The 59727-nt window shown below is 37.1% G+C and overlaps 5 protein-coding genes, 1 long non-coding RNA gene and 1 pseudogene across 16 annotated transcripts; 3 read left to right on the forward strand and 4 right to left on the reverse strand.

Annotated features, from left to right (window-relative positions):
- The first annotated feature begins 3717 nt into the window (after positions 1-3717).
- Positions 3718-4358, forward strand: LOC122077304. Its single transcript, XR_006139756.1, has 2 exons — positions 3718-3961; positions 4044-4358. It is a non-coding gene; the product is annotated as an uncharacterized LOC122077304 (long non-coding RNA).
- A 2818-nt stretch (positions 4359-7176) lies between these two features.
- On the forward strand, positions 7177-12942 carry LOC122074655 (putative leucine-rich repeat receptor-like serine/threonine-protein kinase At2g14440). Of its 2 annotated transcripts, XM_042639578.1 has the most exons (10): positions 7180-7517; positions 7610-8156; positions 8673-9130; positions 9537-9672; positions 9755-9826; positions 9917-9985; positions 10300-10371; positions 12360-12431; positions 12518-12584; positions 12667-12942. In XM_042639578.1, the coding sequence occupies exons 1-9, from the start codon at positions 7445-7447 to the stop codon at positions 12567-12569; spliced, it is 1551 nt and encodes a 516-aa protein (XP_042495512.1). In that variant the 5' UTR covers positions 7180-7444; the 3' UTR covers positions 12570-12584; positions 12667-12942. The 2 variants fall into 2 exon arrangements, with proteins under 2 accessions (XP_042495520.1, XP_042495512.1); XM_042639586.1 differs by lacking the exons at positions 12518-12584; positions 12667-12942 and having other exon boundaries at positions 7177-7517; positions 12360-12435.
- A 2361-nt stretch (positions 12943-15303) lies between these two features.
- On the reverse strand, positions 15304-16296 carry LOC122074243. The gene has a single exon (XM_042639091.1). It carries the CDS (start codon positions 16253-16255, stop codon positions 15509-15511), a length of 747 nt encoding a protein of 248 aa, XP_042495025.1. The 5' UTR covers positions 16256-16296; the 3' UTR covers positions 15304-15508.
- A 4338-nt stretch (positions 16297-20634) lies between these two features.
- LOC122076599 (pentatricopeptide repeat-containing protein At3g05340-like) lies at positions 20635-22882 on the reverse strand. Its single transcript, XM_042641996.1, has one exon. The coding sequence runs from the start codon at positions 22737-22739 to the stop codon at positions 20760-20762; it is 1980 nt and encodes a 659-aa protein (XP_042497930.1). The 5' UTR covers positions 22740-22882; the 3' UTR covers positions 20635-20759.
- A 1038-nt stretch (positions 22883-23920) lies between these two features.
- On the reverse strand, positions 23921-26310 carry LOC122072117 (annotated as a pseudogene).
- A 7323-nt stretch (positions 26311-33633) lies between these two features.
- Positions 33634-34956, reverse strand: LOC122081988 (probable membrane-associated kinase regulator 1). Its single transcript, XM_042649454.1, has one exon. It carries the CDS (start codon positions 34818-34820, stop codon positions 33843-33845), a length of 978 nt encoding a protein of 325 aa, XP_042505388.1. The 5' UTR covers positions 34821-34956; the 3' UTR covers positions 33634-33842.
- An 8713-nt stretch (positions 34957-43669) lies between these two features.
- On the forward strand, positions 43670-58049 carry LOC122081936 (cyclin-T1-4-like). Of its 10 annotated transcripts, none has more exons than XM_042649409.1 (9): positions 43670-43827; positions 44340-44839; positions 45096-45177; positions 46949-47083; positions 48685-48860; positions 54615-54659; positions 54929-55074; positions 57053-57120; positions 57796-58049. In XM_042649409.1, exons 2-8 carry the CDS (start codon positions 44364-44366, stop codon positions 57082-57084), a joined length of 1092 nt encoding a protein of 363 aa, XP_042505343.1. In that variant the 5' UTR covers positions 43670-43827; positions 44340-44363; the 3' UTR covers positions 57085-57120; positions 57796-58049. The 10 variants fall into 10 exon arrangements, with proteins under 10 accessions (XP_042505343.1, XP_042505318.1, XP_042505351.1 ...); XM_042649384.1 differs by lacking the exon at positions 57796-58049 and adding an exon at positions 57274-57403; XM_042649417.1 differs by lacking the exon at positions 57796-58049 and adding an exon at positions 57360-57396.
- The last annotated feature ends 1678 nt before the right edge of the window (positions 58050-59727 follow it).

A 59727-nucleotide genomic window follows, 5' to 3' on the forward strand; every position in this document is an offset into this window, starting at 1 on the left:
ATGATGAACACCAGAAATATTCCCGTGTGCAGGTTTCAAAGATCGCATTTTGGTATCACAATCATAGTCATACTATGGCTTCCGATCAAATCACTGTAAGCCGCCCGTACCCTATCTCTCCCTTTATTCCTTATACACCATCGTTTTGTAGACCTGAAGGTGGGTTTTCTGTGTTACTCTGTTTGAGCAGAAAGGTTGGTCTTGCCTCTTTCTCTCTCTCTCTCTCTCTCTCTCTCTCTCTCTCTCTTTCATTTTCTGCTAATCTAGCTATACTTAGTTTACTCTTCTTCTTAGGCTCTTGGAAAATTGGTAACTTTAGATTACATTCCATAGAAGGGCTAAGAAATTTATTTGGAATGGAAGTCATTGGATTAGCCCCCAGACCAACTTCCCAAGCTTTGCCAAGGCTCCTACATATCTACACTTGCAGAATTTTGGCAATCGTGTTGTTCTGCAAGAACAAAGAATGATATCATTACTGGTTTCATTACTCATCCCCTGGGAAGTGCCTATCCAAGCATTCAAGTATCTTCCTCGGTGGGACTTACTGGATAATCAATCATTCCTATGTTTTGGCGCCTTGAGTATATGATCAATTTCTTCAAAGTGATTTGAGAATTCTTGATATGACATGAAGACAGATCATGCTTGATATGGATTCAAAAAGAAAGTGGTGCAAGCAAGGTTTTTTTTTTTATTTTTTTTTAATTTTTTTTGTAATATGTAGATATATTGATTTAGGATCACTTGGGCTAGTTTTGATATTCCAGTTTAGGGGAGGCTGCTATGCTGCAATATTACAGCATTCTCTCTCTGAAAATATTTGAAATTTAAACGTTCTGGCACTCTTAGAGTTCTTGGATATTCATTAATGTTTATGTTAGTAATAGTTCCCTTGCCAAAACAAGAAACTGTTAATTGTAAGTCTTGTGTAGAATTAATAACTATTGCATATGGGTTTCTATTCAGTCTTTCAACCTCTGCCAGTGGTCTTTCCACAGGTATGGGTATTTCAATCAATAGCTCATGAACATGAGTACCCTTATTAACTATCTTGTATCTAGAAATCATACTTGCAGACCACCTTATCTCAAGAGGGTATGTTTGATTAGTAGGTGCTAAATGTGTCTCTGCACAAGCTGGTCATGTGGTTGATTACCTTCTCTTAGTTCTGTATCTAAGGTGCAGAAATGTTTTTTCTTTTATTTATTTAGGATTCTTTCCTAGTGTTCCAGGGCCTTTTAATTGGAAACCTAGCAGATTTTTGAAGACAAGTTCAGCAACCCTTGAAATGGTGGTGGAATAGACGATCTTCACTTTCTTATTTTTATTTTTTAATCTCATTCTACTGTTAAAGAGGTTAGATATGCTGGTTTTGTGTTTGATGTGAACTCAATTGTACTGGGTTTTTCTACCATAGTTGTTGATATTCTGAGAATCATTCTTGTAATTGCATTTTCTAATAAAATCTTAGGATGTGTTTGGTTTGCGTTCTTGGAATGCTTTATATGCTTAGAATGCATTCTAAGGTGTTAAGAATAGTGTTTGGTATCTGTTCTCGTTCTTGAGCATGGGAATGCGGTATAGAACGCAGCCCATTCTAGAACGGGCAAAATGACCCATTCCACGTTATGAGAAAAAGGGGGGAAAACACGTTCTCAATGACCCTTACAAACCCGACATCGTCCTTGACCTCTTTTCCTTAAAAATCTGGAAGCCTCAAGAGAGCTTGGGTGAGAAGAGACACTGCGCTTCAGCAAAGAATTGTGACATGAGGTACCTTCGTTCCTCAAAAGGCTTCTACTAAGCTTTGATCCTATATTCACTTTGACCCTCTCTGGTTCAAGGTCAGATTTATGCTCTCTCTCTCTCTCTCTCTCGCTCTCTCTTGCTCTCTATTAATTGTTATGTTGTACGAATCAACCACTCTATTTGCTTGCTAGTATTGGAAGATGGGGATAACTTGGATTTAGTTGGATCCATATTGATTTCCGTCTGATTGTTTTAGGGTTTTGTTGTTCATTGTTTTAAATTGTTGTTGGAGCCTGTGAGGGAAGAACCGTGATTCCTTCAAAGAGCTTCACTTGATGTCTGTCTCAAGGTAAGATTCTTCTCTCTTCCTCTGATGCCTTCCTATCTCTTCTGTAACGAACCCTCCTCAGGTGTGACCCATCAAAGCTCCCACGCAGCCAAACAACTTACAACCAAACACGCTTACCCACGAACCTCCATCTTTCTCTTCCATTCGTAGTAGAGTCACTGTTGTGGCTTTGAGCCTCGCTTTCTAGTCTTTTGCTTTCCTGTTCCTGATCAGAAAAAAAAAAAAAAAAAAAAAGGATAGAAGAACTGAAGAAGAGAAGCTTCAATTCGATATTGTCTTCTAATTTTATTTTCATGTGTAGCTTTGCTTTATGTTTTGGGCATTTTTGATATTTGAGTTGAGTAATTTATTGTTTTTTTTTTTATCATGTTACTGCTTCTGTATCTTCATTGATTTGTTATTGGATTTCTGATGAGCTTAGTTGAATTCCAAAGATGGGTCTTCTGAAATTAAGTTTAGTTCTTCTTTTACTTGAATTTTAGAAATGGGTCTTCTGAAATTAAGCTTTGTTCATCTTTTACTTGAATTCCAAAGATTGGGTTTTCTGAAATGAAGCTTGAGTTCATCTTTTTCTTGAATTTCAGAGTTTGGGTCTTTTGAAATTACGCTTACACCTTCATTTGTATTAAGGCCACTCCTGCATTGGTGCTCATAGGAAAGGGACTCTTGTTATATTGATCACCCAACCATCAATTGATTCAATTATGCAAGTCTTTTTCTATTCAATTTTTTTCTTCTAATTTTGAAGCACATTATAGTTTCTCAAGTTTTCATTGGCTCCCATTTCTTTGCTTGAAGATATTTTGATAAACTTCTGAGAATGCCAATTTTTTATGTTAAGTGTATGGTTTGTCTTAGAATAGAGCAAGAGTATTTGGAAGGTGAGTCTCCAAGTGTGGCAAAACTTTTTTCTTAGGCTCCATATATTGAATTGAATATTGTAGAATTAATTTGAATGTAGCCAACTATTGGTCAAGAGACTAGGCCTTTGCTTTGTGCATTCAAGAGACTAGGCATTTGCTTTGTGCATTCAAGAGACTAGGCATTTGCTTTGTGCATTCTTCCTACCTTATGTATCAACTTCTATCGTGTTCTTCTTTACTGATATGAGAGAGAGAGATCCCAAGAAACTTCCTGAAAGCATGGAGGCTAGAACAATGAGTTAATTCTTAAACTAATCTATTATGTTTCCCAAAATTAACACCACCCTTTGGATATGATGATCATAACCAGTTGTGACTATATTGAAATTTGTTTGTGCTCTGTTGGTCGATTCCCATTTGCTGCTTTAAGCTTTCGTTAATCATTTCAAGCAACTTAATCCATAGCAACTTGTCTGTTTGTGTTCTAAGATCTGGCAATGCATGACAGGTTAAGCATATTCCCCTGCAACACCAATGACTTTCTTATGTATCCATGTGCTTTTGCTTGAGCTTGTTTGTTCTTTTATTTCTTCTTATTTATTGTATGATTCTGTGATGATCTTAACTTTAGCCTCTTAGCTAGTTGCACTTTGTTTATTAATGTGTTATGTTTTTTAATTATTATATCTAGATGTTTGAATTAATTAGTCACAATCATCAAGGTTGGACATCCTTATGGTTATTTCCCGGTTGAAGTGACTACAAGTAAGATAAGAATGACGGATACACAAGAGAAGTCATCCAATCTGCCAAAGGGGAAAGAAATTGCTTGTTTGACAAGTATGATTGTGAAGACTTAAGTATCATTGATAATAATCATAACAACGAGGAAAATACAGAGGGTTCCGGCTTTCCGTCCTTAGTTACTATGCGGCAACAACGTGCATGGGGACAAGTTAGACAAAATTTTGCTGATATGATGGAAAAGATGCAGCAGGTTGATGGAGACTCGTGTATTTATGACTTTTTATTTTTTGTACTTTTATGAATTTAGACATAATTTGTCGGATTTGTTGCAGACATGGCGATTAGGAGACAAAGGTGTCGTCTTCTAGACTAACTATGCGGAGGTGGTGAATTTGTTTAAGGAGAATCAAAGTACTTGGCCATGAGAGATTTTTTTTTTTTTTTTTTTTTTCGGATTTGAAATATTTTAGTAGATGTTTTGTAATTTTTAATCTGGTGAAACAATGTCGTGATCAAGTCGTAGGGGGCATCAGTTAGCTACTAAATGAATGGATCTGTAATCAACTTCTAACTTCCCGACCCTCCTCCTCGTAGTTTTCCAATGAATTTTCTTTCCTATGTTAAAAAAAAAATTATAGCTTTGTTGAGATGGAGACCCATTTAACCATTGACATTATAATATGGTTTTAAATTCAAATGTGTTTTCCTACGTGATAAAATATAAAGCTCTTGAAAATTGTTGTCTATTGCTAAATCATAAGAATCAAATTTCAATTTTACATAGGGTATTGAGTTGGGTTTAACAATTAAAGAGTAGAGAAGAAGTGGCAAGTAAAAAGGAATTTAAAAAAAATAATGGATTAAGAATTTTAAAATAATAGTAATAATAATAGGCAGGCGAAGAATGGATTTTTAAGAATGAGAATATAAATATTATACCAAACATAATTCTCATTCTAAAATTAAGAATGCATTTTAACTTAAAGGTGTTTCAAACGACGTTCTCATTCTAAGTAGAGAATGCATTCTCCATTTTGGGAATGCATTCCAAGAATGCGAACCAAACACATCCTTAGTGAAAAGTAGAGAGCAGGTTCTCACACTAATCCTACTGGATTATTTTGTCAACAAAATGGTATCTTATTGGTGGTCTATATTGTGAAAATCTCGAGTTTCCACCTTCCTGTAATGTACATACTTGTATCTTTGGATTGATTAAAGAAAAAAGACATAACTGAACATATTTTCCTCATCTTTTTTGCTGAAATTGTGTAAAGTACAGATCTAGATGTTGCTGAGTAACAAACTGGATGTTGTGATCATTAAGCAAAGTTCATTTATGATTTCTGCTTTATTGTATTTGTATTTGCATGTGTATGGCCCGAACCAGACATTAATTCGTTCTCCATTTCTTGGTTAGATTGGAATGGAATGATGAATCTATTACTTCGCCTCTTTTGCCAATAAATCAGAATTTGAAGGATAAATTGTCCTTGTTAATATACCATTATGGCGAGTATAACGATTGCCAAGTATGTCACTGTTTTTAACATTTCTTCCCTCTCTTCCGCCGGCTCACTGCTTTGGAGTATTAAGCCCCTGAGGACAAAGAATCACCAAGAATTGTGAGAAAAGTTACTGTCGCACCTCTTGCTATATGCATGTTTTATTTTGTGAATGTACAAATGGTTTCAGATTCTATATTAAGAACCGAGTTTCAAATTCTGAAGCTCAAATCAATGGTTTTCCCTCAGGGAGTGGGGGTTCTGTAGGGGAGAGTTTTGTTGCCCTAATCAGCACACTCCTCCATCAGAATCAGGTTGTGCAAAAGCCTGTTGCTACCCCACTCTCTACCCTCCCTGAAAGTTAAATCCTTCTCTAGCATTGATTCAGGTACTGTTTTCATCTTTAGATTAAGCTAGTTTAAGTGTTTAACTAACATCATTTTGAGTACTATGGTGGGTTGATATCAAAACTAATAATTATTGGATGGGAATTACATATAACATGGATTACTTATGTTTGAAATTAAGAATGTAATCTCATATGATCCACTATGAAGCTTTATGTTTCCATGGGTGAGAAAATATGACTAGACTGAAAGTCTGAAACTTACCGCATAAAGGGATAGTGACTGAATGGGAATCCACAGTGGGGGATCAGGGATGCGGGAGCTGGATCGAGAAGGGGCGGGGTGGTTAGGGGGTTTTTGGACCCTTGGATTACGCGGCGAACCTCACCACACAGTCAATGGAAATTTTTGCAATATTATGAGGTGTCTCATGTTTTATTATGTTTGAGGTGCCTTTTAGTTTTTTTTACCCCTTCATATTTTCAAACTTGGTCATAAATGTTAGGTTTGGCCAGAGAGGGTAGACCTTGGTACAAGAGTAGTAAGGTTGTCCCATTGTGATTAAGTGGTCATGGGTTCGATTCAAGAACCACCTCTATGTAAAGCGGAGGTAAAGCTATGTGCATTATGACTTATGCCCAGATATAGATAAGGGTGTTAAATCGATTTGATTCCGATGTAGGTGGTTCGATTTGGTTTGGTGTTAGATTTTTTAGGTAAAGCCAAAATCGAATCATTTAATAAATGGTTTCATATATTAAAACTCAAACCATTTATAAATGATTTTATTATGTTTTCTCTATCCAAACAATTTCTTTACCTTTAAAATTCTTAGTGAAATGGATGTAAATTGTAACATTTAATTGAATTGTTTATTGTTATATATTTTTTTAATAGTTGTTTAATGTAAATTTAAACTTATATATATATATATATATTGATTGGTAGAAACTTTTATATTAAAACATATGTAAATTTAACATTGAAAGGCTTAAACTTACTACGTATGTGCTAATCGGTTTAACAATTTATTTAAACAGTTTATCAATGGTGTAAACTTTAAAACCAAAATCAAATCACGCTTTCGATTTAAAAATCAAAATCGGGCCATTTAATAAAAACTTTTACGGCTTTGATGTAAATAGTTCGGTTTGATTTTGATAGACGATTTTAATTTCAAATTCACATCCTTATATATAGGGGTGACAAAAAGACCACCTTACCCTTTGATTAGAAGCCTATGTGCTTCCCCTAGTTGGTTCCCACATTAGTGCAGTGGTCACATGACTAGGTTGTGAAATTACCACCGAGTTTTAAAACTTTGCCACCGCTGCACCAGACGGTGGAGAGTGGAGTTGGTGGCGGTCGGCTGGCGCTAAAGCTTCCCACCCACCCACTCTCTTCCACTTAACACGTCTCCAATGATTCCTTTTCTTACCATCTCTCCACTTACTCTCTCCAACTCCAACAAGTCGAACACCGCTTTTAATTTATTAAAAATTTTAAAATAATTCCTCTCCTCTTAGGTGTTTGGAAAACCTTAAAATTATTATTATTATTATTTTTTTTGTTTTGGTATGCGACCGATCCGATACCAAAGTCCATTTGGGCCGGGGGAGCCGTAATATTTGGTAAAGACTAACTGACTGTAACCGTTCCAGTTTCCCGCGATCCGTCTAGCCTGAAAATTCCTTTTCCCACAACCAAACTTCCTCTCTCTCTCTCTCTCTCTCTCTTCGATTCTTTTCTTCCCAACTCACCAAGGACTCCTTCGAAGCTTTAGTCCAAAACTTGACATGCTCTCCACTTCTCTCTCTATGCGTCTCTATCCAAATCAAAATTTCGTTTCTTGTATCAAGTACTACTCTTACGCCCTCAACTATGGCATTTCTCTCTCTACTGATCGTTCTCTCCCTCTTCGCCGCCGTCCATTGCCAGCCGTCACCTCCTAAAGGTACTCTTTCAGCTCTCACATCTACTTCTTCTTCAACTTCAATCTCAATTTCCGTTTCTCATCAATCCATTTCGTCTCGTTTTAATTTTCAGGGTTTCTAATCGATTGTGGCGCCACCGTTCCATCAGTAATCGACAACCGGCAATGGTTGCCCGACGGCAATTACGTTTCTGTTGGGGTGCCCAAAACAGTATCCATTCCAGGGCTTCTTCCGACTCTCTCAACTCTCCGCTCTTTCCCTCTTCTTGCCAATGCTCACCGGAAATTCTGCTACGTTGTTCCGGCGTACCGAGGTGCAAAGTATCTTGTTCGGACCACCTACTTTTATGGGGGAGTTAACGGTGTAGATTCGCCGCCGGTGTTTGATCAGATTGTGGATGGGACGGTCTGGAGTGTTGTGAACACTACCGATGATTATGCAAACGGGATGTCGTCATATTACGAAGGGGTGTTTGTTGCTAAGACGAAGACCATGAGCGTCTGTGTTGCTCAGAACACCTATACCAAATCTGACCCCTTTATATCTGCATTGGAGCTTCTGATTTTGGGAGATTCAGTCTACAATTCCACGGATTTCGTGAATTACGGTCTCAGCTTGGTTGCCAGGCACACTTTTGGATATGGAGGACCAATCATCAAGTAAGTTGAGCTAATTCTTTCTTTAAATGATTAAATTTTTTGTTTGATTCAGTTTGGTTATTTTCTCCTGCTGTGTCATTGAAGAATTCGAGAAGCAATGATAAATAAATTATGGTAATATTTAAGAATCTAGAATGAGAACCTTATCAAGTAATCTTGGTCTGGAAACGGGATGTAATGTGGTTTTGTTGGTTTTATTGAACCTTGATACTGAATTCTTTTTTCTTCTTTCCAATCTTGAAAAATAAAAGATTTATTGAAGGATATAAGAAAGAAATGCATAGATAAAACTGAGCTTACAACAAACCAAAAGGAAAACATACAAACCCAGGAAAAACAGAACTAACCTACAGGACTATCGAAATAAAGAATAGATAGATCCTGAAATAGACAATGTTTATAGGCGCCATTTCTGTTGTTTCTTCTTAAAACTGGATTTTTTTCCTTTCTCTTTTGGAGTAAAATATGAAAGGGTAGCAATCTAATTATTGTTTGCTTGAAATCATAAATAATCAGATTCCCTGATGACCAATTTGATCGATATTGGGAGCCATTTGGAGACAGTAATCCTACAATACAAAGCATCAGAAATGTCTCTGCTTCTGGTTTCTGGAACCTTCCACCTGAGAAGATTTTTGACACAGCGCTCATGTCTAAACAGACCATGGAGTTGCAGTGGCCTCCAGGACCTCTTCTAAATGATACCTACTACATTGCACTATATTTCGCAGATAATGGTAACGCCTCGCAAGGGAGCTCCAGGGTATTGAACATCACAGTAAATGGAATTGAATATTACCGCAACCTGAAGGTGACTCCATTTGGCGCAGTTGTCTTTGCCACTAAATGGCCCCTTTCAGGACAAACAAAGATAATTCTGACTCCTGCTGCTGGATCAGATGTTGGTCCCTTGATCAATGCTGGGGAGATTTTTGGTTTGTTGAGCCTTGGAGGAAGAACAATCACACGAGATGGTTTGGCTACTAACGTTCTTTCTTGTTGAGTAAACCTGGCATGTTTTCTTGGAAGTACTCTAAACCTTCTTCCAGGATCCACAGGCTGTTTTGTCTTGGCCCAGATTTGATGGGACATAACTCAAGATAGCACCAATTTGACATAGCCATATAATCAAGCACTGACCTACAACCAAAAATGTATGTGTGAAAACAGTGAAAATGATTGTGAATGAAGTCTGCCCACTGTGATGCAATCTAACATCTTGGGCACTCTGTAAGAAATTTGTTCTAGCAAAAGGGCAATCCCCTGAGATAGGTGGGGGCATCTCCAAGAGAATGTGCCAGGTTTCTTCTTTGCTCTGAGTTAATTGTTCTCTTATTTTTTGTATCATTTTCTGACATGGCATTTCCATTCCTGTTGCAGTAATTGCTTTGGAGAGAGTGAGGAATAATCTGCAAAATACCCCACTTGATTGGAGTGGTGATCCTTGTTTCCCTCGTGAATACTCGTGGACTGGAGTTTCATGCTCTGATGCCCCTCAGATCCGTATTGTGGCTTTGTGAGTTGGCACCTAGCTTGTAGTCTATTGTTGTTCATTTTAATTCTTTTGACATTGTTTGTTCTTTTGGGTGTTTTACCAGGAACCTTTCGAGCATGGGTCTTTCAGGATCTCTCTCACCAAGTATTGCCAAATTGACTGCTTTGACTGATATGTAGGTCTTCAAAATCAATGGATCTTGGGTAAGCCGAACGTTCAGTGACAAGGATTTTTCTGATTTAGAATTTCATCTTGTGAATGACAGCTGGTTTGGGAACAACAATTTGTCTGGCCCAATTCCTGATCTCAGCCCATTAAGGATACTTCAGACTCTGTAAGTTTATAAGTTATATATTCCCTCCTTGCTTTAATTTTCAGCTTTGGATTAACAAGGATGAATATGGGGTTCATGAGCCATCATGATAAATGGCTCCACAGTCTCTACCATCTAACACTGGAAAACTTAATCCAATGGTGTTTGAATTTTGACAAGATAATACGTTCTTTAGCCTCCTGTATTAACTTATGATTGAGTGGTAAATATTTATTCTTATTGTCGGAAATAATATCCTGTTGGATCACCCTTATAAAATGAATTTGTGATATTTGGTGTTCCCTTGTCTAATTCATTGCTACCATTTTTCAAAGGCATTTGGAGGTCAATCAGTTTAGCGGAGAGGTTCCTCCATCGCTTGGGAACATCACAGGATTGCGTGAACTGTAAGTTTTTACTTTCTTATGATAATATGCAAGCATTTATGTCTCTTCACATCTTTAAATTTGAGCAGCTGTATATGTGTATTGCCCCCCCCCCCCCACAACAAATAAAATATGAACGATAATCTTAAGAGCCTGATTCAGTGATGCTATGATAGTCAAGCAGCTCCATCTTAGTCATCTGCTCCATGCTATGATTATTGATGTTACTGACATATACAGCTGGTTACTTTTGGACAATCCAAAGCTTTGAAATTCAAGTCCTTTAAAAGGGCTAGATGGCTAACTATGAAAGTGCAATTTTTTTCATAATGATGTATTCCTTTTGGGTCATCTATCTTGGAGTAGATCTGTTCACTTTGCAAGGGGACTTAGAACTGTGAGTTTAAAAGACATGAAGCTAATAAGTTGATTCTTTGAATTTTAAACTTTATTTTGTTGGGTTAGATTTTAAAAAAATTATCCCTGGTTCTGTTAGAAGTTATCCCCAAGTTAGAGAGATATGAAATGGATTCTTTTTCATCCCTTTTCTGTATAACCAACCACACTTACTCTGGTACTGAAGCATACCATTCCAAAGATTTAGCCTGTGGTTTACTATTAGACCATTCAGTTTCGGTTACTCTAAAAAGCAAAATAGGTGAGTGCAGTACATTAGATCTCATTTTATGTTTTTATTATAAAATATTTAATCTCAAGTGCCCAGGATATTCTACCAGGATCCATGTAGAAAAGGAATGCCCTACTAGTTCACCCAAAAGTAGGGGGAAATGTTTTGACAATGGCCAAAAGCAAACTAAGTAAACTCAGGAGTAAGATTTGGAACCAAGGGAGCTCTACTATTTCAGCTTAATATTCTGGAATAGCTGCATATCTAGATTTTTCTGCTGTGGAGAAACAGATTATTCTTAATATCCCTCGTATAGATAAGCTACTATATTATATCTAGAAGTTTTGGTCCATACATTAGTTATTGCAATTGTTTGATTAGACCTTTTTTTTTTTTTAGTTGGACAATGTTTGATTAGATTAACTCACTAGTTAAAAAAAGTTATTATATCTTTATCAGTTCTATGATTTTTTTGCTTGAACTATAAATGATTGAAGTTAGAATCAATGGAAGAAACCTAATGGATTTATACACTTGCTGATGATTTTATCCCATATCTGATGCCCCAGCCCCAACCTGGGACTTTTGCTGTTTCTCATGCTTCTTCATAAGTATTTGTATACACACTGTAATACCTATTTATAACAGATGAACTGGTCATTGTCAAGTTCCTGTTGGATTTCAAAACTGGTCTATATTTTCCTCCATTTAGTAGCATATTGTAGTGTCAACCTTTATCCTTTGTTTACTGGTATATTGCATTGTCAACTTTGATGCGCTACCGCTGTCTGTGTACTACTATATGATCAAATTTTATATCTTATAATTTAGGGTGCTTCTTTTTGTCATCAAGGTTTCGAACTTAGAAGTTGTAACCTTCTTTTGATTACCCTTTTCTTATTCCCAAAAGTTCTTTAAGTCGAGGGCAAAAAGGATTTCTTTTTTCTAGTGTGTCACTAACAAGAGCTGCCATTGTCTTGCATGCTTTTCGTATTGACATGTGAAATGACAGGACTTTACACGCATTGTATAATACTAGAAGTGCAAAAAAATAAGGTTAGAACTTCTTTTTTACCAAGTTTGGTTACAACAAGATTTTCCCCATAACTTCAGTTGAATGTATTGCATGTTAGCCATATATAATGGTGGAGGTATATTTTACCCTGAATCTTTGTTCAAACATTGAAGTGAAGAATAGATACTTTTGTAGGTATTTGTCTTTTTCTTCCTGCATTGACAATGTCCACAACCCACCCTGTCCCCAACTTCTCTTCTTGGGGGGGTGGGGAGAGGATAATTACTATATGTTTCTTTATGATTGAAAGTGGCAACTTGTTTTGATACTTGCCATAACATAGTTTTATTTGCTTGGGTTTTTCAGTTTCATAGAAAATAACAACCTGACTGGACAAATTCCAGACAGTCTTAAAACAAAACCTGGATTGAACCTCAAGTGAGTGTGAACCACCTCAGTTCTTGGCTATGCATCTTACCCTAAATTTCTTATCAAATAATTAATTGATTTTATTTGTTTCTTAGGACCTCTCCTGGAAATAACTTTTTATTGCCATCACCTCCTCCTGCAGCATAGTCTGTGTACCTGAAGGTAAAGTACATCTCTTTCAATTGACAAAATCTTGCTCTGGTTAACAAACTCTATTCATTTCTTTTGTTGTCATGTATTTCAGAACCATCTGTATGACATTCTCATGAGGCTCAGGGATGCAAATACATGAAAGCTGGAATCAAAAGTTTTCCAGCCCAAGCACACTGTAAATGACCAAATAAGGTCTTCTCACTACAATTTGCAGTACAAATCTGTGTGCTTGTGATGGTTGTGTGCATATAGGCAAACTTATTCATTTTGAATACACAGATTCTCCAACCTCCTTTGGAAAAGATTGTAGTTTTTTGTGGAAAGAAAGAAATAAAATGATGAATGTGATCCAATTTGTTTGTGTAAATATTGATTCGTTCCTCTGTATGTGTACCATAATTTGTATAGAGCCCAAATGTATTTGAAGTTGGAGTATCATATGGTTGAAACTATAGATACATCTGGCTTGCTTGCGCTTTATGCAGATATTTAGTTTTTGTTATAGAGAACATATGGAATCGGCCTCAGGTAGTTGGGATAAGGCTTAGCTGAGTTCAGTGCATAGAAACATATGATAACTTAGCATTCTTGGCTAAAATGCATGGTTTCTAATAGGGCAATGCTCTCCATTGTCATGGATGTTCTAATAAGTAATTGCCCTTTGTTTGCAAAATACAACAACTCTGCCTTATCCAAACTAAATGGGATCGGCTGCATGGATCCTTACCCTCCAATCAGCTCTATTCGAGGTCATACTTGATACAAGGCTTAAGCTATGTATTTATTTCCTCATTGCTTCTCCCAAAATCATTTTAGGTCTGCCCATGGATCTTTTGGTTCCTCCGATTTGAATCAAATCACTCCTCTTTACTGGAGCATCCAAAGGCTTCCATTGGAAATGGCCACACCACCTCGAACAATTTTCTCGTAGCTTGTCATTGTATTAGAGTTACTCCCAAATCAGCTCTAATTTGATCATTCTTTACTTCATCCTTCCTACTTTTGCCACGTATCTCTCAACTACACTCAGTTTATCCATATGATACTTCTTAACTACACAAAATTATGCACCATACATCATTTTTGGTCATATGATTTTCATATAAATTTTTCCTTAAGTTTTAAAGAAACATGTTGATCACACAGCAATCCGGACGCACCTCTTCATTTCATCCATCCTATTTTAATTCCCTGTGAAACATCATCCTCTATATCACCTTCTTTATTTATGATTGAGCCCATATACCTAAAATAATCACTTTGTGGAATCCCCCTCTTATCATTTTTCACCACCTCAAGATCCGACCTAGTGTATCTAAAGTTACACACTTTATACTCCGTTTTCATTCTACATATCTTATAACATTTTGATTCCAAAGTTGATCTCCATGACTCCAACTTGGCATTAATCCCTACTTTTGTTTCATCTATTAAAAAAATATCATCAGCAAAAAGAATACACCAAGGAACCCGATCTTGAATGCTTCTGGATAAATCATCGATGATAAGCACAAAAAAAAAGTGCTTCAAGCAGATCCTTAATGTAATCCAATTGAGATTGAAAATTCACCATCTTGACCCCTCACAAATTCTTATTGTAGTCATCAAACCATTATACACCATATCTTTAACTATGTCCACTTGCCAAATTAACTCTATATGGGGATGCTGCATAAGTTTTTTCTATGTCAACAAAGATTATATGGAGATCCTTACACCATCATGCATTTTTCTTTAGTATTGTGGGCACTTTGTTTGCAAAATAATTGTTGAAATTTTTTGGGGGAGGGGGGTTGGTGGTTTTCCTTATCTCTTGTAAGTGCTAAGTTGTATGATCTACTTCCAAGTTGCGATGTTCATGGAGGAATAAGAAAAGCATATTAAAATCACTAATGTTTCATATTCTTGCCTTTTTATTCTTTATATCCTTGTTCCATGTTTCAAACACAATTGTTCACCCGCTTGGTAGTCTCCAGTTAGATCATGATATTGTTTATTGCTTCTATTCTATACACCTCGGCACTGCTGTAGCATGTGGTTGGCGGTTCAAGCCTTCCTTTAGCATCCTGGGCTCCTTCTATATATTTAATGTTAATTAGATGTCAGGAACATGAAAAACTTCAGAAATACAGAACTAATCCTTAGATTAACCCCAATCAACATCATCTCTGACATTCATTTACTTGGAAATTGTAAACTCCTTCTCTCTGTCCATATTCCAGTATAGCCAAATAGAATAATAGATAAGTTAGCTAAAGAATATGAACACTGAAACACCCTTGTTCCTCTAAAAATTCACAGTATTTGTGGCCTAGATTTGGGTTGAATTGGAAATGACACTGTCCTTGTGTTAATGTGGAGGATCTCTATCAGATGGAAGGTCTATTTTCACTGTTTCAGCATGTTGGAGGAAACACCATCAATAAACTTGAACCAGATTGTGAGGGATGTATTTTCCCAAACACCCAGTGACACCAATTTACCTCATGTGATTTACTCATGGGGCCTCTCTCTCTCTCACTCTCTACCATGCCGAGAGCCCAATCATCCATATAAAAATCTAGGACTTCTGCTAATAGATTTTTCTCAGCTTATCACATGTAATTGAACAACAAATATGGTTTTGTAATCATCTTCTCGAGTTGATCGATTATCAACTCAAAACATACATTGGTTCGATAAGTCACCATCAAATTAGCAGTCCTAAATGCCTGTATCTGCGCATTCTTTCCTTGCTGAATTCTAACATTAGATCTACCCATAGTTGAGAAAAAGATAAGATACAAAATGTTAATGTCATCCAAAAAAGAAAAAAAGAGGCACACTTACATCAAGATCTACAATTCAACATAAGTCATCTAAATATGAAAAAAAAAAATGATAAACATTTTGGACAATCCCACAAAAGAAGTTGACTGCAATCCTACACTCTTTTACCTCACAACCCTTCCTTTCTTAAGAGTAAACAAGGGTGGGAATGCAGTAGTCTTTGCTTGAGTGCAGGGGGGCACATGGACAATTGGCCTTATTCTTACACTAGCTGATCTTGTCCTCTCCACTTCTTTCTTTATCCTCTTCACATGCTTCTCTCTGTTTAATGACTTTTCTTTGCCTTCCTTCCCATCATTTATAGAACACATATCAGCAATTGAACCCGAAGAATATGAAGAAGAAGATGATGAAGTAGATAAAGATGGTGACAATGAAGATCCCCTCTGTTTCCTCAGTCCTAGTAGTTCCTTCCATAGGACAGTACACTTAGGGGGCCGAGGAGATGGGTCATCATCCATGAACCAGCTGATTCTACTATCCTCCTTGTTCTCCTCCCCCTCCTTCTTCTTCTTATCCTCCTCATTTTCCATCTCTAACTCCTTTGGCTTTAGTGAGATCTTGTTGAGTTTCTCAGCATGATGAATTGACCAGAAGGGAAGCAGCTTACCTTCAAAGAATAGCTCATCTGCTGTTAACAGGGAATCACTAGGAGCATTGCTGGAGAAGAACTCAAAGTCTACATTACGTAATTTCTCTTGTTCTGTATCATGGTTTCTTCTGATCTCAGCTTTTGGGGTTATGGAGATGAAATTGATGTCATCAAGGAAGTCGGAAGAGAAAGAGATTCGAGGGCTTGATATGGGTTCTGTGGATATAGAGGTTGAATGATCACTTTCTAGGGAGACCATGGTGGTAGTGTCTGTGTTTTGGAGAGGAGGGTGTTGAGAACTGAAGAGAGTTGGTTGTGTTTTTAAGAGGTGCATGGGGGTGTTATCTGTGTTCTATAATGTTAAGTTGGTGCTTTCCTTTTCTTCTATTTTTAATTTTCTCTTTGGCTGGTACATGCTGGGAGGGTGAGATTATAAAAACCAAATTGTCTGGTGAAGCTGAAACAGTTGAGTTAGGCTTTGTTTAGAATATGGGAACAGCACATGGACCTCAGTGGAAGTAAAAGACGAGTTTTTCAAGTTCTAACAATTAACATTTCTAATTTTGCATGGAATTGTTTTGCAAATGCCTATATGTTGCAGAACTATTCCTGATATCCACATGTAATCTTTATTGGCAAATTTGGCTTAAATGAATAACCAACAATTAGTGAAAGTTGATCTTTACATGCTTGGTCCAACGGTAAGGTATGAATATTGCGACCTGATGATCAAACATCAAAATAGTCTTTCGACAATTTCAGGGTAAGGTTGCGTGGTTCCTAACCCCCTCCCCAACCTCGCACATCTAGGAGTCTTATGCACCGGATACACCCTTTTTTTATGGTTCCCCTCCCCACCCACTCCCCCAAAAAAAAAAAAAAAAAATAATCTATGGGAGTCTATCATCTATTCATAGAAGAACATGGTAACCATGAAAACCCTTAATTCACTTTGTTTTAATAATTGATTTAAAAAAAAAAAAAAAGAGAAGAAAAGAAAAAATGAAAAGGGATCTGTTTTCCTTTCCCCTTTAACCAGTAATTGTTTTTCAGTCTCTTAGGTTTAAGAGTTCCTTTAAAAAAGAACTGAAAGATGGGGAAGTGGACTTGTGGTATTCTAGTACTTTCATTAAGCTAGGGTCATTTATTAGTTATATTAGTGGCCATAAAATTAATTAAATATGGATTAGTCAAAGAGATAAGGCTGATGAGCTTTAGAAGCTTTGACTCACTTGATTACAAGATTCTAACATGGGCTAATCCCAAGCATGTGGACACATTATGGAGATATCTTACCATGTGCCGGCCCACCCACCAACTAGATTTAAAAAGAATATTATTTTAAATGACAGAAACGCCCTTTTAAAATTTTGTCAGTGATGCTGTTTCCCTTAAAAATCTTATCAAAGAGGATGAGGGTATTTTGGTCATTTGAATAGGTCTACAAGTAGTAGGCATCACGTTCATCTACTTAGGAGTTGATTTTGGCAGTCCAATGGTATCTCTTGGATGGCTAAATTAAACTTTATGGTTTATCAAGACACGTGGTGTTCATGCAATGCATCAATATCCTACATTCGAGGAAGATTGTCCCAGGCATATGACAGATCTGATGGCTACAAATGTCCAAGTGGATATAATTTTGACCTTGGATGTCTTTTTGGTAAATGAAAGTTGGAGGGAAGTGTTTCTTATAAAACAGCGTGGTCCCTACAGCGCCGAAGCATTAGGCAAAAGATCATTATGACATCTTATGGATAGGTCAGTCATTTTGTCCCTATACATCTAGGCGTAGTTTCCACACTCGCGTAAAACTATTTCCCAAACCATTTTCCCTTAAAAGTTGTTCATCAATTATAAATCCTAATAATATTTATATTATCCAACTTCTTCGTACTTTATTATTTTACATTTTGTAGGTTTTAGACCATAATTATGAAGTATGGGACATAAAGATAAAGACACACTAAAGTGGAGGGAGTACAAAAGAAATAAAGGGGTCGAGTTTTCCTTCATCCATGTTGAAATATGAATCTCTTCACCGATGATCATAATTGGTTATGAAAGGTATCAATATGTGGGTTCAGTCTAATTTCGATTCAAAACTGGGGCAATCCGTTAAGCTGAAGTTCGTTGATTGATCTTGATTTTGACCAATTAATTTGTTTGGTCGGTTTTATATGGATACATAAGGAAATTAACGAGAACATCCAATTTTCAGTTTATTGGTCCAATTTGATTTCAATTTCCATCAATTGTGTCCATCATCCTTCACTTAATACTAATTCTGTCAGGTTGTGTAGTGTACGCTATTGTCTCCATACATCTATCTTTCTACTTCCTCCTCTAATGAAATGACATATATATGCTTAATTGTGGGAGGAGAGGGAACTCAATCCTTACAATATATTATCTAAGAGGGAAAGAATGCTTCCTTGTCAGATGATCCCTACGCCAATGTGGGCCCAAATGAGGGGGTGCACATGGGCATCAACAGGGAGATTTTGTTTTTAGATTTCACAGTGGTGGGGCATCAGTTACGTCTATCAATAAGGGCCATATGACCAGGGAACGTTATTTTCCCTATTATAAAAATTGTCGACTACCTAAAGATAAACTTGCAAAACCAGCAGTGATCGTAGAAACACAGGATGAAGAAAGAAGCAAGGATGTAGTTCATATTGGGCCATATCAGTCCGATACAGGATCAAAATACCATTTCAAAAAAGAAAAAGAAAAAAAAGAAAAAAAAAGAAAAAGGCATATCCATATTTTATTAGTCACAGTCGATGCCAATAACAATTCAACACTATAATTAAAAAAATTGCCATTCTTCTTTGCACAGATGAGGAGAGACAGTAATGGTATTACAGATTATAATTAAAATTTTCTTTTTCGATCAATACATTATATATAATTCCTTTGCTTATTTGGACCATGTCAGATTGTGAGAGACATAAAGAGGTGGTTACATTCTCTCTCTGTAACCATGTCTGATTACATAGAGAATAGATAAGCATCTTTTATAATTGGAAAAAAAATCTGGAAGAAAGGGAGACAAGAGTGTGAATTCTTAAGGGCTCCCATTGTGTGGGCTCAATTTAATCAACCAATGGTGGATCTGGAACACAGCTTAGTCTCTCTCTTGAAACAGAGAATCTGGAACCCCCCCCCCCCCCCCCAAAAAAAAAGAAAGAGTCCTGGGACCAGTTGCCATTGACCCGGAAAAAACTCCAATGCCATACCCAAGAGTGCAGACATCAGGAGAAGACCACAATTCCTGCATTTGGAATTAGTTAGAGGAGGTATAGAGCAGTTAGTATGAAACTTTCATCTTAAATGTTTATTTCTTATCTATGATTTGCTGTAATTGCTAATTAGATGGAGAAGCAATGGAGGTTGAAATTAAAATACCAGTGAATAATAGAAGTTGGAAACAAAAACTTGCTAGAAAAAGGGTCACTGTTTGCTGCTCCATGAGACTCATCTTGATTTACATTGTAGGCCAGATATCTGCATCAAGAACATGTCATTCAATATGCTGTTCACTAAGTATCAGATAATTCATCTTATTTCTACTAAAATTTAAGCTACCCATAATCCTTCTGAACTGTGCAATCAAGATGGATAGAGGAAACACAAATGTTTCCAAGCATCCAAACTTGTTGATGTCATTGAGCAGCGAAAACCAAAGAATCCTCTGTTCTCATTGAAGAATGATAGTAAGGACATCTAAACAAAATAATGGGGGCTTTTATGTTATAGGAACTTACTACAAAAAATTTCAAGGGGATATTACTAGTCAAGAAATCATCAAAGTTTGAGTATGATTAACATACTTGATTCAACCAATCTACAAGACCCAAAAAAAAAAAAAAAAAAACTATTATACAAAAGGTATCTAAATAGGAAGAATTATGGGGGAAATAGCAAGAAATTAATTTATTTTGTCAGTCTAGGTCAGTGATATTTTTGGAAGGATATGCATTCAATGAGGCTCACATGATGCTGGATGTAATACATTGAATAGAAATCTAAGAATTAGTATCCAAAAGGATTGAAAAAATCATAAATCTTCCTGCAAATGCAGGAAAATTTCAATCAGAAAATTGAATGAAGTTGTAGTCTTTTGGTCCTCCAAATAGTTTATTAATGGGCTGCAAAGTACAAGCACCCTCTTGAATGTGAAGTTTCAGTTGACCAAAACAGCAACACAACTAATGGTTTCATAAATAAATGATAACATACAGCAACACAACCAATGGTTTCATAAATAAAAAACAACATTCTCATGTCCAGTAGTGTCATCAGGATACCAAACAACTATATTTTGGCAGAATATTAAAAATTTCAAACAATAAACCACAGAGAAACCTCAATTTTGTGGTGCAAATTGTGCCATTTCCGGCAACTTCGAACCAAAATGAGGCAGGCCAAACCAGGGGCCAGGCTCAGTCTCGGGCTTAATGTGGTTCAAAATTTATCAACTCTCCAACCCTGGCCGGCCGACTTGCACCCATACACTCATTTTTCTGAAACTAAATTTGCAAGAAGAGGCTATTAGTCTATGAAACATGAAACTTCAGGATTTTTTTATTTTTGGGTGAATAAATAATTCATGATCAAAGAAGAAGAAAATTTTGTACTGCAAACCTTTAATTTTCTTATTCGTTTCCCCTTATGAAATTTCCATTTCTAATGAAATACAAAAATACTTTTTCGGTTTCCAACATTAGTTTCCAAACCATGTTTCCTGTTTGGCTTCAACAAATCTCCTTGCAATCTTGATCCAAATCATAATGCAAAAACCTCTCATCAGGCACATATCCTTCATCGCTCATGAGCGCAATCAACTCTCCCAAAACATGATAGATAGTCTCACTTTGTGGATGAATCCTATCCCCTACAACAAAGCTATGGACCTTCTTTTCAAGCTCGATCCAACTCATCCCTGTCTCTTTCTTTACCTTCATCTTCTTCATTTTCTTGATAATTTTAGCTCTCTCTTCCCATCTCCCTTCAGATGAGTATATGTTTGCCATCAAAACATACGGCGCAGGGCTCTCAGGTGCAGCCAAAAGCAAGTGGTCAGCTGCATATCTGCCAATAATTGAATCCCCATGAATGCTACAGGCACCTAATAATGCTTGCCAGACTAGCACACCAGGATCCACATGCAGCCCTTCAATGAATCTCTTGGCTTCATTCAAACATCCTGCCCGGCCCAACAAGTCAACTACACAAGCATAATGCTCCACCCTTGGAGTAATTCCATGGACGTTAGTCATTGAATACAAGAACTCCATACCCTTTTCAACTGATCCAATATGACTACAGGCATGAAGTAATGATAGAAATGTAACATCAGTTGGCTCTACACCTTCAAGTTGCATCTTTTCATACAATTTAAGTGCTTCAAAGCCATGACCATGACGTGCAAGGGCTACAATCATGGAATTCCATGAGACTGAATTCCTGTGCACCATCTGATGAAAAACTTTCACAGACTCCTCCAAATTTCCACACTTGGAGTACATGTTGATGAGCCCATTGCTTACAAATGCATTAACTTCAAAGTTCTTCTTTATTACTAAGGAGTGGATTTGTTGGCCTAGAGCCAAAGATGTTTCTATGCCAAACACCCCGAGAATGGCAGAAACCATGTTTGGGTCAATCTCAATGCTCTTCACCATCTTTACAAAAAGCTGGACAGCTTCTTCTTCAAATCCATTTTGGGCAAGACCCACAAGAATCACAGTCATGGAAACCTCATCCAACACTTCAGCAGCCTCAAAAATCCGGCATGCATCTTCCATGCTATTACACTTGGAATAAATATCCATTAGTGCACTTTCAATGCATAAATCTGACTGAAATCCTGATTTCAGGACTAGTCCATGTACCTGACGCCCTTCTTTCAGAGCTCGTAAACCAGAACATGCCAAAAGCAAGCTTGAGTACGTCAAAGAATTAGGCTCCACTGATCCAGAACGCATCTTCAAAAAAATATTGAAACTCTCCTCATAAAATTGTCTTTGCGCAAGGCCTGAGATCACAGCCGTCCATGTGATGACATTGCTCTGAGACACCTCATCAAACACCCTCCTCCCTGAGATGTGGCATCCACATTTGAAATAGGAAGTTATCAAAGAATTTGCCACCGGAATTTCCCGTTCATACCCATTTAACAATACCAAACAATGTATCAACTTAATCACAGAAAGAAGATCCGCTTTATCACATGCTGATAAAATGGCAGTCAGAGTTGCAGGGTCAAATCTAAAATTACCCGAACTATGCATTTTTTTAAAGAACCCAAATCCCATTTCGAATTCTTCAACCTTTAAATAACCTGATATCATTGAATTCCATGAAATGGCGTCTTTAATCGGCATTTCATCGAACACCTTGACTGCGTAGGACAATTCCCCACAATTTGAGTACATAAAGATGAGGGAATTCCAAACAACAAGAACATTCCGGATATTAATCTGATTACTAAGATTGAAATGTTCAGAATGCTTAATGATGCATGCATGGAGAGAAGACCCAACACCCAGATGTCCTCCTCTTCCACAGAGGGAAAGAAGGCGGCTTGTCTCCACATAATTGACGGCAATGCCAACATTTCTCGTATACACAGAAAGATTTCGCAAACTCTGGCATCTGTTTCTCACGAAAGAGGATTGCAGAAAGGAGGAAAAGTGATAGTTGAAAGTGCTCAATACCCATCTCGCTTTCATCCATGAAACACAGCCTCGCTGTTTGTAAAGAAGCTGTAACGGTCTTTAAAGCAACTGAAGCAAAGCTGCACTGATCTCTTCGAACTTCAAAGCAAGGGGCCAAAATTAAAGGGGCAAGTCTGTTTGGTTGCAAGGTAAATGGGAAAAGGGAAGTGAAGGAATGGGAATATTTGCATTTTACCCCTTTCAAAGAAATATTTGTATTTGTATTTTCTTGCAACCAAACACACACACACACAAAAAAAGAAAAGAGTAAAATATTGACTTTTCAAAAAATAGTTGCATTTTTCTGCAATCGAAGTACTAAGTTTTTGCCTCTTCCTTTTGAATGAAGTGATCATTGCACCCCCCAAAAAATAAAAGTATTAAGTTTTTATGGTGGAAAATTTCCACTTCTGATGTGTGAAATTTTATTATTTTGAGTGAAAATGTAATATTAAAATTTTGATGTTATATGGGTTTGGATTGAGATCCTCTGTAGTGCGTATCGGCGTGTAGTGCATTATTCAACTACTAAGAATATTCATGCACGCAGCCCAAGATACCAAAGCACAGCCTTAGGTGTTCTTGGTCGTTGGATCTACGTTGCAAAGGATCTCAATACTATTATATTTGAATTTTTCCTTTGCGAGATTGGGAATGAATTCCAATTTTCATTTTAGTGATAATCACTCTAGGGTGAAGGCCAGATTCCACCACAGGAAAGGACTTTTGGAAGTAGACTTGGGTCATCGTATGTTGAAAAACCAAGTTTATAAATTAAAGGACGTGATTTCCTAAGTGGCCATTAGGGAAATAACCTCTTTAAAAGGTTCCTAGATTTGCCAATGTTATATAGCTGGTTGAAGAGGATTTAGCTCGTCATCAATTCTTCATCTATAAATTCGTCATCAGAAATTGACATTTGTCCATCTCATACCCAACGGTTGAGAAAAACCTTGCTTTTTGATGACCTTATTTCCCCTCTTCTCCTGGATCTCCCATCAACCCATTTCTTCTCAACTTCTTTCTTCATCTTTCTTATCTTCTTCCTCCCCACATTCTCTTACTCACCTTCATCTTCCTAGCTCACATGCAAATCTTTGAGCTCATCTTGTCCAAACTCATCCACAACCAAGAAGCCTTAGACTTCACTTGTTCAAATATGCCTACCTACCAGTGCCTTAGCGATCAAATCTCATCAGAATGGGTTGCTTTCTGGCATTCAAGGCGGCTTATCTCGCTGTCCTTCTCATAAAGCATCGATAAGTCACTCTGGGCAGATCATCTTGAGGTTTATGTCAGTGAGTATGTTCCTCTCAAAAGAAAAGGAAGAAGGTTGTTGTCGCTGGAAGATGGCATGATGGAAGTGACTACCATCAATGTGCTCCAATTCTATAAAAGTCTTCATCTCTTTCCCCTTCCCCCACAAGGCCACATACAACCCCATCACTGTCAATGTTGCCCCTACCAAGCTGTATGAGTTTTGATTTCAATTTCAAAATTGAATAGTTCCTCAACGTTTCAGAATTTCCATTCTATTTGGTTTCTTTTTCATTGAAAAAAGGTATAAAATCAAATTAAACAATTTCTGAAATAGAAATCATACCATTAAATTGAAACAGAAATCATACCAAATCAGGCTTTAAGAGTCACAATCACCATAGTTAACCCTTGTGAATTACTAATTTTATTATTCTAAGTCTCCAGATTAGAAATTGCAAGAATATTTTTCGAATACAAAAGAAAATTTTATTTACCTTCCAACATGTAGCTTCTCATCAAGGAATAAGGTTCCCATAATTGCCACAGCCACCAACTCTAAAGGGTCGAAAATTGCTACAACTAGTGCAACCTTTTTCCTTCTCCCCCACGCTATCATCGTAAAAAGCAACCGATGCAATATTCCCTACACCCCAAAAATCACGACACCCCATTCATCAAATTTAAGTTTCAAATCTTCAATCACTAAGATATGAAACAAACAAACTCTTTTTTTTGGGTAATCAGACAAACAATTTAGTCTATCAAAAATCCTACATATACCCCATAAGCCACGGTCCAAAGCCTAATGTTCCATCCAAGCTTCCACTACTCCAATTTTCTCTCCTCGCATAGAACGTATATGATGCTCTGTATCGAACCCATCAGACACATTAGAACCGTGCTTGACAAATCTCATGAATACCTCTTGCTCATATTAGCCTGAAAGGCAAAACCAACCCCAAAGTGGGGAAATTCGAAGGTTAATAGAAGATAATTTGGATGATCCTCTTAGAATCATGGTGTAGGGAATCAGATTGGATCGACCTGAATGAGTCAGATCGATATATTGATCGATGATCAAAATCAATTTCGATATCTTAAACCATGCTTAAAATGTCATTACAAAAGCATACCTGAATAATTAGCCAGAGTACATAAGATAAACAAACAACCAAGGGTCAGTATCGAGCTCAACATGTGATCATGTGAAGCTGATTTAGAGGCAAGGTTCCTAACACCATGAGTAGGTCAACCTTGGTTGACCACATGTTGAGCTCTGGTCCTCTATATAATGTCAGCACCATCGCCCCGCCTATTCCCATTGTAGTCCCCACCACCTTTGCTTTTCCTGTTAGAGTAGTTTGAATCCCCAACCTCTCTTGCCTTTGATTTATCAACCCATCAATATGGTAATGATTGACTTGTCACTATTTTATAGTAATAAACAAACTCATGAGGGTTCTGTATTGATAGATTAAAGTAGATAATATAAAGCACAAAACCTTCCACAAAATCAACGCGATGATGTAGGTTGTGGCTGGAACAAGGTTTGTCGTGGCTATGACAAATGTTGCTGATGTTAACGTTAAGCTTGATACATAAGATTTTGAGTCAATGTTTCGCTGGTGGAGAAAGAGAAATTATTTTTGCACAAACGTTGTACAACTTCTTTTTAAGTTATCCTTAAAAAGGGTAACTTAGAAAGATCAATATTGATATCTAAAAACCATGCTTAAAATATACCTTAATAATTAGCCAACGTGCATAAGATAAACAACAACCAAAGGCCACTACTGAGCCCAACATGTGATTGTGTGAAGTTGATGTAAAGGCATGGTTCCTAACACCATGAGTAAGGTCAACCTTGGTTTACCACATGTTGGGCTCCGGTCCTCTATATTGTCACACCATGTTTCATACATAATCGAATCGGTGATCGAGTTAATACCTGTTAACTTCAAAACCTGTCAGGATCATTTGATACAGTAACCACAACATAGCATACACACACTCTAAGCCAAGAAAATTCTGTATATTAGTGGAAGTCTTACATGTATTTACCTGTAAATACCCCAATACTTTTGATATCCAAATTGTATTACATAATATCTTTACATGTGAGCCCGTAGGCGCGATATTTACACAATAAATATAATTTAAACATCTAGAGTGCAAAAGGGATAGCATTTCAAAATAATAAAAAAGAATCTGGTATTGGAATTAGTGTTGCTGTCCCGCAACACAACACTCGCACGGGTACTCGGCCCCGTGCCCAAGATCTTTAGGGACTCACCAGTTCTCGACTAAAAACTCCACGATAGGTCATGGCTCTAGCTCTTTGGCCGGATAACCTTCAAGATCAACTAAAAATGGTGTGCACGTGGGATAAACTCATTAGCCCAGTAAGTGAAAAGAAATACCACACAAGTATGCGTAATACAAATAAACCTATATGCGTGGAGTTCATTTTATTACCTTAGTCCACCTACAACAATTCTAAATCATAGGTCATGTGCTACTCGTAATCACAGTGCACGTATGCTCTGGGTACGAGCCGAGAACCCTATCTCGCGATACGCCCATAGGGTTGTTGGAGAAGGCCAGCCGTGGGTACCAAAAAAGTAAATTACTGTTCCTCAGCGACATTAAAGTAAATTGTTGTTTCTCAGTGACACTAAAGTATAATACTGTTTCTCAGTGATATTAAAGTAAAATGGGTATTGCCTTGCATTAACTTAAATGCAGTACGATTGACCCTCTCGTTATATCACCAAAGTTACCGATAGTCCTAATGATCAGTCGGGTGTACTTCTAACCGTCACCGTTGGTACACAACCTTAGGCTTCCCCTCAGTGATATACCTAACACCTAAACATCTGTTAGGAAGGGTTGTAGCACAGAAATATGTCATTCCTAACCACATGCTCGTATGTGAGATAGTACGACTGCATAGTACCATCGCGTCCCATATCACGGGCCACTTATGCATTCTTGTCCAAGCCGATTACGACACCTAGTCTAGCAAGGCATCATATTTAATAATTTACAGTCATCCATCTCATATTGCAAGCAATGTTTGACATTTAACAATAAAGACATCAGCATGTCAAATAATAAATGAATTTATAATGCACACGTCAATGCATGCAATGGCACTCGTGGATGACTAATCTACACAATAATAATATGATGACATGGCTTGTCTATAACCAAAATGATATGATGCAATGTCCTCTTCCCACTAACCTAATCGTGTACAAAGATCACCCTTAGTATGAGAAAGATCCAGCATGCAATGACACAAGTTCCTAGAACAACCTATCATAAAAGAGTTGAGTTTAATATGTTTCACATTAGGGTCATAACCAATGAGGTATGATGATCCTAACATGTTAAAAATCACTAGAGAATGTTGCTCAATAAATTTGGGCCCAATTGAAACTGAGAAGTCAGATTGGTGGGTCGACCGACGAGCAAGGCACCCACCAATCCTTGCTTGTCTGTCGATCCAAGGACATTGCCTGGACCAGCGGCCCAAGACCAACAGGCCAAGACCTGCGGGCAAGGCACCCACCAGTCCTTGCCAGCCTGTTTGGCCAGAAGCCTAACTAGGATAGGTGGGTTCCGAATTGGTGGGTCTAATCGTTCCCAGGCACCCACCAGTCAAAATCGAGATTTTTTATGTTCTCTTCCATTCTTCATCCCACCTTGGAAATACCACCATGGGTAGATTTTTCACAAATCTAAGGCTCCAAATCATGATTCCAACCTATATATAAGGTCGATCTAAAATCTTAAGCATGGATCTTACCTCTTTGCTCAATAATCATCTCAAAACCTCAAATCTTCTCTTTAGCTCAAGAGATCAACAAATGCTTTACAAATCGTGCAAGTCTTCCTCTAAATCTTTCATAAACAATATATAGAACCTTTATTAAATCTTAGATTCACATTCTCAAAAGATCATAACAAGATCCAAAGGATTGCTACCCAAATCGAAGAGTTTCACTTAGGGTTTAATGAGAATTTAACGAATATGGACTTTACTCACCTCAAATCGTAGATCTCGAGATGAGGATCTTTAATCCAGTGTCGGATTCAAAAGGTCTGACCCCAGTGACGCACGACGATCATCTCCCTTCCCATTTCCTTCTTTCTTCCTCTCTCCTCTTTCTTCTTTTTCTCTCTCTACTTTACTTTTCTCACCCACCGTGTAAAACACTAAATGAGGTGAAAGAAAGGTAATAAATGTTATTTATAGTGGGGTCAAAATATCTAATGACCAGAGTGGTAGGTCACACTGGTTGGTTCGACCCACCTATGACCACCCACCAGTCGGCCAAAACTTAGCTAAAAGGCTAAAACATTGGAACTTTTAATGGGACTTGGACCTGACAAATATTTTACTCTCGGTAATTGATCAACAAACATATTTGGTATAAAATATGGTTACGTACCTTTATTATGCGTACATGGCCTCGTGATACATACAAGTGCACGGCTTGGGTACGCAGACTTCACTAGGCACTGATTCCAACTCATTTAACCAACTCGAGTGCAGAGTCACTCTTGCCATCAGGTTCCATAAGGTATTCGAATCGGCTCACTTAGGTTCAGGTCCTACCAGGCCAAACCGAACCAACAAAAAAATTAGACCGGGTTTAGAAAGTAAAGTATCACATATATAATGTCAGCACCATCGCCCTGCCTATTCCCATCGCAATCCCCACCAACTTTGCTTTCCCTACTAGAGTTTGAATCCCCAACCTCTTTTGCCTTTGATTTATCAACCCATCAATATGGTAATGATCGATTTGTCACTAATTTATTAGTATCAAACAAAGTCCCGAGGGTTCTGTTTGAATAGATTGATATAGATAATATAAAACACATAACCTACTGCAAAATCAACGTGATGATGTAGGTTGTGGCTGGAACAAGGTTTGTCATGGCTGCAACAAATGTTGTTGATGTTAACGTTAAGCTTGATAACACATGGATTTTGAGTCATTGTTCCGATGGTGGAGAAAGAAAAAATTATTTTTACACAAATGTAGCACAACTTTCTTCATTCTAAAAAAGGGTAACTTAGAAAGATCAATTCTGATATCTTAAACCATGCTTTAAATGCCGTTACAAAAGCATAACCGAATAATTAGCTAGAGTGCATAAGATAAACAACAACCAAGGGCCAATACCGAGCCCAACATGTGATCATATGAAGCTGAAGTAGAGGCATGGTTCTAAACGACATGACTAAGGTACCTTGGTTGACCACATGTTGAGCTCCGGTCCTCTATATAATGTCAGCACCATCGCCCCTCCTATACCCATTGTAGTCCCCACCAGCTTTGCTTACAAACTCATGAGGGTTGTGTTTGGTTAGATTGAAGTAGATTATATAAAGAACAAAACCTACCGCAAAATCAACTCGATGATATAGGTTGTGACTAGAACAAGGTTTGTCATGGCTGTGGCAAATGTTGCTGATACTAACGTTAAGCTTGATTGTATAGATATTGAGTCATTGTTCCACTGGTGGAGAAAGAGAAAATTATATTTACACAAACGTAGCAACTTCTTTCTAAGTTATCATAAACTAGGGAATAATAAACTGAGAGTGTCATTTATTTAGAAAACTAAGGGTGTAAAAAACAAATCGAGTCGTACCATTTATACCAAAACTGTAAAACCATTTACGATAAGGGTATACAAGAGTTTTCAAAAATAATTTAAAAGTAAAACCATTTACACCGAAAATGTGAAACCCTAATGGTTCGGTCTAATAAAAAAAATGTGTCAATGTATATATTATTTTGTCATTATCAAAAGATGTCATTGTCATGGTTTAAAATATTGTAATAGACTTTAGCATTAAACATGACCAATATGTTTTCTATAGGGAAGTGTGGCCTTCACATAGATGCACAAATGGGGAATCGAACCTAAGACCGTGCATCTATCTACACAATTTCCAATTCGCCCTAGCCTTTTGAGCAACCCTTTTGATAGTGTCTTTATCAAAATTTATGGCAAAGTAGAAGAGGGTGGGCCAAAGGAGAAGAAAGAAAGAAATGGTTCTCCTACAGTGGATGAGAGAACCCATAAAAAATCCACGCATGGAATTAACCCCTTTCAGTCCGCTCTTCTCCTTTATTTGAATTCTTAGAGAGTGAGAGTGATTTTATTTCCACTCCGTTTGATTGCAATGAATATGGGAAATGGAAAATGAAGGAAAGTGAATGTCTGCATTTTTTTTTTAAACATTATTTCATTTTTCAAGGAAATACTTATATTTTCTTTTGCAATCAAACGTTAAAAAAAAAAAAATTTAAAGAAATATTTATATTTAACTTCCTTGTAATAAAAAAGAATCCTAGTTTTATGGAGAAGAATCAGGAGATATTCCCATTGTGATGTGAAATTTTTATTTGAAATGAAAAAAAAAAAAATTTAAAATTTAAAATTTTGGGCATTGTATGAACAGAGCCCTATTATACTTAATCTTAAATTTCGCTTGTAGGATAGGGCATAAACTTTAGAATTCTTTCCTCATATTGGCGATATTCACTTCTGGGTGGATGAAGGACACATTCCACCTCAAATAAAGAACTTTTGAAAGCATGACTTGAGAAATCGGATTGGATTCATCAATATGTATTGATCCAGATTAGTATTGGCTCTTTTCGATCCTAAGATCAATTCCAATATCTTAAACCATGTTTGGAAGGAGCCTCACATATTTTGACACCAACTTTATAAATTTAAGAATTTTGATTTTCTTAAGTGGTCATTAAAGAAATAATGATCACTTTAATAGGTACCTAGATTTGGTAATGCTACATAGCTAGTCAGATGAAACTGAAATTTTATAGACAAATAAATATCAAATTCCCTTCTTATGTGTCAAATTCGATGAGCCAATTTTGAGTTTGCCTAGTGGCAACAAGGGAATTAAAAATTTCTTACATGTCAGATCACCAGGGGAAGTTGTGCTAACACCATCTCTCTTTCTCTCTGCTCCTTACATGAAATGACCTAGTTGCTCTTATCAACTGAGTTGATCCACTAAAACACATCTTTCTTCCTGATGATTTCGATTACCCGCTTATGTGATTAGCCTAGGTAGTCATTAAGCATCTTATGAACATTATGATTTTTTGTTTATTTATTTTTCGATGAATAAAAATAATTATATTCAAGAAGCTCAAATTAAGAAAAATAATTTCTAAATAAACTTGGCTTCCTTACCAAACTAAGTCTAGCCGGTAAGAAGCACTCACCTTTTAAAAAAAAAAAAAAACAGATCTTTGTGACAATAATAATAACAGGTTGATCAGGTCATCCTCTTGCTCTGAATGGTGGTGGCATGCGTTTTCTCATGTGAGTTCATCAAAAGAATATGGGTTGTTGGACATTTGGAATCATGAACTGACTGAATTTTGGTCGGATCCAAATTTTCCCTCCCTAATCTTGCATTTGTTTAATTCCCAAATGTTATCAAATTTTGTTAGTATTTTGGCCAAGAAATTGGCGTGCTTAACTTTGTACAGAATGGTCAAGATGGAGCTTTCTGGGCACAATATTGATGTAAATTCTTTCTTTCTTTAATATTAGATGTCTTTATTTTTCATATAAAAAAAAAATCATCTTTTACTAACTAAAAAGAAAAACGATTATAGAAAGGTAACGGATTAACTAGCAAGTGGTATATAGTAATGCACCAATGAGAAGTTGTGGAATAATTTTTTCATACATGAGAAGACAACAAAGTCGTTTCATATGAGAAAAAAAGATAGAGCATACCCTCCCTCTCAACTCAAAAACACATACTCAGAAAAAAAATAAGGATCTAAATACATATAGGGATTGATTTCCCAGCTGCGTAATGTATGTTAGCAAGTGTCTATCTCTCCTCCCATTATAGGATAAAGGAGAGAGAGAGAGAGAAAGAGAGAGAGAGAGACAAATGGAGGTGCTAGCGTACACCCTGACATCATTTCTTCTCCCATACTTTCATGATGGATTGGACACTTTTTTTTTTTTTTTTAAAGTCTATTTATACATGCATGACCAACACAAGGACTCCAATTTACATAAATCATAAATCTAAGAAGTGGAAGAGGGACGATCCATGCTGCATGCTAAGGGTAGGGCTTTCCGACTAGGGAATCACTCATGTTATCAATCTCCCTAGTGACATACTTGAAGAATAAGCCAAATTTACAAATTCCTATTCAACCTTTCAAGGCATTACCCAACCATACCCCAAAAAAAAAAAAAAAATTACACATTTCAAGGGTATGTGTTTTTCATCCGCGAAAGGTTCTTGTGTCCTCATACAAGAGGACCCAACCTCTGGCAAAGACATAATGATCATTGCACAATCCTAATGAGGCACAAAGGCTTGGAAAATAATCCTCTGTTTTTCTCATATCTGTTCTTCCTTGTTTTGCTATCTGTAGAACACGATACGTGGACAATTTTAAGACCAACGCACCGGATGTAATAATCCTCACCTAACCTTGACCGTTGGATCCTCTGTTGTCCACGTGTCGTGTTCTACAGATAGTAAAATAAGGAAAAATAAGGATAAAAAAAAAACAGAAGATTTTGATCCCAAAGGCTTCTCACAATGAGAAAATTTTATCTCACCTTACAATTTATTGAAAAAGATCGCTGCTGGATCCATCACCTCACCCCGGAAAAAAATCGTCTGCAATTCCGATCTCGTACAATTCCGTGAAATACCACCTTCAGGGGGTGACACGTGTATTGATACCAATGCAATGGTCCAAATCTTATTTAAATGCCTCTTCACTGATTTAATGTTTTATTAGTTATATCAGATCTGGACCATTGTATTGGTATCAATACACGTATCACCCCCTGAAGGTGATATTGCAAGGAATTGTACGAGATCGGAATTACAGACGACTTCAACCCCCTCACCCCTAATGAAATCAAGGATACATTGATACGCCAGCACTGACTCTCATGTCCTCTTCAATCACTTCACATCTTAACACCATCCGCCCGTCGATTCAGAATATTCTTAACTCAGTCAACTTCTTTGTCCACGCCTCTACGGAACCGTCATCCATCCGTCTCGAAGGTTACAAAAGTCAAAATTCAACGAACCCCCAAAGAGATTCCCGGCATGTCTTGGTTCTTACGCTAACCATATCAGGAAGTTCTTCACCAATCAACATTTAACACGTAAAACGTCGGTGTTGCTTCGTTATAAACAGCTGGATATTCTACTCTATTTACCAAAATACACTTTTCCAATCAACAGTCTAGTCTCTAGTATTGTCGTTGTCCCTCCCGTCCGATTGCAGATGACAGGATCCGGACGTACGGTGTATATGGCTATGGCACACTATAGGACATATTGTGAAATATCTCCCAAAATTAAATTTAAAAAGAAAAGATTCAAATTCTTATTATTTGATTGGTGAGTATATCAAGAGAACCCAAGATCCTAAAGCTCCTACACTCGCACATGGATGATTTCCCGCTGACCCGGAATTGCAATTAAAAATCATAAAAGGACGCAGAGATAGAAGCGACAATTCAAATTGATAGGGCGAAGGGACGAAGAACAGGGGATCTGATAATTGATAAATGATACTCCGATAATGTCGTGTAGCGAAAAAAATAATACTCCATTAATTAACTTCGCAGCAAACCCAAAACTCAATAAACCCAGAAAGCTCAGACTTCGACATCATATAATTGAATTGCCAAAGCCAAAGTTAGTGAAAATCGAGATGGGTTTTTCATAATTATAATTAAGATCGATCCAAATATCAGAGAGAGAAATTTTTCAAAACAAGATTAGAAATAGTTTTGCTTTCAGATCTCCTTACTTACCAATGTTCTGTTCTGAGCCATGGAATTCTTACAATGTGCAATAGCCCCTTGAATCGCACTCTGCAACTCCTCCATTGAAGAAGAATCTGAATAGTTCATTCCCCCAAGATCATTCCCACTGATCACAGAACGTCGACAAAGAACTCCTGAATGACTTGGCGATGACCGCATCGACGAGGGACAGCTCGAGATGTAGCTTCTTCTTCGTGGGTATCTCAGACTCAGATTTCCAGAGAAGGAATGAGAAATCACATGATTTACACCAGTGTTCTTCTTCATTGAGTTCGAAACAGGGGAGGTTACTCTGTTTTTGATAACGGATTCCTCAGTCACAATCGCAGTCATCTTCTGCTTCTGTGAAAGCTTCTCATATAAAGGCTTTACCTTCTTTAAATACTTACGAATCACATCCGTCGCCGACGAGCTCATCCTCTTCCCCGAAGTAGGCGGCACCGGAACTGTCACCGTCACGTTCTCCTGATCTCTGTTCTTGCGGAAAACAGAGGAGAATCTAGCCAAGGAGAAGTACTTATTGGGTTTCTTGCCTTGTGATTGGCTCTGGTAGTTGAGTCGCTTGAACGATTCATCTTCTTCTGTCACGGAACTTGGCCGTGAAGAGTCGCACTCGGCGATATGGCCGAAGGAGGAGTGCGAATCGTTGGAGCTGCCGGTGGAGTCACGAGAGGCGGTGGTGGTGGTGTCGGAGGAAGAAGAAGTGCTAGAGGAGGAAAGCAAGAGGGTTCGAACCATGGAGAGGCGAGGAGAGAGGTGAAGTGGTAAGAGTTGACCCTTGTAGAAGAGTTCGTCTGCAGGGCAGAGATTGGAAGAGGATTTCCGAGGAGAGAGAGAGACTGTGAACTCGAAGTCGGATGAAGATGATGAAGAGAAAGAGTTAGAGGGAGAGGAAGGGAGGGTGAGAGACTTTGATGATTCATCCTCTCTTCTTCTTCTTCTTCCCATTATTGCTTTCTTTACTACATTATCAAAATGAGTGCTTGAAATGAAGGAGAAAAATAAGATTTACAGAGATGGGTTTGAAGACTCTGACAAGAAATGAAAAGAGAGAGAGATGTATAATAATGAAGGATTTGAGACTCTCTCTCTCTCTCTAAGAAGGTTCACATGGAAAGTTGAAACGTCTGGTTGAAATTTCATTTTCTACTGTTGGTAGTCACACGTACCATGCACGTGTCAACGGTTCGACCATCCATTATGAATGTTTGAACCATATCGTAATTAGGAAACCTTACAAAATAGTGGAAATGGAAATTTAAGACCCATTTTGGGAAAACTCTTGTAGTTCTGTTATGTGAAAGTGGTCTTGATATAAAATTGCAATTGGAAGGCATTTTCTCGCGTTGGTGCTGTAAATTATTCTAAAAAAAAAAAACTTTGAAAACACTTCTACAATACCAAATATACCCTCATTATATGTTAAATGATTATTACGTTTTATCGGTAAACTAGTCCTTTCCCCACCACACACCTTCTTCTTCCCCAATCTTCAGCTCCTACTACTTCAATGTTCTCGTATTTTTTTTGTATACATTGTTCTTTAAGAAAGAGGGTACTACCCTCGTAAATAATTTTTTATTTCTTTTTTGAGAAAATATGTTATGTAGAAGAGTGTGATTTCTAAGCATATATGAGGGCCAATAAGAGCTCACGAGGAAGCCCAAAGACACATCGATTTCCATTTCATGGGGGTTAGGGGCAAATCATTTCTCCCCGTGTGTCTAGGTGGAGCCACACTTCTCCACACAAAATATTTTTTTTTTATTTCAAAATAATTGATAAATAAAAACTATATGAGAGGGCGTAGGCTATGTTGCTTAATTGGAATGACATTTTTTAAAAGTAAAAATGAAATCAACACTTGTTTTGTTTTTTTGAATTTATGTTATAAAAAAAAAAAAGAACGGCCCAATGCACGAGGCTCCCGCTATTACAGGGTCTGGGAGGGACAAAGTGTACGCAGCCTTACCCCCTTGATTCTGTTAATTATGAAATAAGATTCATTAATTTACTTAAAAAAAATTGTAAATAATATTTTTTTCGTGGGCGCTTGAAATTGAGAAAGAAGATGGGCCAAAGGAATGCTTTGTTGCATCATTTCGACTCATCCAATGCAAAATTAACTCAATGAGCAAGTCATTCCTACCTCTTAACAAAAGAGAATCTTCTTATGTACTTATGCTATTATATGGTACAACGGCGTGGGATCAACATTTTAAGAAAACCCATCAAAAGATTATGAGGTTTAGCATAAGAAAAATCCTAAACTACTTTATTGGACACAAGATGGATCTAAATCAGGTCCAATCGAATCTGATTGGGTCGGTTCAAAATCGGCCGAATCAATCATAATCTACCCTAACCCTAGATTCCATACATGGATTAGCCAATTCGAATTGGCCGGGTTCAAACAAGGTGGGCCATAATTTACTCTGCACCTTTTGGCTACTTTATATTTGTAAAAGATTCTTGTTTGAGGGAATCATGCATATTGTTACCCAACGAACTGATGGGCCATGCCGGCTATGGTCCATTGGATACTATGCCCGACTACCCGCAAGGACCGTAAACATGCACTTGCACGACTCGTGCCCTGGAGGTGAAATTGATAGCCTACTACCATAACTTGATTCGTTGGTTTCATTAAAAAATATTGACTATTCTTCATCTAGTCATTATAATCAAGGAGTATTTGATGATTGGATGTGATCATGAAAATGAACGGCGGATGTTTCCGGTCGCATGTCTGCCACATGTATTAAAATATAGTATTAATTAGTTTTTTAATCCTTAATTTATCGCACTAATTAATACGTTAGCGGACTTGCCGGAGATAAATGGTGTTCCTCTTTGGAGACTATTGACGTGTATGGTAGAGATGTTGATCACGTGACAAGGGAGAGCTAAGGGATAATGATTGATTATTTTCTAAGAATTATTTATTATTATATTTTTTTTATTATAATGAGTACATAGGAAAAAGGTTTTCGTGGAGTGAGTGTGGTCCCTGAGCCCAGACACATTGAGGACGAAGCCTCCACATCCTTTATAGCCAACGCATTGGTGCAATGAACATCCGATGGCTTGGAGCCCCTTGGGGTGTGTGTCCAGATGCTCACTGCACCGGTGCAACTGCTATAGAAGATGTGGGTTCATGGACGAAATGATCAACCCACCCCTCATGAAATGAAAAATATCATCTATATGGATGCTTTCTCTAGAAAAAAGTTCACAGCTACCCGGGTTGCAACCAGCCAAAGAAATGGAATAATTCACTCCCCTAGGATTATAAATACCCTCATAGGTTATCATATTTTTAAGAACACCCTTTAAGATTCTATTTCTTTGGCTGTCAGGGGTTACAGTGACTTGATTGCAACCCTGGCAGTTAAATTTCATTCACTTTTTCATGCACATAAGAATCACACTCCTTCACAAAAAACACTTCTCCTATCAAGAACGAAGGGAAAAACAGCTGAAGAAGCTAATTGCGCATCTGTGCACGAAAAATTACAATAGATCCAATTCCCACAATAAATCCGTGAGTCCATGTAAATCCTACAACCTCTGCTACTCTTTACTGAAAACCAAAGCCCTAGTGAGAGAGAATCTTAACATAAATAGAAATTCTAGTTCGTTAACAATAGAGAATCCTATGACTATTTGTATCATAAAGTGGAAGGATTGGGGGGGAACCTTACCTCAGATTGAATGCTGTAATATCTATCTTGCAGAAGTATGAGAAGGTTAGAGACATAAATTTTTATTCTAATTAAACAGCTAGGAGATCCATTCTTAATAATCTCAATTCTTTCAATCAAAATGGGTTTGTCAAGTATAGATGTATTCAATATAATAATTCTTATTTGTCATGAATTAGCTCATTGTATTTCTAAAAAAATAAGGGATAATTTTGGATTATTGTCTATTAAATTGATATGAATAAAACTTGATGATAGAGTCGATTGGGCTTTTCTCAAATCCACTCTTCTTCATTTTAGTTTCCCATCATCGTGGGTCCACCTGGTTATGTTCTGTGTCGAATATACAGAAATGGTCATCCTTCTAATGGTTCCCTCTTTTCTTTATACTCTCTCGTAGTATTTGGCAAGGAGATTTCTTGTTCTTCTATCTTTTTGTCCTATGTGCAGAGTTGTTATCGACCCATCTCTCTCTAGCCTTTCATGGGGAAAAAAAAAATCAGGTTGTTAAGATTTGCTAGAAAATTAACCTATTTCTCATTTAGCCTTTACTGATGATTGTTGGAATTTAAGTTTCAAACTATGGTCAAATTGGTCTTTTTGAAATTCAAAGTAGTCTTTTTGAAATTCAGCTTTTCCCCTCATAAGTGCCTCTTCTACTTGTACTATTTTGTCTTTCGCACTTGTGGAGTTGTGAATGAGCTAAAGACAACTCACAAAAGTTTAGTCTCACATTGCTTAGGGATGAAAAAAAAAACTTGGATATATATGTAGGAATGTTTGTTAAGGGTGCAAGCCATTTGAAGAGGCACTCTCCCTTGTCATGTGTGTGTAGGGGTTCCTGGGGTGCTTTTGAATCCCGAGCGCCAAGCCGAGCCAAGCCGGGCCGAGGTCGAATTCGGGTACTGGTGTGGGTGGATCAATGAATCTACTTTTTTACTACATGTAATTTTGATTCCACACTTTTTCCTAAGGGACATATTGTTGGTGTATGTACCCAATAAATGTATATATATGTGTACATGTACATGCATGCACCTATATATATGAGACATGTACCATTCCCCATAAGTGAATGTACCATTTCCATACAAAGAGACACTTGTATACGTATGGATACCTATACAGGTGTACACATTCATATACAGAGTCCTACATTCAATATATACAAGTATTTTGTCTATATTCGGATATTGATATATTGTGAGAGTTTTTATTCTCTGTTATTGCAAGTGCTTCTGTTCACTGTTTTGTTCTCTGTTACCGTTTTCTATTTGAATTTATGAGTATTACCTTTCAACATATCTGTGGGAATTGGTTATTGGAGTGCACCTGAAGCAATTGGAGAGTTTTTTTTATCTTGGAGGTGAGAACATAAGGTCAATCCGGTTGCATACAAATATACGGGGCGTTCAAATACCTTAAAAAGAGTATACATACTATACGACTCAACTCTATTTAAGTAGGACGATTTCTGTTACTGTTTCAGATGATCAATTGAACAAGTAAGTCATATTTTACTTGTATTTTTATTTTCATTAATATGATAGTTTGTCAAAGTCTTATACCTATTGCCTGGTTATTGTTTTACTTACAATGATTTCATTTTGTTTGGTAGAGCTATTCCTCATAAAGCTTGTGCTTTCTAATCAGTTCTATTCAAGTCCTGTTATATCATTTTATGTCGAGTCAAGCTTTCAATCTTCATAAGACTAAAGCCCATTCTGGTCCTAATGTCCCTTTGTCCATGAAGAGACTTTTCATATCCACTATGTTTCCCCCACTTCTAATTATTTGGGAATTCCTTATTTTAGAGGGAAGCTTTGAAAATCTCATTGTTCTAACCTCATCTAAAGAGTCAATTTAAAACTTAGTGCGTGGAAAGCAAATTTTCCAAGTGAAGCTGGTAATTAAGTCCTCAATCAATCCACTTTGCCCTCTCTCCCTCTACATTTCATGTATTTTTTCTCTTTTCCTATTAAAATCATTAAAAGTGAAAATTTACAGCCCCACCCCTTGAGGTATGCCACTATTGATGAAACACCTCTTACACTACTGACAATTAAACTTGGACCCCCTACCATCAATATTCGTTAAAAAATATCTATTAAGGTATGATGTCAACTAACTAACATTCTTTTAAATATCAAAATACCCTCATAAAACTTGAATTAGGAAGTATGCCCTTGGCCCAACCATCTCTCCTTCCTTAAATCAAAGAACTGCCCTATCTTCTTCCCCAAACCCATCTCCTTCCTCTTCTCCCTCTCCAGGAATCTCCATCTTCATCCCAATCAAACCCTTACCTTCTCATCATCTCTCGAACCATTCTCCCAACTCTCCCCAAATCTCGGCCATCATTTTTTGCACAAAGGATTAGGGTTCCAAATGTTGATATTGTGCCATTAAGGGTAGACATTTACGGGTCATGCACAAATAAACAGTATTCTTAATTGTTGAGTAATTATAAGAATTGGAAACAATAATCAAGAAAATAATGGAATTCAAGCGAAAAATGAGAATTGTTGAAAAATAAAGAGCATAAAAGTTGCAAGAGGAAAGTATACAAACCTGTAAACATGGTTTTAAGTATCGGTGCGTATCGTGTCGTATCGGTAGGCATCGGCACGATACATACCGATACGTATCATGAAAATTTTAAAACCCTTATGTATCGATACATATCCTACGATACACACCGATACACCACCGATACGCACCGATACTCACCGATACGTATCGATACTCTATGAAAATTCAAAATTGAAGTGAAATGTATGTTTTGGTATGTATCGGTACGTATCGGTATGTATCGATACGTATCGGTGTGTATCGGTATGTATCGACCGATACACACTGATACGTACCGATACGGTCATAAAATGGCCAAAATGGGTACTTTTTTAGAAAAACATAACTTTTTGAGGTGTTTTTGTTCCAAAGTTGCTGCCAACCATTTTTCTCTCTAACTAAAGTGGAAATCAAGGTTGGGAACAAGGATTTTACATTTATGGGACAATTACAAACATTGGATTCTTAATGCGATACTCTCAATTTACTGTTTATGCATAATACATGTTATATATAAATTTTTTAACTATTTTTTTTATGCAAATGTGTATAAAAAAATGTTTCATATCCATTTATGTGCGTATCTTTAGCGTATCTTAGCGTATTTCAGATACGATACGATACCCTCCGATACGTATCTTAATTTTGACCGACCGAAACGACGACCGATACCGATACTTTAATCCATGCCTGTAAAGTTGTTTCTTGTTTAAACTCTCACCTTGTTATGCACTAGGGTGCAAGTTTGACCCTGACGGGCCGAACCCGCCCTTGGACTGCCCTGATCTTGAACAAGTATTGACCCCAAAATTTTGGCCCTAAGGGCCGGCCGGACCCTGAAATTTCTAACCTTGAGTCAAGGTCAGGGCGGGTAAGGGTTGATGTCTTTTGCCCACCCTGAACCCGGCCTTAATTTTTTTACCTTGACTTTTGACCATGATTTTGTCTTAACCCAACCTTGGTTTTTACCCCTGATGTTGACTTTGGATTTTTTGTTTTTTTAGGATGTTCTCCTCTTTGTTTAACATGACAAGGGTTTTGAGATCTTCGGATTGTTTGCCTTATTAAGATGATCTCTTTGTTTATCATGACAAATAATTAAAATTTTTTGGATTATTTGCTTCTTAGGATGATCTCCTCTTTATTTACCATAATAGTTGGAGTTATTTGTATTGTTTGAATGTTTGCTTTAAGATGTTCTCCTCATGACAAGTAATTTGTGATCATTAATCTACTCTTTATTATGAATATTTTTTATTTTTTAGTTATTTCTTATTTCACAGGGTCAGAATCAGGGTGTACCCGGCTCTTGATGGCAAACTAGAGTCAATTAGGGTCAGGGTCATTCCAGCCCGACTCTGAAAAATCAGGGCCAATCAGGGCTGGTAAAGGTCGGGTGAAACCCTGAAGGGTTAGGCCTGAGTTAAAATTTTGCAGCCCTAAGTCAAGGTCAGGGCAGATTTGGGCCCAGTTAAGGGGACTCGGGGTTGGGCTAGGGTTTTAAGAAGCCCGACCCAACCCGACCCTATTGCACCCCTATTATGCACTTGTTTGGAGTTTGGATGCCATGGGTATCATCCAAATTCATTGCATTAATATACAGAATTTGGATAATTTTCCAAATATTTTTCAGGCATTATGTAATCAGATTGTGCAATCAATCCCAATCCTGATACTTGAAACCTTGCATTACCGAATCTTTCATTTTTTTTTTTCTTAGGACAATCACCAATAGGGTGAAACATTGGGAAGGACTTCCCATTTTAGATGGCCCTTTTGTCTGGTTTTTTCTTGTTTAGACTGAGAACTAATGAAAAATGATTAATATATTTTGCCTAAAAAACCGAAGATGCGGGCGTGACTGGAGAGCCTTATTGTTGCAGGAGGCATTAGGCAGGTTATGTTTCGCAAAGGATCTGAAATCTCCTCTGTTCCATTGGGTAATTCTTCCTCCTTTGATTAACATATCACTCGAATTTTCAGACGTATGGATAAGGATTGGATTTAGGGCAACAGTCTGTTGGATTTACATACACATGATTGTTCTGTGGTGAAAGGTAAAATAGTTTAGGTTGGGTTATATGGATTGTAGAAGCGTATCTTCCTCTTACGAGGAGTCAGATAGATTGAATTATGAAAAAATATGATTAAAATTTCAATATAAAAACGTTATATTTCAGTGTGGAAATTTTCATAAAGTGGCAATAAATGATGAGAAAGTAAATTTTTGGTTAAACCCTCCCCACAGTTATATATAACATGATTGGAGCAGTCTTACGCCACTGTTTGATAACGTTTCTATTGTTTCTGTGTCTAGAAACAACAGAAACAACTTTTCAAGTTTTTGAAAATAAAAATGGATTTTTTGATGTTTGATAAACCTATTTCTTGAAACGTTTTTTGTAGAAATAATACCACTAAAAAATCCAATAGTATCATCGGAAGCCAAAAAGGGAGAGAGGGTTCGGTTGCCTATTTTTTTGTTCAAATAGTTGAGAGATTTATCGGGTACAACAAATTTTTTTTTTGTCTCAAATTCATTTATAGAAACTACAAAAACAAGTCTGACGACTTGTTTCGTCAAAATCGTTTCTAGAATTGTAAATAAGCATAAATTTTGATTTATGTTTCTAGAAATAGGTGAAACAAAACAATTTTATCAAACGCTTTTTAGATTGTTTTTCTGTTTTTAGAAACAAGAAAACGTAGAAAGAACAGAAACAAAACGTTGTCAAATGGTGCCTTAGCTTAGACAAAAGAAATTCACAATATAATAGTTAGTAATTATGCATAACTCAACAAGATTACTCTTAATCACTAAACTTTCTTTATTAATCTTTATCGATTTTGATTGATTCCGATTCAATACGATCGATATAATACCAATACTTAGAACGATACTCCATAATCAAGTTTAGCACATGTCAAGCACTACCTTGGTTGCGCCGCATTGGGCTTGGGCTTGCCTGGACCAAATTACACTTTCACCCCACTACTTTGCTACATATGGAGGGATTCGAGTGGGACACATGGATTTAGGGAACAGTATAAACACTGATATAAATACCACTTTGGATTGGATCGTATTGGAGCAGGTTGGCGAGTTTTAATCGGTTTTGCCTTGCTTTTGTTAAAAAGTATCATATCATTTTTTTACCATTGCACTCTTGAAATGATATGGATAATCTATCCAAATCGGTCAAAGATCAGGATCATCGTTAGCCAACACTAATACGATACATCCGATACTATACCGATACTTGAAAATTGAAACCATGGTGGCAATTCGAGGGTTCTTTAGTAAACAAATTTACCCATATGCGGGAAGGACTGAAACTTTGGACTTTCCATCGCAGAGCGCATGGCATACAACCCCACCAACACCAATATCTCTTTTGATTATGATCCAACGGTTGTTATCTAAACCTCACTGCTTTTCGAGGTCGACCTCATCGTGTAATGTCACTTGGTTAGACACGTCACTCTTGTACCTCACCCTTTTTGACCCCTTCGGTCGTCGTCCCTTAGTCTTTATGTGCCACCTTATCCCTTGAAATCTTCCCCAATGCAGATTCTAATCTATTTTATCCTTTATTTTATAGATTTCAAGTTTTCAACAGGACTGGCTTCTTACATCGAAGAACAGAGAAGATTAGCGAGTCATCTATCGTCGTAAACAGGTATATTTCTATCTGCCACTTTTGATTTTTTGTTATCGTTTCGATAATCTATATATGCAAGGATTATGAACTGCTTGTTTTGAATCAATGGATATGCGTATGTGAACCGTTAGGCTGTGGGGGAGGGGTTTGGTTGGTTGTTCGTGGATAGATGCCTGAATTTGCTTTGATTTTCGTTGGAACTCGTCTGAGAATTTAGGTTAAGTAGATCTGAGAATTTTCTAACCATTATCGCCTTTTTTATAGTTGATGTCATCGGATTTCCTCGATTTAGGACTCATGTGGTTGGATTTCACTGAAAAAGCATAGATTTTTCTTTTTGGTGGCTTTTCTAAATTCTGATTTCTTTTTGAATCGTTTGAAGATGGTTTGTTCAACAATTCAACGAAAACTGTAATTGTCGTTGTCATTTTATGCTTCTTTAGCTTAATCTTATCCATCTATTGTTGGAATCGCAAGGCCTATTCATTTATTGAATTTTCATTTTCAATGTTATGTAAAATCGATGACAGCATTTTAGCAGAAACTTATTAGAGATGCCTGTCTCGAGGACTTGTCAACTCCGACGAGGCAGTGTTGGTGATGAACACCAGTCCTCATTCATTCGACGCTACAGCAGCAACAATACCAACTCTCAAGACTGCACAGGAAAATTTAGGGATAACATTTATAATATTAATAATGAGGAAGCTAATTTTGCTTCTTTAAAGAAGAGAAAATTTTCCGCCTTTAGTTGGGAAAACTGTGGGAGATACTATTGGCGGCCTGTAACAGTTGGTGATGCCCCATCAACCAGCAAGAGTTCGTTTGTTGCCTCTGACACAAGTGCTCTCACATATACAAGCCATAAACGTGACTACTCGAAATTTCAGGATGATGTAATCTTTATGTCAAGGGATGAAATTGAGAGATGCTCTCCGTCAAAGAAGGATGGTATCGATTCAGTTGGAGAAACACATCTACGTTACTCTTACTGTGCTTTCCTTCGGAATCTTGGAATGCAGCTGGAACTGTAAGCTTTTTAAATCCTTGGTTAAGTAATTTTTTAAGGTGATTATTCTTCTCAACCATTTATAGGGAGATCTAATGTGTCTATAATAATTAATCTCGTTTGAATTGAAATTGAAAGCTTTCATTTTGTCGTGCCTTTTCATTAATCTGATATTAGCTAGCTTCTCCTTTGTTTATGGAACTGATTCAAATCACCTGTTGCTTATTGTGATGGTTGGTTGCATTTACTGAATGAATTCATTGCTGTATTTGCGCAGACCACAAACCACCATTGGAACTGCCATGGTCTTATGCCACCGGTTTTTTGTTCGGAGATCTCATGCATGCCATGATAGATTTGTAAGTTTCTAGACACTCAGTATTTGAATTTCTGTTCTAATGGAAAAAAAATTTCCTGCAGACTAATATGAGAAGGAGCTCTTGGTTTTTACTCTTTTCAAGTACAGAGTTTTAACCAAGACTGCTTGGACAATGACTACCACTGCTTGTTTGTCAGCTCTGTTCTTGAACCATAGTACTGAAACAAACCAAAAGAATGAACCGTGTGAACAGCATTGGTTTGATGACTTTTTAGGTCTAGATCATGAAAGAAACTATAGGCTTGATTTGGAATCTTTTAGGGGGTGGGTGGGGGATCACATTAGTTTTGACTTCTGATTAGCGGGTTATGAATTAGCCCTTCAATTGATTTCTCTTACTTTGCTCCTTATTAATAGATAGTCATGTACACAATTTTTTTTTTTTTTGGTTAATTCAAGATAGTCTCAAAATTTTGGTAACTAATAACTCTTTTTTGGGAAATTAAATCTACATTAGTGATAGATAATTTTAAGTTGTTACTAGGGTTAACTGTATTCTATTAGTTGTCTAGTCTTCCGAAGGAGATTAGCTACTTATTGATTGGTCTATCTTCCGTAAATAACACAAGAGAGCATTTATACTTGTAGGTTCTTTGCTGACTTCATTGCGTCTACCTGGGACAAACTGAGAAGGTTTTTTTTTTTTTGGTTCTTTGTTTCTGCATAATACTAGTTTTTCATTGGCAGCTTTTGAAAGGTTCACTATGCTGTCAAAGAAACCACTGCCTGGGCTCTTCCTGTTTTTCTTTGTCCACAACCCTGGCCAGATCTCTTTTATATATTTTTGAACATATTTTGGTCTTCCCTAAGGTTTGCCAGTTGCATCCTTGAAGTTAAAGAGATTTAAAAACTAGTTGTTTGTCATTTGGAAACTTCTTCGCTTATGTTATTGTATAAGATATTTTCTTTGAATGTCCGTGTTTTTCTAATCAAAATTGTTGGTTTCCTGTTTTCATCTTTGCTTTTGTTATTTGGCAATGGCTTCAGAATGCAACCTAGGGTTCTGAATCACTAATTTTTGGTAAAATTCCAAATATAATGGGGTTCTGGCAATTTTGTAAATTTTGGAACAATTTTAGGACCTTTTGGAGGACAAAAAACAGAACCAGGGATGCATAAGTAAATAAAGTTAAAGTAGGAAGGATCAGTCTGGTTAGGAGAGTAGGTCATCTCCTACCTCACGACTCTAGCATAACCAGTGGTAACCATGCTTGATTCAAGGTGAGAAATCTCACACCAAAAGGAATCCAACCAACCTGAAATTGTGGGATAAGATACTCTCTATTCGGCCTCCCAAATATCACAAGTAGAAAATGAAAAGAACAAACAGAAAGAGAATAGAATCAATCTGAAACAAGGTCTGGCCGCTGGCGGTAGATACAGGTTGTATCCTGGCTGTAGTTCGATTTCTCACGATAGAACAGACTAAGTCCTAATTGTAATCTGAAACTGAACTGAAGACAGAATTCAAACTAACTTGGGAGTCTTGGACTCCTATGACTGCTAAACAGGAATAAAATAATAAATGTAAATTGACAAAAATAAGCCCTATGTAGCCCTACTGGACCATAAGCCAGGCTTGGACCTGGTTTTTCTCGGTCTGGGTCAAGCTGGTCTAGCCATGGAGGTGAAACTGCATTACTGCACCACTGGGAAGAACCATGTGCTCTTAGTGGTAGTTTGTTGACTTTTGTCATCCAATTTTTAGAAATTTTATTATTACTAATCCATTTTCCCATCCCTGTATTCAGTTGATTGCGACTGCTGCTCTGTTCCTTGCTGCAAAATCTGAGGAGACAGCACGGCCTTTGAACAATGTATTGAGAGCTTCTTGTGAAATTCGTCATAAGCAGGATCTTACCATCTTGTCGTATATGCTTCCTGTTGTGAGTATTTTTGGACCTTTCGACAATATAATTGCTTTTGCAAGTATGAGCATTAGTCTTAGGACATTGACAACACTGTTCCGAGGTTAAGCCAAATGTCTGCTACCGATATTCATGATTCATTGTTCTAAAGGGCAACATTCAGTAATCCTTTTTTTTTTTTTTTGGGGGGGGGGGGTTGCATATGCAATCATATTATATTTATTGGCGACAGTAATCTGTCTGGGAGTGGAGGGTGCGCCAACACCTTCTGCTCTCTGTCTCTCTCCTCTGGGCAATGAGGTCATTTATTCACAGAGGAGAGAGATGGCTTTTGGACAGAGAACGTTGTCCCTATATTTATATAATTCTTGCTCTTGGAATACTTTGGAAAAGCAAGGCTGATGCAATCCCATTTCAAAAAACTCTGCTCGTGATCCCTATGGGCCTACCGAAGTCATAAACAGCTCAAGATTTAAAGGTAATGGCAAATTATGTTAAAGTTTTGTACCCCTTTTGGTAAGAAAACAGGAACTAGGGCAGATCAGGAATTAAAATTATAGTGAAGGGACCATTCTGGATTTAAAACACTAGAAGTCTAGAATTGGACAGAATGGAATCAAACTATGGAATGAAGGGGCTGGAAGTAACAGGAGCTTGTCCTTACTTGAAAATAAAGGAAGTTAATGTCTTCTTTTTTCCTTTCGATTAAAACAGAAACACGGTAGATTTAGGACTAGAAAATCCAATTGGACTCTCCCCTTGAGTCCAAATCACACGAAAGCTTAGGACAGGGTTCACAATCCCCTCCCTTTTGATTCCAACTAATATCAGACCCAAATGACGAGGATTAAGGAATAAGTTGGGTCTGCAGTAAGACAAGGAGTCAGATTTGAATTCTGGTAAGAACTCCAGCAGAGATCAAATCTCAACTGTAAACTGTACATGATGAATTGTTTTTGGCTCCAGGATGACCTCTTAAAGTTTCAAACTGATCTGGAGAAAATCAATAGAAATCAATGTTAATGCTTGGGGCTGCTAGCAAATAGCAACATTAGACCAGAACAGGAAGAAAAGAATACACAAGGAAGAAAGAAAAGAAGGAAAAGAACAAAAGAGAACGTAAGAAGATAAAACTCCTAATTACATTTTAAAAAAGAGATAGAAATCAATTAGGAATCTAACACTAAAACAAGGAAACCAATATCCTAGTATCTACTTCCCAATATAAAACAGGATAAAAATAATAATAATAATAAAATACTATAAGATCAACCATAAATTAATGCTTAAATATCCTACTAGACAAGACCAGATTTGGACCCGGTTCATCTTGGTCTGGGCTTCCAAATGGGTTTGTGCCAGTTCAAGATAACGTTGCCGCATCAAAGGCTGTGCTTATACAATAGTATTACGATTTAAAATGAGATTCATAATTCAGTTCAAACACCTAAGGGGTGCAGCAGTCTTGGACTGTCCTAAATTGATGTGCCTTTAAGCATTAAAGTTTGGCGCAAGACAGATTTCCCACTTCTTTTATTCTATTCAAGTGTTGTCATGTGTGGCATAGCCTTTTGACTCCACCTTTTATTGTCTAATCTTTTTTTTTTTTGGTGGGATAGGACTGGTTTGAGCAGTATAGAGAACGGGTGATTGAGGCCGAGCAGATGATACTGACAACTTTAGATTTTGAGCTTAATGTACGGCATCCGTATGTTCCCCTTACATCTGTCCTTAACAAATTAGGACTTTCACAGTCTGTTTTGGTGAACCTGGCACTGAACTTGGTGAGCGAAGGGTAAGTTTCATTTCTTTTTATGGTCTTAATCCATTAATCTGTTTCAAGAATTTATTGTCATCCCTGAAGGTGGTTGCTTTTATAACCTTTATAGTCTTGCATGGGTTTCAGAGGATCTGGGATGGTAATGATACAAGTGACTCACAGAGTTGGGTAATTAATACACCTTATTAAGCTACATCTCCGTAATATACTTGCTCAAAAAGCAACAGAATTCCTGGGAGTACTTGTGAACTGGGCAAAGTGTATGATAGCATGTAAGTGGGTCTACTGTTTCTTTGATGGAAGTGGGGAAGAGGGGCTTTCAGGCACTCTAAAAGTCTATACTTTTTCCTGTGTCCTACTTCTATATTTCTATCTTGGAACTTCATGAAAACATTCTTCCATACTCTCGCCTTGCAGTAGTTATCCTTCCATTGATCATTGTAGTATGCCTTTCATGAATAGGATCTGAGTGAATCAGTTTTTGACTTCTCGTCAATGTCAATTGCGCTTTCAGTTTTGTTCAACTCTAAAAAGAACCTATAACAATTTAGTCGTTAACCTTTTCTTTTAAAGGTAAAAATTAAAGGACCCCAAAGCTTTGTTGCGCTCCAAATCAAAGTAGTCTGATAGGAAATGAATCTTGCATTAAGACCTGATTAGTCTTATTGAAGTTTGAACTGAGTCACTCACTCCTTTTGTATCTCGCAATTTAAGAAAGAAGTCTCATGCTGAATACAGCTCATCACTTTCTGAGGTTTCTGTGTCATAGTCCTTTTAGAAGACCCACGATTGCATCTTCTTTTCACATCCTGTGATAATGTTGGAGACTGCCATATAGACAAGAAATCTATGAGCATATTAACTCAACTCAATAAATTTTTTTTTTACTGGTTTGGTGGCATTGACCTAAACAATGCATCTTCTAGATAACATGGGTGAAATATTGTTATTAATCATGATCACAGGACCCTTGCTTAGGGTACTAAAGTTCTGTTGGAGATTTTTTGTCCTGTTTGGATTTTGATTTCTGATGGTCAATGAATTATGCTTTTCTACCTTTGATCTGAGAAGACTGGTAAGAAATGGGAGTCAATGCGATAAAAAAATAGTATGACCCTGTTTCCTCTCCTGCACACAAGTATGCTCCCTTGCTTTCATATCCTAAATCTCAAGACCTGATTGCAAAATATATTTTGGGAAGCTTGTCCCTTCCATGACGACCAAACTCTTTTTCCCGATACAGGGTGTTTCGGTTATTCAATACTAATTGTGTTGCAGACTGATGTGTAGGGTACTTGTTTGCTATCCTTTTTGAGTTTAACGAACTGCTTTCAACCTGTGTCAATGCATGTTGTTTCTTTTTTCTATTTCTCGTCTGATAGTGACTTCTCCAGCTAGTCATTTATGGTGTGGCATATTGATTTTTTGGCATGGCATATTAATTGCAGGATCTTCACAAGAGTAGCGTGCGCACCTGTATGATATTCTTAGCTGGCGGATTGATATGCTGTTCATGGAAAGTTTTGTTTTACTTCTGAAGTTGAACTGCTGTAATGTTGTGGATATGTTATACCCTAAAAATCCTTTCTGACCTGACCTGATCACTGGTTATTGGAGATAGCCGGAGACCTTCCAGGACCAGTTTTGTTGCTTACTTACCTGCATTGTTTATTTATTGAAACTTGGGATGACTTCTCTAGGAGCCTCACATGGACGTCTTTATAAAGTTGGCTACTTGCCCATGCAGTGGCATATTTCCACTAATCTGTAACCAAGTGAGACCATGAAATGAGAAATAATATCTTAAATTATTCCGGCCATTCTTTTCTTGCAACCTTTGTTAGAGCATGGCCCGTGGTTTAATTTACTGTACTAAAGCAACTAATTGATTGGGTGGCTTGGTTGATTAGATTAGTGCTAATATTTTTGGGATGACCTCATGAGTGATGGCCCATCTAAGAGGTGTCTGCTTGATTAGATGGTCCATATAGTTGGTCTTCTGTGCCAGTTTTGGATTGAGATGCCTTATGGCTTCACTGTATTTTTTAGTTTCTATGAATCTTCCATAGGATTTACTCCGTTGTTTTCAGTTTCTAAAATTGTCACTGCATAGCCTTTCTCTTTTTTGTGCAACCTCCTTCACCGTAGTTTGAGCGTTATCACTAAATTTGACACAGGATCTCATATGTAATTCCCCTTTTGTTCTTCTTTTTCATCCTGCAAAGCTTCCTATAAAGTTTTACAAATTATTTTAGAGTGAAGAAGATAATTTTCTTGTGCAGCTTCACCTTTGAATTATGTGGTTGTAGCTTCCTTCTTTATCATTCTAAACCATTTGAATCAGGGTATAGCTTCCTAATATTTATATGCAGTTGGAATCTAGGTTATTTGGATTCTGACAGCCACAGTAGTGGCAATTTTGAGGTAGTTGTAATAGCTGGTACTTTTAGAAATGACATGAGCATTGAGGTTTTCTTGTGGTCTAGCAGTGTCAAGGGATCCAAAATGTGAAGGAAAGGGATTCTTTGGAAGGTTTTGAGTGATGGCCACCCTATTTGGTTCTTCTATGGGCAGAAGGTAACCCTTCTGATGCAATCTATTTGATAGATACAGAGTTTACCGGGTCCTTGGAAATGACACAAGCATTTGACACAAGTTGGTACTTTTAGAAATGACAGGCATTGTGGTTTTCTTGTGGTCTAGCAGTGTCAAGGGATCCGAAATGTTTTCTTTTTTGGGTAAATGAGGGGATCCAAAATGTGAAGGAAAGGGATTCTTTGGATAGTACTTTTAGAAATGACAAGCAGTAAGGTTTTCTTGTGTTATAGCCGTGTCAAGGGATCCAAAATGTGTAGGGAAGGGATTCTTTGGAAGGTCTGAATGATGTTCACCCTATTTGGTTCTTCTATTGGCAGATTGCAGAAGGCAACCCTTCTAATGCAATCTCTTTGATATCCACTGAGTTTACCGGGTCCTTGGGGGGTTGCATAAATCTTGTGCACTGTTACTGGCTAATGCATATCATTATTTATCAAGGGTTATTTTCCAAGTTAAGCTATTACTTATTTTGATTATGTTTTGCTTTTTGTAGTTATTGCTACATTTTTATGAAAATTTTATTTACCCAGTTGACACAACACAAAACACGTTTTTCTTCTTCTTGGGTATTATCTCTTTGTATTATTTTTAGATATAACATAACCCACCCTTTATTCATTCCAAAAAAAAAAGAAAAAAACCCACCCATGCACATGTGCAGTTTTGCATCTCTTCATCCATCTCTATCTTTTCATATTGCAGACCTACATAAATCAAGGAGGAGTTTTGGCTTAGGGTTGCTATAACCGTATGTTGTCTTTGGGCATGATCAGAAAATTTTCAACCATCTGATATCTGTATTATTTTTGGAACTTTAATTATGGAAATGCAGTATGATTATCCAATCCTGGTTTCTTGTCCTAAGTAGTTACTTGGGCAAAACCTGTTCAGTGGTGGGCCTGGTGGCTCTAGATACTTGTTCCATGAGGTGTCTCCAGATATCAGGTTGCAGACTGGTGTGGGGGTCCTTTGCCCTGACTAAAGATTTCCATATTGACTGGTGTGGAGAAGAATGGTATTAATGTGGACAGAAAATGCTGACTTTCCAACTGTCAATCTGTCTGATACTTTTATGTGTACATGCCTAAGGATGCGTTTTATGACATAGAAACCCCATTAAATCTTGGATTTTCCCTGCCGTTGATTTTCTCTCATAATTTTGGATTTATAATACCTGTTTTCAAGCATTTATATGCTTCTCGACTTGTTCAAGTCCCTGAGGGTTATATGCTGGTGGGGCATGGACATTTAGTTGATATAAATAGTTTGTTTCATTCCAAAATTATTTTTTTCCTTGTTCCACTTTTGCTGTGTTTTTGTTTGGTACATATTACTTTGATCCAAAAAATATTTTGGCGTAGTATCATATTGCATTGCATGAGCTTTTTTTTTTGGTTTGTTTTTCCTGGTTATATAAAGGGTTGGCAATATGCACAAATCATAATCAATGGTAATTTTTTTCTTCTAGAATTTATCATTACACAGTTTCTTAGAAACAGCTTAAGATCCTGTGTCAAATGGTCCTCATATTTTTGGTGCATTACTTCTCAATTTCACCTTTGATTACTTACTAAACATGACCAGCATCAAGCCATCAACCATAGATATGTTGTTGGGGCTGCCTCTTATAGTTTGTTTGGGACCTTATGCTTCTAGTTTTACATGCATAGGGATTTGCCCCTTTTAGTTGTCCAAAGCAGCCATTTTGCATTAACAAATCTATATATTTTAAGGGAGAGGGATCAACACGCTGCCCCCTTGTATTGGCATTAACACTTCTGGAATGGGAGAGGAGTTTCGATGGGTGTCAGTTCGTATTTTTTTTTGGGGGGGGGGGGGGGGGAAAGGAGAAAGGGCCTGTGAGGGGCCATGTACGCTGCGGTTGCATGCCCACTTTTTCCCATATCTTAATTAAAGAATGTTTCAATTAAAAAAAAGTTTCTAAGTGGAGAGTATAGCATTATACCTATAATATTTTAATTAAATGTATGATGTGGCAAGGATATTTCCCAAATTAGATAATGCTTCAGATATAAGCTTTTAATTTTTCAGAATCATTATACTGATGTATTGAAGACGCCCAGCTTTCTGGGATCCTTGAGTAGTATATCCCATAACTGTCTAATAACTCTCGTCTTGGGGGATTGTAGACTCTAATGTAGAGGTTGTTTTTACCCAGTTCAATCCATGCATGAAGAAGCAGGCATTCTAGTAATTATTTGAATATTGCTATATGCATCATTTAGGAATCCTGCCCTGGAAGAGGGGGTCGGATGGGGTCAGAAGTGTTAAATAATGTATCCTTTGCTTCTCTTCCTATTCAAAAATGCCATAAACCAGTACCAATCACCGTACCATGCTAAAGTTTTACAGATTTAATGTGTTTCTCTACCATTAGTAAGAAACATTCTTTCATCCTGGTGAACCAGTTACGAGTAGGTGAAAGTTCTGCAATCTATATTCTTGTTAAGATATCCATAAGTTTTTTGATTATTTATTTCTTCGACTTCAAAGTTTAAAAACAGAAGTATATAGCTATATTATCTTGTAAAAGGGAAAAAATTAACTTATACTTTTCTCATGTTTTCCATATACAACCATGTCTAGAGTTGTGGATTTTGTGATGTAGTAGTATTCTTGAATCATATATGCTACTTAATATGAAATAATTATAAGTTTAACCATTTGCACCCATACCTTTTAGTTTTCTTCCTGCTTTCATATATGATAAATGTGATTTTTACAGTATACTTCTACACTAACTTATGGCTTCCCTATCGTGACTAGCGGCATTGCTTATATCAGCTTTCTTGCCTGTTTATCATAGGTGTGCCTTTGCACATTTTTTTGCGCATTTTGTTACCCATTAGGATACCTCCTGCTTTTCAGCCTTTGAAGTATGAAGTTGTATTGTTGCACGCGCCTGTGCTATGAGTTTGAAATCATGCATGCTAGCATATCTCTTCCTACAACACTCTTGAGCAGAAGATACCACCATGTACTTCATACTTCTTGAAGTTTGCAAATTGAAACATCCCATTACCTATGCAATGGAATTGCCTGTCGATTGCTGTGTGGTCCCCTGTAACAGAATTGGGCCTGGAGCTGATGGATTGTTCTAAAAGGTTTAACATATTGTGTAGTTTTGGCACTGACCCAGCTTTTCTGCAGAAGATTCTTGGGAAAAATTCTTCCTGGTTGCTGCATTCTTAGGTGGTAAGGAAAGAATGTTTGAGGAATTGACTTGCTTTTAGTTAGTAGAAATCTGTTTCTTGCTATCTATTTATCTTTATGAAATTGATGAATCGTGCTGATGCAAATACACCATGTACAAGAAATCGCTGCTGATATTTAATGTTGCTGCATATGGGTTGGTTTGGCTGTTTATTATCTTTTCATCCTTCTTGAACAAGGCTCGGTGTATTTATTTATTTTTAGTCTTTGAGGGCAATTTCTTGCAAATGAAAAAGAATGCTTTTTTGCAGGCTTCGGAGCTCACTTTGGCTTCAATTTAAACCCCACCATATTGCTGCTGGAGCTGCATACCTTGCTGCCAAGTTCCTCAATTTTGATCTCACCTCGTACCAAAATATTTGGGAGGAGTTCCAGACTACACTGCATATTCTTAAAGGTATGAGTACATTCAGCATCTTTACACATGTCGTTCATTTTTGTTTTTTTGGGTAGTCAAGGCAATTGGATTAGTGCTCCTTGTCCCCCCTCCCTTTTCATGCGGTTTTTAGGACTGAAATAATTAACATATATTATACACGTGCTAGTTGTTTCAATTGCTCATAAAAGAAAGATTGATAATGCTGAAATTCATTTTTGAAGGATTTTTTTAACTAAATCTTATATCATTTAAATAAGCAGTAGAAAACTATAACTTTTATTGTTGCATGTCGAAAACTTCAGCGCTGTACGAGTTATCTTAAAGCACCTTTAATGTAGTTATTGTGCAATGAAACATTTTCACATTTTAGCTCATTTAAATAGTCTTTTACTAAAATATTGGTGTTTCGCCAAAACGAGCCGAATCATAAGTAGTCTTATCTATTTGGAGGATCTTCCTTCTCCTGTGAGTCTTGGAGAGCATGATGAAAGTCTTCGTGGAGAGCAAGCTGAAATACATTACTTTCTGGTTACCATGTGTTAGGAGGAAGTAGAGTTATTCTAAGACTCCCAGGGCTTGGTTTTTGCTGGGGCTTGCTGTTATGAGGGTTCTTACACAATTTTATGATAATCCCGGTGGGCTTAGCTTCTCTTTGTAGTCAAAGCTGAAAAGAACACAATGTTTTCAACCTAAAGGAGTTTTGAGTGTGCCATTAAGATTAAGGAGGTTGACTGTCTGCAAAAGTTTGGGCTTCTTAAAGTTACAGTTCAAAATCCCCGTTAATTGGAAAGAAATTAGATGTTTAAGAGAGCTATTTTTCTTTAGGCAATCTCTTAAGACCCATTCTCCCTTATTGGTATTGAACCATCCATAACATCTGGTGATGGAAGATGCATCAAAACATGTGCCTTATCGGTGGACTGCTGTTCCAGTTTAGTGTTTTAACCCCCTCTTCCCTGTGTCTTTCCCCTAGCTATACCCTTATGACCAACTTTGGAAGTGCTCTGGCCAAATACAATTCTAGCATTTTTTCCTTCTCCGTTGGGGAAAGGGCAGATAGAAAACTATTTGAATTCTGATTGGGAGTTCAAGATACACTCAGCCCGACTTCAAGATAAAAGTTTAAGGTCACTAGATAACTTCGAACTGTTACCAACTGCCCTAGTGGCAGCCTAATGGGTCAGTAATAGGAGCAGATACAGATCAGGCCTCCTCATGCTTCTGCTTCTCTCGGTTGATTAAACTTTTTATGGAGCTCTGTGAGTGGATTCTACCATTTTCTGATGTTAATGATTAAATGTACTGAGTTTCTATTGCAGCTTCGTACTTAAAAGGATCGGAAGGGGTCAATATTAGAATATTAGCCAACTATGGTAGAATATTAGAATATTAGCCAACTATGGTAGACAATCTCATCCAGAAATGAACAGAGATTACACTGAGTTTCTATTCCAGCTTCGTGCTTAAAAGGATCAGAGATGAACAAAGATTAGACTGCATTTCCTACCTGGACAAGCAGTGTTGTCACTTGTTATTCAAATTTTGTGGATATGACCACTATTTATTTTAGTATTATAAATGAGTACATCTTTCACATTTAGTCTGTTTTTCAACTATAAATTCTGATTGGTCTTTGGCACAGGATACTCTCAGTTAATCTTGATAAAAGAAGAGATACTCTTCAGATTGTTCTTTTGAAAGCCTGTACTCATTGTGTTTCCAATTTTTTTGAAATGATACCGAATTTTTGTAACTTTCTACTTTGTAGTACACTTGAGCATAAATTTATGAAAAAGTACCTTTTTTCCCCATGGGTATACTTTTTTTTTTTTTTAATAGATACCATGATATACATTTCTTCTTTATTTTCTACAAGATTGGTTTTATCTTCAGTGTATGCTGCTTCTTTCCCCTTTTATCCATGGAGAAGAAGTGACTAAATGCATCTAACTTTTTTCATGATCCACTAAATTTGCGTGATCCATTTTATGTGCAGATGTAGTCCAGCAGTTGATGGAGCTCTTTTAGAACACAAGATGACCACTCACGGTGATTTGTAAGAATGTGAGTATATATGTGTGTTTCATTAAATAATGGTATACACCTAATGAGTAAAATGGTAATTTGTCAACTCAGTTGGAAAGGAACAAGTAGGGTTGATAAGATCATATCAATCAATGATGTCTTTTTCATTTACTGCAAAAAGTTGGATAACAGGTGTGCAATTGAAATGGTATAGTAGTGTGCACTGGCAACAGAAGCCCTGTTCCTTGAATGAATCTATTCCATATTCACACCAACAGGATCAGGAACTCGATCTTACTTGATAAGCACCAACGGGGTTGGTAGCCCCCCCCCCCCCCCCCCCCCCCCCCCCCCCCCCCCCAACCAAAAAAATAAAATAAAATAAAATCTGGATGAAAAAAGACTACATAGTTTACATGTAATCTAAAGGGAACAATTTCCCTGGTACTCTTCATGGCAAACATTCTATATCGGAAAGGAATTGAACCTTTCTTTTCAAATCCCTTCAATGGTAAAGCATCAGGTCCAAGATACAAGAAAAGACATCCAATAAGGAAGTCGAAAGGATACTAGTCGGCTGTGTGAATCACGGAAAACAAGATTCTTTATGAAGGAAGGTGAAAGCTTATTTTGAGCAAAGCACAGTTTGATATTTCTTAACAGGTTAGATTGGAGAGGGTTTCTTAGGCGATGATTGGTTTTGTTACCTGGCAGGATCATATGGAGCTCCAATTTTGTGGATAGGTGGACCACGCCTAATTGGAATTGGCTACATGGCAAAATCAAGTATTGCAAAATTAAGAATTATGGATCAAGTGTGCCACCAAAAAATAGATGACTAGCAGATACAGGGATGTGTGGACATATCTGGATGTATTTTATTGAGTGAGAAGGCTGGGAATGCTAGATTTGTATTTATCTCTCTCCTCCCTTTGGAAAAGTCTTCAATGCATGATCTATTTCAGTCCTACCATTGGTTGAGTTGTTAGCTCTAGGATAACCGGTAGCATACCTAACATCCTCTGTGGATTAAAATTGGGTTTGAAAATCAACTTGACCAATCCAAACAATAGTTAAGACGGGAACTACAAAATTTTTTTGTTCGTTATGACGTGTTAAAATGGATGACAATTTGAACGGGATATTAAAATCAGAAGGTTAATTATTTTGAAAACGACAAAAAAAAACCAAAACGGGTGACCCGTTCTCCTACTGCCCATATTTTAGGGAAAAATAGTTTTCATTCTCCAGAGTCAATGACTGACAAGAATTGTAAAGAAAGTATGCTGTTATTATGTCATTCTCAAAATATGTCATTATTTTACAAATTTTCTAAATTTATATATGAAAGGAAAATATGGAAAATATTTTACCCTCTAAAATAAATGTTTTACGTCTTATACAAAAAGGGTTAGAAAAATAAAATTTGTCAAAAGGTTATTGGAAAAAGGATCATATCCGAAGCATGGCTCCAACACTCAGACATAGGCCCTTGTGGAATCACTAGTTCGTTTCTTATGAAAGATAAAAATGCGCCAAAAAGCCATAAATTATTTTTGGGAAAAGGTTTCTTAAGCCACTAAAGTACAGTATGCTTGCGCCTCTATGCTTATCTCCCTCCTCATATTTTTTGCTTTGTTGTTATAGTCACCGACAATCCAATCATCATCTAGGGTAAGGGTGTTAATCAGTTTGGTTTCAATTTAAACGGTGTAAGGGTGTTAATCAATTTTGTTTCAATTTAAACGGTGTAGATCAGTTCGGTTCATATTTATTTGACTAAAACCATAACCGCACCATTTACTAAACGGTTCCACTTTCTGAAACTATGACAGTTTAGTAAACGGTTTCAGTTTCCACGGTTTCTAAACGGTGTTGGTTTCACGGTTTTAAATGGTTTCAATTTCGGTTTATTCCATACGGTATGTAAAATGGTTCACAATCGGTTTGAAACTTGCAACCATCTCTAAACTGAAGATCATAAGCTTATTCAAAAATAATTGGCAACCACAAATAAGAGATTCTATATTAATGATGGTCCGTCTTAATTTGATAATCTAGTGCTATTTCTTTGCATGATCATTCTCAAACATATAGAATTAATATCATACGACATCCAAATCCATCCTTCTACAGCATAAAATATTAAAATGACAGGTGGTTCAGCCAAAACACCCATTCTATGATAACAAATAGTAACATATATGGATTACAAATTCATGATCTAAAGCCTAAACTTGAATTAAATTGCAATAAATCATGCCAAAGCAGGATGGACACTTAATTTAATTGTTAATTGTTATACGGATTACTGCCCTGCTTTATTTAATTGTTATATGGATTAATCGGATCGGTTTAAATGGTTTTAAACGGTTCGATTTAAATGGTTTCAATTCGGTTTGAAACCAACGGGTTTCGCAGTTAAAATTGAACCGACCCGTTTAACTAGTCGGCTTGAAGTTTGAAACCATAACCACACCATTTACTAAACGGCTTTACAGTTTTGGTGTAAACAAATCGGTTCGATTTTGGTAAACAGTTTCGGTTATAAATTCACATCCTTAATCTAGAGCCTATAGACTGGTAAGGGTGTCAAATCAAAACTGAAATCGAAATCAAATTCAGTTCTACATCATATAATTAGAA

The sequence above is a fragment of the Macadamia integrifolia genome, chromosome 1, assembly GCF_013358625.1.
Source record: "Macadamia integrifolia cultivar HAES 741 chromosome 1, SCU_Mint_v3, whole genome shotgun sequence".
Lineage (NCBI taxonomy): Eukaryota > Viridiplantae > Streptophyta > Magnoliopsida > Proteales > Proteaceae > Macadamia > Macadamia integrifolia.

Excerpts from the sequence above, each read along its gene's own strand:
- LOC122074655 (XM_042639578.1), top strand. The coding sequence starts at position 7,445 with ATGGCATTTCTCTCTCTACTGATCGTTCTCTCCCTCTTCGCCGCCGTC. Across the intron at positions 9,673-9,754 it reads CAGATCCGTATTGTGGCTTT|GAACCTTTCGAGCATGGGTC; the intron begins GTGAGTTGGCAC and ends GTGTTTTACCAG. Across the intron at positions 9,986-10,299 it reads TTAAGGATACTTCAGACTCT|GCATTTGGAGGTCAATCAGT; the intron begins GTAAGTTTATAA and ends CATTTTTCAAAG.
- LOC122074243 (XM_042639091.1), bottom strand. The coding sequence starts at position 16,255 with ATGGTCTCCCTAGAAAGTGATCATTCAACCTCTATATCCACAGAACCC.
- LOC122076599 (XM_042641996.1), bottom strand. The coding sequence starts at position 22,739 with ATGAAAGCGAGATGGGTATTGAGCACTTTCAACTATCACTTTTCCTCC.
- LOC122081988 (XM_042649454.1), bottom strand. The coding sequence starts at position 34,820 with ATGGGAAGAAGAAGAAGAAGAGAGGATGAATCATCAAAGTCTCTCACC.
- LOC122081936 (XM_042649409.1), top strand. The coding sequence starts at position 44,364 with ATGCCTGTCTCGAGGACTTGTCAACTCCGACGAGGCAGTGTTGGTGAT. Across the intron at positions 47,084-48,684 it reads TGTCGTATATGCTTCCTGTT|GACTGGTTTGAGCAGTATAG; the intron begins GTGAGTATTTTT and ends TTGGTGGGATAG. Across the intron at positions 54,660-54,928 it reads GGTTGCTGCATTCTTAGGTG|GCTTCGGAGCTCACTTTGGC; the intron begins GTAAGGAAAGAA and ends GCTTTTTTGCAG.